Below are 72,089 nucleotides of genomic sequence, written 5' to 3'. Positions count from 1 at the left end.
TCCAGCCAGCGAGGAGCAGAATTAGGATTTGAACCCATATTTGTCTGCTCCCAATTCTAAGATTTTTAATCATTTTATTAAATTGTTTCTCAAGGATAATATTGTTTCAAAAGAATGAAAAGAGTGGTTGAATATAAAAATAAATCAAACTTTTCAAATTCACTGGGACTGTAAGAACCCTAAGACGTATAACCTCATTACTGAATGTCAGCCTCAGGAATACTGGCCTATGTGATGTGACTCCAGTTCCAGATCCCTTTTCCTGTGGCCCTTCTTGGGGGGGGGGGGTCACTGGATAACAAAGTATAGGTGACAATATGCTTGACAGAATATTGAGGGGTTCTATGGACTTACTGATGCCTAGGATAAACCCTAGGTACCTTGCTGTTGCTTCCAGGATGGATATTGTGATCAAGACTATAAAAAAGAGAACTATTCCCTGGGCAACTTGGCCCATTCCTCCTCCAATCCTAACTCTAACCACAACCCTGAGACTAACTGGGCTTGTTTCAAAGAATATCATTCTTTGCCATCTTTACCATTACTTCTGGGAGACCTATCCTGGCCAAGCAGGTCCACATCCTGGCAGTTTGCATTTGTCCTGATTTGACAGTCAGACAAAAACCCAGAATCTCTAATGGAGAAATACAGAAATCTATTTATATCTGGCTATCTTAATATCTGGCATGAGGAGTTTCTCTTAGGGATGGAGGCATCACTGGGAAAATGTCTTATGAGGAAGAGGGGGCCTGGAAGGTCTGGGTCAGCAGTACAAAGGTAGCAAAGAGGTGATCAAGTATTAGAGGTGAACAGGGGTGGCAAGAAAGAAAGGGGAGGGGGAAGAACAAGAAGGGTGAGAAGCTGGAAGTGGAACTGCAGAAATCACCAAGGTGATGTGTGTGTGCATGAGCAGCTCTGAAGTCTTCTCCCCAAGCCAACGCATGAGTGTGAGCTTTCTTTGGTGGGAATCATGAAAGTGGGCTAGACTCTCCTTTTGGATGGACTGGTTGTGGAATGGAGGCAACCTGAGCAGGATGGGGAGGTGGTCTCTACACTGATCTCAGTGAAAGCAGGAGCTGGAAGCTGGTGGGAATAAGAGAATGAAATTACCCTCTTCCCCAAATTTCCAGAATCTTGATGAGGGCCACAAGAGTCACTATAGCTTTCTCAGATATTTTTTCCAGACTGAACAGATCTGGAGGCCTCACCAGCTTCTGATGCAGAGAGACATCCCGAGACAAAAGAAGCACAAGTCATCACCGATAACACTGGGAACAGGTATTGTTGAACAAATGTGTACCAGACCCTCTCAAGTAATTGACATGCCTTAATTTATTTACTGTCAACAGCTATGAAGAAGTTACTATTAATGGAAGTGTTAGCTGCTCAGTTGTGTCTAACTGTTTGCGACCCCACGGACTATAGCTTGCCAGGCTCCTTTGTCCATGGAATTCTCCAGGCAAGAATACTGGAGTGGGTAGACTTTCCCTTCTCCAGGGCATCTTCCCAACCCAGGACTCCTGCACTGCAGGCAGATTCTTTACCATCTGAGCTACCAGGGAAGCCCCGTTTATATTAATGTCTCCCTTTTACAACTGAGGAATCTGGCACAGAGAAGTTGCATGATTTTCCTAAAACTGCACAGTGGATGAGTGATAGAGGCAGAGAGGGACCCAATCAGTTGAGCTTTAACTACATTTTTAGAAAAGAAGTTGCCGAATGAAGGAGGAAGCCTTGTTCCAGAAGTATAGCTGACTTCAGACCCTAGAATTTTAAGTGGGAAATCAGAATTACCCCCCAATTGTGATTACCACCACCCACAAGCTATATCATGAAAATGCAAGAGGTCAAAAACATGGGCCACAGCTTTAAGAATCCTGAGTGTGACGGTGAGTCAGTTACATGGCAAATGGTCACCCCACAGTGTGGTATTTTATGGATTCTGATGGAGGCAGCTGTGCTGTGTGAGCTTCAGAACACCCATCACCTACTAATTTTGCTGTGGAGCGTCAAAGCAGGCCTTCCAGAAGACGGGATGTTGAGCTGGTTCTTCAGACAAAGGTAGTTCATTGGCTGAGGGTCTTCTAAAGACCCGACACTGTGCTAGGGGCTTTCTACACGCTGCTTTACTTAGTGTAATCCTCAAAGTAATCTTGTGAAACCGGTGAACTTTTCACTTTGGTCTTCCATGCAATTTTTACCATACTACGTGTTTCTTAAATCTTAAGAAATGATAAGATGGTTGGGAAATGTTGAGAAACCCTTCTCTATCAGTTGGCTCTGGCTGCCATAAAAATTATCATGACTGGGTATCTTTAAACAACAGAAATTTATTTTCTTGCACTTCTGAAGGAAGCTAGCAAGTTTAAAACCAAGGGACCAGCTCCTGGAGAGAGCTCTCTCTTTGACTGGCAAATGGCTGTGTTGCTGCCTTCTCACTTGATGCACAGACATCAAGCTCTCTGATGGTTCTTCTTATAATGGCACTAATCCCATTATGAGGACCCCACCCTTGGGACGTCATTTAACCTTAATCACCTCTCAAAGGCCCCATCTCCAAATACCATCACATCAGGGGTTGGAGTTTCACCCTATACATTTTATAAAGACACAAACATTCATTCCATAATTTTCTTCTTAAAACTCTCTAGCTACATATGGTTTCAAAGAGACCATCAGGAGAGCAGATTAAATCTCAGATTCTGGACACTCACCTGCCTGTGATTAAATTCAGCCTCTGAGTCTTATGCAGCTTTAGTCCAGGCAATAGCAAACTGGCCTGCTGGCCAAAGCTGGCCTATTGCCTGTCTTCGTAGGTTGACTGGAACATAGCCACATCCAGTCATTTATGCATGGTGTACGGCTGCCTCCATGCTGTAAAGGCAGAGTTGAGTGGTTGCCACGGAGACTTTACAGCCTGCACAGCCTAAAATACTTACTATCTGGCCCTTTACCAAAATAATTTGTCAGCTCCTACTTTAGGTAAATGATTTCACCTCTCTGAGCTTCAGTTTCTTATTGGAAAAACATGGTAGAATAACTGTTTACCCTACTGTACTTCTGCGAATTTTATCTTAGGGACTCTCAAAGTCCACGTTCTCATGCTTTGCGTCAGGACCAGGTGCAGAAAGGTTGCTTCACATAGCTTCCTGAATGCAGCTGTTATTTAGCCAGAGATCTGTGAAAGAGATGCTAGTCCATAGAAATGCTGAATTCCTGTTGCATATCTGTTGTCTTTCCTGCTGCTCTGGGGGCTGGGAATATTCCCTATTTAAGCTTTAGGTCTGCTCCCTGGGGTTCTCCCATTCACATTTTCTTCTGCCCCTGACTCTGTGCTCCAAGATCCGAGATGTGCGTTCTTTCTTTTCTATTCATTCATTCATTCATTCATTCATTCAGTCAGTTATTCTTTATAACAAGATATGGGCCATGTCTGCAGCTGAATGACTCCCTCAGCCTGCTTCCTACAATTGGAAACCTGGGATCCCTGAATTGTCTTTTCATTTTCACCTTTCTCTGTCTCAAGCTGCTGGAGTTCACTTAAAATCTTTGCATGTTTTCTTTGTAAGTTTTATATTGAAGTATAGTTGATTTACAGTATTGTATTCGTTTCAGGTATACAGCAAAATGATTCAGCTATACATATGCATATATTTATTCTTTTTCAGATTTTTTCCCCATATAGGTTATCAGAGTATTAAGTACTCTGCTATACAGTAGATCTTTGTTGATTATCTCTTTTACAGACAGTAGTGTGAATATGTTGATCCCAATCTCCTAATTTATCCCTTCCCTGTTGACCTCACCCCTTTGGTAATCATAGTTTCTTTTCTATGTCTGTGAGTCTGTTTCTGTTTTGTAAATAAGTCCGTTTGCATAAGTTTTTGGGTTCCACATATAAGTGATATCGTATGATATTTGTCTTGCTCTGACTTACTTCCCTTAGTAAGATAATCTCTAGATCCATCTGTGTTTCTGCAATGGCATTGTTTCATTATTTTCTGTGGCTGAGTAATATTTCATTGTAAATATGTACCATGTCTTCTCTATCCGCTCATCTGTCAGTACACATCCAGGTGGCTTCCTTGTCTTAGACATCGTCAGTAGTGCTGCAGTGAACATTGGGGTACATGTATATTTTCAAGTTATGGTTCTCTCTGGATATGTGCCCAGGGATGGGACTGCTGGACCATATGGTATTCACTTTCACTTTTCACTTTCATGCATTGGAGAAGGGAATGGCAACCCACTCCAGTGTTCTTACCTGGAGAATCTCAGGGATGGAGCCTGGTGGGCTGCTGTCTATGGGGTCACACAGAGTCGGACACGACTGAAGCGACTTAGCAGCAGCAGCAACAGCAGCAGCATACTATTTTCCATAGTGGCTGCACCAATTTACATTCCCATTAACAGTGTTCAGTTCAGTTCAGTTCAGTTGCTCAGTCGTGTCCGACTCTTTGAGACCCCGTGAATCGCAGCACGCCAGGCCTCCCTGTCCATCACCAACTCCCGGAGTTCACTCAGACTCACATCCATCGAGTCAGTGATGCCATCCAGCCATCTCATCCTCTGTCGTCCCCTTCTCCTTCTGCCCCCAATCCCACCCAGCATCAGAGTCTTTTCCAATGAGTCAACTCTTCACATGAGGTGGCCAAAGTACTGGAGTTTCAGCTTTAGCATCATTCCTTCCAAAGAAATCCCAGGACTGATCTCCTTCAGAATGGACTGGTTGGATCTCCTTGCAGTCCAAGGGACTCTCAAGAGTCTTCTCCAACACCACAGTTCAAAAGCCTAGATCTGATAGATAGACTGCCTGATGAACTATGGACTGAGGTTCATAACATTGTACAGGAGATAGGGATCAAGACCATCCCCAAGGGAAAGAAATGCAAAAAAGCAAAACGGCTGTCTGGGGAGGCCTTACAAATAGCTGTGAAAAGAAGAGAGGTGAAAAGCAAAGGAGAAAAGGAAAGATATAAGCATCTGAATGCAGAGTTCCAAAGAATAGCAAGAAGAGATAAGAAAGCCTTCTTCAGCGATCAATGCAAAGAATTAACAGTGTAGGAGGGTTCTTTCTCCACACCCTCTCCAGCATACATTGTTTGTAGACTTTTTGATGATGGCCATTCTGACAGGTGTGAAGTGATATCTCATTGTAGTTTTGATTTGTCTTTCTCTGATAATTAGCGATGTTGATCATCTCTTTATGTGGTTTTTGGCCACCTATATGTCTTCTTTGGAGAAAAGTCTCTTTAGATCTTCTACTGATATTTTGATGTGGTTATTTGCTTTTTTGATATTGAGCTACATGAGCTGTTTGTATAGTTTAGAGATCATCCCCTCATTGGCTGCATCACTGCAAATGTTTTCTCCCATTCTGGGGATTGTCTTTTTGTATTGTTTATGGTTTCCTTTGCTGTGAAAAACTTGTCGTTCTTATGAATCTGATGGTTATTAATTCCACGCCTAAAAGCCACACACATAATTCTATTTGTGACAGGCTTCTCTCTACTCTGGAGTATTGGAATGCTATGGGGCAACTCTCAAGATCCCTAGAAGCTGTGTCTAGCTGAGAGGGTCTAGGATACATTACCTTAAATATCTCTAAAGTGTTGACTCATTCCAAGAGAACTACCTAATCTCAGCTTGGGAAAGGCCATCTTGTCTTCCGCACACACTTCCAATCTTCCAGAACATTCTTACCATATCATCAAATTGAATCTTGCAGCACCCCAGACGGGGAGATTTTATTCTCCCATTTGTTAGATGAGGAACCTGAGCCTTCAGAAAGGAATGCCAATTGTCTGAGGTCACAGGGTTGGGAGGTCCAGGCCAAGCCAGTCCACCTGTTTCCTGGCCCCAGGAGAACTGTGGACACAGACTGGACAGAAAGCTGGCCAGAGATCGCCCTTTCTCTCACTAAGACAGCTAGCTACACGGTGAAAATTACTGCCTCTGACTACACTTTCCTCAGAGGAAGATACCACTGCAGGGAAACTGTTTAGGAAAACAGTTTCCAAAGATAAGCTTTGCTCTCTGATACCTCCTTTCTGATCTCTCTGCTTCAGGTTTGCAGAGGCCGTTTCTGGGTTTTGTCACATTTTCATCATACACCCTGTCATTTTAAAGCACTTTCATATCCATGATCTCATTCAGCTCAGAGCATCCATGCAAAACAGGCAGAAGAGGCATAAGGATGATCATCATGAAGGATGGGGAAACAGACACAGGATGGACTCGGAGCAAGCCAGCCTTCAACAAAAACCTCTGTGCTAGTGGTCCCGAAAATATTGATGCTAGACGTTAACACGGTAACCATCATTCTATTTTTCAGGTGTGGAAACTGATGCTCAAAGATGGATAGAGGCAAGTTGAAGTTTACTCAGGTAGTTAGCTGCAGGGTTAGAACATGAACTCAAGTCTCCTGCCTCAGACTAAACTGTCTAAACACAGTCTGTGGTGTCGCCCGAGCTACTTCTCTCTTTCTTTCACTCTGCAAGGCAAGGCTAACTCTTCACTTATGGAAACTGGGAAAATTTAGCTTTTCTTTTTGTAGTCCTAACAGGTGAGCATCCAGTCCTGCCCCCAAAACATCTGCCTTCCCACTAAGCTATATCACCTGGAAGTGGAGTTATACCATCTTCCCCAACTTGGGAAAATGATAATTTCACATCACCTCCAGTGACACAAAGATTTTATTTTCTAGGGTAGGTCCAGGCTGAATGAACTAAGTCAGTCCAGATGCAACTGGACTCAGGCCCATCCAGCATCCATCTATCGATCCACTATCTTTCCATCCATCTCATCCAGCCAACCAACAATGTGATCATTCATCCAGCTAATCAAACATCCAACCATCATTTCATCCATTCACCTATCCATCCATCCATCCATCCATTCATCCTACTTAGTAGTTTTTTCTCTCCTTCCTCCTATCTCTATGCTCTTTTACTCACCCATTTTCATTTATTTAAAAATTATATTATTTTCTTATTCATTTATCCAGAAGTTGTTATTAAGCACATTATTTTCTCAAGTATCCTTAACAACAGTTTGGGTTCCTTCTCCCTACCCAAACTCTTTGAAAGTTGAAAGTGTTAGTAGCTCATTCATGTCTGACTCTTTATGTCCATGGACTGTAGCCCACCAGGCTCCTCAGTCCATGGAATTCTCCAGGCAAGAATACTGGAGTGGATTGCCATTCCCTTCTCCAAGGGATCTTCCTGACCCAGAGATTGAACCAATGTCTCCTGCATTAGAGGTAGATTCTTCACTGTCTGAGTGAGCCCCCAGACTGAAGGCCCAAAGGAATTATGTAATTTACTCAAATAATTACTTATTGAACTGTATAAAATGAAATATCTTTCCTTGGAGGATTTTGATCCAGAGGAGGGGGGTGTCAGATATGAACTGATTATGATAATCAGCATTCCAAAGACTTTTCCCAAGTTCTTAAACATTCAGCAAGCATTTATTGAATATCTACTGGGCAGGTATTGAACTCTTCTATGAGCTGGTAACAGAAACCAAAGACCACAAAGAATAAAACAAACCCTAACGGTAGAAGATGAGTATATAGAGCTGTAAATGGATAATCAATTGCATGTTTCAAATGTGGTAAATGCAATAATAAGGGTCAGCAAAGGAGGAATTGACTTTCTTACTTAGGGTGGCCTGTGAAGTTTACCTTAAGGAACAAACAGTTGAGTAAGTTCCTAAGAAAAGAATTTATAAAATAGGAGTTTCAACTAAATTTTTAAGCCTTTTTTTATCCATTGTAAAAGCACTGTGTTTGTGATGAACATTTTAAGATGACAGATGGGCAAAAATATAAAGCAAACTCTCTCAATCTCTCAACACTCTACCATATTCTGGAAACCCACTCTCCAGAGAGCAAAGTCTGTTAACTATACCTAGAACATCACTTGAGAATTCTCTGTCCACATATAAGCAAAGTATCTCATTAAGGGTGCAAATTTAGGATTTTCTAATGCTATTATTTTTCTGCAGTGACTAACTGGCATAAACTGGCGAACTTTCCCTTATCAGCTAGATGAACTACAGCATATTCTTGTTTTATTGGAACATAATTGCTTTGCAGTGTCGTGATAGTCCTACTGGACAGCAACACGAGCCAGACAGATATGTACTTATATCCTCTCCCTCTTGAATCTCGCTCCCAGGCTCACCCATCCTACCCCTCTAGGCCATCACAGAGCAACGAGCGGAGTTCCCTGCGCCATACAGCGGCTTCCAACTGGCAATCTGTCTTACACGTGAGAGTGTCTATATATGAGCCCACTCCAGTATTTTTGTCTGGAGAATCCCATGGACAGAGAGGCCTGGTGGGCTACAGTCTATAGGGTCGCAAAGAGTCACACATGACTGAAGCGACTTGGCACAGCATAATGTATATATCTCTCAGTTCAACCCCTCCTTCCCTCACCTCATGGCCACAAGTCCACTCTCTACATCTGCACGTTAGCACTGTTAATGAGTATATATGGCATCTAACTGGGAATACTAGCCCACCTGACCTGCCTCCTGAGAAACCTGTATGCAGGTCAAGAAGCAACAGTTAGAACTGTACATGGAACAACAGACTGGTTCCAAGTTGGGAAAGGAGTACATGAAGGCTGTATATTTTCCTCCTGCTTATTTAACTTATATACAGAGTACATCAAGCGAAATGCTAGGCTGGATGAAGCACAAGCTGGGATCAAGATTGCAGGAGAAATATCAATAACCTCAGATAGGCAGATGACACCCTGCTTATGGAAGAAAGCGAAGAAGAACTAAAGAGCCTCTTGATGAAAGTGAAAGAGGAGAGTGAAAAAGCTGTTTTAAAACTCAACATTCAAAAAATGAAGGTCATGGCATCTGGTCGCATCACTTCATGGCAAATAGATGGGGAAACAATGGAAACAGTGACAGACTTTATTTTCTTGTTCTCCAAAATCACTGCAGCCATGAAATTAAAAGACACTTGCTTCTTGGAAGAAAAGCTATGACCAACCTAGACAGCATATTAAAAAGCAGAGGCATTACTTTTGTTGACAAAGTCTGTCTAGAGAAAGATATGGTTTTTGCAGTAATCATGTGTGGATGTGAGACCTGGACCATAAAGAAAGCTGAGGGCCAAAGAACTGATGCTTTTGAAATGTGGTGTTGGAGAAAGCTCTTGAGAGTCCCTTGGACTGCAAGGAGATCCAACCAGTCAATCCTAAAGGACATCAGTCCTGAATATTCATTGGAAGGACTGATGCTGAAGCTGAAGCTCCTAGACTGTGGCCACCTGATGTGAAGAGCTGACTCATTAGAAAAGACCCTGATGCTGGGAAAGATTGAAGGCAGGAGAAGGGGATGACAGAGGATGAGATGGTTGGATGGCATTACCGACTCAATGGACATGAGCTTAAGCAAGTAACTGAGCGACTGAACTGAATTTTTGGAAACAAGAAAAATGGTACAGCTTATTCTTCAAAGGCAAACTATATTATATCCTCCAGCTACCAATTTTCAGGGTAAGGAGCTTCTACCTGTATCTACCTGTCTATCTATCTATCTATCTATCTATCTATCTAACTCATTGTTTTATTTTTCTAGAATCATTATAGACTGGTGAATCTTTATTCATTCTGTATTTTACAGTCAAAGGTATTCTTCTGTGTGATTCTCAAAATGTCCTAAATATGTCCAGTCAGAGCTCCTTTCACGTAGCTACTGTGTTCTTTTGACATACCTTCAACATTCTTCCTTTCTCATACAGAAATAAAATGCATTTTATACTTTTGCTGCCCCAGACTTAGAATCATCCATTCTCTGAGTAGCTCTGTTTTCTCTTAGGGAAGAACGGTACCTAAAATCAAGATTTGTGTACTAGGTGCGTTCATAGCTATTAGAATATTATTTTTCTAGGTCTTTCCCATGGACAGAACCAGAAAAATGCATTTGTTTAATAAACTCATGAGTCCAAACTGATATTCATATTCAAATTAATATTATAAGTTTATTCAGAACACTTTAATTCACATTTTTAATCTCCTTTTATCTCAAAGCAAAAATCTTAGTTCCTCATAACATATACATATTATATACTATACATTATATATTTCCTTTATTATTATGTATATATTTATATATTACATGTATATATTTCCTAAATAATTACAAAGTTACAGTTACATTATAATGACTACTAGCAGTGAAATGAAAGTTTAATAGTTCTTTGTGGTTCTTTCTTGATCTTAAGGACAATATGAATGTCAAAAGTCAAAAGTCATTTAACATATTTTTCCTGTGTGGTAATGTGAAAAATTTAACATATTATCAGTGTTGTTTGCTTCAATTTATTTTTAATTTTAGGTTCCCTTTTTGTTTTTTTTTTTCTGTTTAGTTTTTGAATACATAAAGATTTACATAGTTTAAAAGTTAAAACCATATACAGAGATGCACTCAGAGACATATCTGTCCCTCCTATACAGCTAAATGTTACTTTTATTAGCTTTCAGACTACTTATCTGGTGTCACTTTTTATACAAATAGTATCTATTGATACTTCCCCTTGGTTTTATACAAAAGACAGCAAACTCTAAATGATTTTCAATAACTTGCTTCTTTACTTAATAAAATATGCAGAAAAGCACTCCCAATCTGTAGACTGAGATATCTTTTATTGAATTTTAGCATTGCATATAGTCTACTGTTGGGATTTCCAGGTGGCGAGGTGGTAAAGAACCCGCCTGCCAATGCAGACCTGGGTTTTGTGCAAAAGTACCCTAGTTTTTGCAGCCATTCTCCGAATGATACATATTTAATGTGTTTCCAGTCTTTTTGCTCTTGGAAATAATGCTATAGTGGCATTTTTGCCACAATGCCACAGATATTTATGGAAGTATATCTTTAGGGTGGACTCCTAGAAATAAGATTGCTGGGTCAAAGGATAAATGCATATGTAATTTTAATACATAAAAAATTCCCCTTCATAGGTTTTGGACATTTCGCACTTTTACCAGCAAAGTATGAGGGTGATGATTTCTTGCAAATAATCTACTACCAAACTCTTGGATTTTTGCCAATCTGAGAGAGAAAAAAGGATATTTCAGTGTAGTTTAAATTTGCATTTCCTTTATTATGAGTGAGAACCCTTGCCTTTCTTCTTGCTATGAACTATGTTTTTTGCCCGTTTTACCTCAATTCTGAAGAGCTTTTTAATGTATTAATAAGATTAGCCTTTTATGATGTAAGTTGCAAATATTTTCTCTTGACTATTCATATCACCTTGACTGCTTATGATGTCTTTTGTCATGCAAAAATTTTAAAAATTTAGGTAGCTGAGTTTATTAGTCTTTTCTAACACTTTTGAATTGTGAGTCATAGGGAAACAGGCTCTCGTCATTCCCAGGATGAAAAAAGAATCAGCCTGCGTTTTCTTTTAATATTTATATGGGTTAAAATATTTTACATTTAGATTTCTGAGGCATTTGGAGTTTAACCTGATGAATGGTATGAGGCATGGACATACTTTTATAATTTTCCAAATGTCTATCCAGTTATTCCAACACTGCTATTTGCAAGGCCATTTTTTTTCACCCCAGAATCTGGAGGTATCACTTTCCTAGATAAAATTTCCATTTGTTCTTGATAATATTTCTGGATTTGGCATTCTGTTCACATTTATCCTGCCTATTCAGGTACTTTAATTATAGACTGTCATGTCTTCCACTTGCCCCCCGCCCTTCCCTCCGAGACCCTCTCCCTCGCTTCTGCACTGTCATAGCCGTGGGAGGTTGGCTTGAAAGAGCTACAACCACTGCTTTCTTGTCTTTGGCTTCTGATTGAATGTACCTATGGGGGCGCTCCGGCAGGAGATTGGAGAGAAGTGAGCAACGTCTTTATTCTCCTGACTCCTTCCTGCAGGGTCTCCTTGACTGACCTGTGCCCCAGGACAGAATGTCACCAGTCATCTCAAGCTGGCCACTTTACACAACCCTCCCTTCTAGGTTCTGCCACCTACTCCCTCTTCTCATATGTTTGGGCCCTTAGCTGGTTAACAACCCTGTATTTATCGGGAAAACTTTAATAAACCCTTGTGATTTTCAGACAGCCTGCCTACCCACACCCTTGTAAATAGTTCTTTTATTGAGTCATTTTCCAATTACACTAACTTGTCATTGGTTCCTTGCTCCAGCCTAGGCAATATACAGAGTCTGTATTCACTTCTGTCTATGTATGTATGTATGTATGTATGTATGTATGTATGTATGTATGTATTTGCCATCTACCTGATGAAATTACCTTGCCCTTAATTTCTTCTAAAAGAATCGCAAAGCTGTTCTTGCTTTTAATTTATATGGACTTTTAAAGTTGACTTGGCAAACTCGATTTATCCATGTTCTGCCAACAGTTGTAACTGTCTTTTTGATAACAATCATTCTACTGAGCATGAAGCTGTATCATGTAGGTTTGATTTGCACTTCCTTAATAAGCAATGACACTGAGCATCTTTTAATTTGCTTGTTGCTGCTGCTACTGCTAAGTCGCTTCAGTCATGCCTGACTCTGTGCGACCCCATAGATGGCAGCCCATCAGGCTCCCCCGTCCCTGGGATTCTCCAGGCAAGAACACTGGAGTGGGTTGCCATTTCCTTTTCCAATTTGCTTGTTAGCTTTTAGTATATCTTCTTTGGAGAAATGTCTATTCAAATCTTGCCTATTTTTAAAATTTGATTGCTTCTATTACTTAATTATGAGTTCTTTATATATTCTGAACCCCTATCAGATATACAATCCTGAATATTTTCCACTATCCTGTGGATTTTCTTTTCACTTTATGATTATATCATTTATAATCATTTTAAATCATTCCCTGGTAGCTCAGCTGCTGAAGAATCCTCCTGCAATACAGGAAACCCTGGTTTGATTCCTGGTTTGGGAAGATCCCCTGGAGAAGCAATAGGCTACCCACTCCAGTATTTGGGGGCTTCCCTGGTGGCTCAGATGGTAAGGAATCTGCCAGCAATGTGGGAGACCTGGGTTTGATCCTTGGGTTGGAAAGATCCCCTGGAGAAGGGCATGGCAACTCACTCCAATGTTTATAACACAGAGGTATTTATTTTAAAAAGTATTTATTTATTTGGCTGTGCTGGGTGGGTCTTAGTTGCGACACAGGGGATCTTTAGTTGTGGCATATGAACTCTTACTCTTATTTGTGGCATGAGGCTCTTAATTGTGGCATGTGGCATCTAGTTCCCTGATCAGGGATCAAACCTGGGCCCATTGCGATGGGAACACAGAGTCTTAGCCACTGAACTGCCAGGGAAGTCCCAGGAGCATTTGATTTTTATATAATCCAATTTTGTGTTTTTTTCTGTGACTGACAATTGTGTTGCCCTATCTAAGAAAGCTTTCCCTTCATCCAAGGTTGTGAACATTTACTCCTATGTTTTTTCTAAGAGTTTTTACAGTTTTAGCTCTTAAATTTAGGTCTATGATTCATTTTAAGTTAATATCTGTTTATGATGTGAGTTAGGCAATTCAGCTTCAGTCATCTGTATATAGATATTCAGTTGTCCCAACATAATTTGTCGAAAAGATAATTCTTCCATTAATTGCCTTGACACTCTTGTCCAAAATCACTGATCTTAATGTAAGTGGTGATTTTTGGACTCTGGTAAATTTTCATATCAAACAAAAAGATTATATAAAGTGGTTTCTGAGAATTATTAATACATAAAGTTGTATCCGACTCTTCTGAGACACCAAGGGGTGTAGCCCACCAGGATCCTCTGCCAATGGGATTTCCCAGGCTAGAATATTGGAGTGGATTACCATTTCCTTCTCCAGGGGATCTTGCTGACCCAGGGATCCAACCCATGTCTCCTGCATTGCAGACAGAGTCTTTACCACTGAGTCACAGGGACAAATTTTTACTTAAAGAAATGTATTAAAGTTGTCATTGTTATTTTATATGTGATAGAATAGTTCATTTGAAATTATTAAATTCTTCTATTACTTCTTGTATCTCCAAGGCTTTCCACTTTATGAAATTTGCTGCTGTATTATTTGGGGCATAAATATTTATAACTAAATTTCCAGGTGTTTATGAAAATCATCATGTAATGTATTAAAATATAACAGAGTAAAATTTTGATAGGGTATGTATCTTTCCATCATTTAATAAAGTTTCATATGTAATTTTTTAAAAAAATAAAGTTTATGATCCCGGGGGGGGAAAAAATTAACAAAGCTAGTGGAGGTGATGGAATTCCAGTTGAGCTATTTCACATCCTGAAAGATGATGCTGTGAAAGTGCTGCACTTAATATGCCAGCGAATTTGGAAAACTCAGCAGTGGCCGCAGGACTGGAAAAGGTCAGTTTTCATTCCAGTCCCTAAGAAAGGCAATGCCAAAGAATGTTCAAACTACTGCACAATTGCACTCATCTCACAGGCTAGTAAAGTAATGCTTAAAATTCTCTAAGCCAGGCTTCAGCAATACTTGAACTGTGAACTTCCTGATGTTCAAGCTGGTTTTAGAAAAGGCAGAGGAACCAGAGATCAAATTGCCAACATCCGCTGGATCATGGAGAAAGCAAGAGAGTTCCAGAAAAACATCTATTTCTTCTTTATTGACTATGCCAAAGCCTTTGACTGTGTGGATCACAATAAACTGTGGAAAATTCTGAGAGATGGGAATACCAGACCACCTGACCTGCCTCTTGAGAAATCTGTATGCAGGTCAGGAAGCAACAGTTAGAACTGGACATGGAATAACAGACTAGTTCCAAATAGGAAAAGGAGTACGTCAAGGCTATATATTGTCAACCTGCTTATTTAACTTATAGGCAGAATACATCATGAGAAACGCTGGACTGGAAGAAACACAAGCTGGAATCAAGATTGCCGGAAGAAATATCAATAACCTCAGATATGCAGATGACACCACCCTTATGGCAGAAAGGGAAGGGGAACTCAAAAGCCTCTTGATGAAAGTGAAAGAGGAGAGTGAAAAAGTTGGCTTAAAGCTCAACGTTCAGAAAATTAAGATCATGGCATCTGGTCCCATCACTTCATGGGAAATAGATGGGGAAACGGTAGAAACAGTGTCAGACTTTATTTTTTTGGGCTCCAAAATCACTGCAGATGGTGATTGTAGCCATGAAATTAAAAGACGCTTACTCCTTGGAAGAAAAGTTATGACCAACCTAGTAGCATATTCAAAAGCAGAGACATTACTTTGCTGACTAAAGTCCGTCTAGTCAAGGCTGTGGTTTTTCCAGTGGTCACATATGGATGTGAGAGTTGGACTGTGAAGAAGGCTGAGCGCCGAAGAACTGATGCTTTTGAACTGTGGTGTTGGAGAAGACTCTTGAGAGTCCCTTGGACTGCAAGGAGATCCAACCAGTCCATTCTGAAGGAGATCAGCCCTGGGATTTCTTTGGAAGGAATGATGCTGAAGCTGAAACTCCAGTACTTTGGCCACCTCATGTGAAGAGTTGACTCATTGGAAAAGACTCTGATGCTGGGAGGGATTGGGGGCAGGAGGAGAAGGGGACGACAGAGGATGAGATGGCTGGATGGCATCACTGACTCGATGGGCGTGAGTCTGAGTGAACTCCAGGAGTTGGTGATGAACAGGGAGGCCTGGCGTGCTGCGATTCACGGGGTCGCAAAGGGTCGGACAGGACTGAGCGACTGAACTGAACTGAACTGACCTGAAACTCTTATACACTGCTATTGTACTGTTTTATTAAGTATTCTGTGTCTTATTATGCTTTTCAGTCTGAATTCTAACTTAGTATGTTGAAGTGCCGTGTTTCTATTTTTCTCTACATGGATTTTTTTAAATTCTGAAGAGTTTTTATCTTCTGAGAAAGTGTAATTTTCACTTTCTGTTTTCTTCTCAGTGTAACTTTTAAGTAGTTGTGGGTTTTTTCCTATTTATGATTGTTTTATTGGATTTTTCTGGGCCTGCAATATGTGGTGATCTTATGGGAGAAGGAGGAGGATTGCATAGGCAAGGTCATATACTTGCTAAGTTTCTTGGTTCAACCCTACTTTGCTAACATCAAGTGCGATGTATTTAATAATGGTGCTTCTCTTTCTTTCCTTCCTTCTTTCATCTCTGATACATATGTTGTTTCAGGATGCTCCTATCACTAGTTATTACCTTCTTTCCCTCACTTTCAGGCCCCCATTGCTTCCATCTACACCTTCTAAGGGGCTTCCCTGGTGGCTCAGATGGTAAAGAAACTGCTTGCAATGTGGGAGACTGGGTTCAATGTGTCCCTCTCTTTCCCAACACTGCCTCATCTCTTTCTGCACAACTTTCTTTTGCCCTTTTCTAAGCCCCTTTCCTTTTCTGACCCATCAGCCAGTGCTTTGGTCCACCAGTTCAGCTCAGTTCAGTTCAGTCACTTAGTCATGTCTGACTCTGTGACCCTACGGACTACAGCACGCCAGGCTATCCAGTCCATTACCAACTCCCGGAGCTTGCTCAGACTCATATCCATTGAGTTGGTGATGTCATCCAAACATCTCATCGTCTGTCGTCCCCTTCCCCTCCTGCCCTCAATCTTTCCCACCATCAGAGTCTTTTCAGGGCTACTACCTATCTTCTACACGTCTTATTTAGAGTGAAACCTTGTCCTGTAGGGTGGACCTTTCTGGAAGTCATTTATGCTCCATTATTAGTAGGACCTCTCTTCCATTTTCTATTTATCAATTCTTCCTACCAGACTCTGCACCTTTAAGTAAATTCTGAAACTGACTCTGCTAGTATCGCACTTTTGTTTTCCCAAGTACATATAAACTGAAGTGATACGTTCTTTGCATTTCACTCATGCTGTGGGTACTGACTATGGTGCTTCTACTCTTGCTCTCTCTCTCTCATCTCTCATCTCCTTTATTTGTGTGGGTTTTTAGAAGACACGTGATTCTAATCTAGATTCTAATCTAGACAGCCACCATCACCCCACAGGATTCTGGAACTAATGTGAGTCTGAAATTTTGGCTAGAGACTTTTTTAAAACGAGGAAACTACTACCGTTTGGAAGCAGTGTTTCCGCCCTCTTTGTCTAATTCAACCAGTCATTCTGCCAAATTGGTACAGTTTGCAGCCACGAATTTTTGTGGAGACGGAACAACTTACTGATTTATTTGAATATAGGAAACCTTGGGGGTATTCCTGAAAGAAGTAATTCCCTTCCTTAAGGCTTCCAATTCTTCTCAATTCAGTAATAATTTTAATCCTTTCCAGAAAGACAGTATCTCACTGCAGAATAATAATCACCATCATGACTGCCCCGTATCAGTGTTCCTCCCAGAAATGCCTTTGCATGTTCTGCTTTGTGGACTCAAAAGCTTGGGCAAACACTTGCTTAAGGGTTTTGTCTGGTTCCCGAAATGAGCATTAAATAGGCTTCAGATTATTATCCAAACGTTCTGGAGATGTAAGGAGTTATTTGCTGGCACGTCAGGAGCTCACCAGCGTCTTCGCACCATAGAGACACTTGTATGTTTTTCACCCCCCATATCATCTCCCTCCCAACTCATCATTCCCATTTCTCCAGGGCAACTATAGGAAGATATATCTGGACAGGTCTAAAGCTATGTCCTTTGATGGTTCCCAGCTACATACAAAAGAAAGCCCCAGTTTTCCCACATAAGTCTTCACCATCTGGGTTGTAGTTGCCAGTCAGCCACTTATCTCCATACTCTAGTCTCATGAAACTGCTGCCCTGTTTGTTTTTCTAATAGACGGCCTTTAATTTACGTGTTTCTCCTGTGTGCGCGCTTTCCTCCATATCCAAATACTAGTGCACGCCTAGTCTCTCTGTAATCAGTTGAAAGGCATCCCTCCTGCACCTCCCAGTCTGGGCTGGAGGCCTCTCTGCTCTGTGCGCTGTGCTGCCTGCTCCGTCCCTGTGTTCACCTTCCAGCTCTTCCGACTGTAGTTCTCAGTGCACGGCACCGCCATTTTCTCTGTGTGTGTGTGTGCGTGTGTGTGCGTGTGTGTGCGTGTGTGTTCCCATCGTCCCCTCTATCCTCTGAGCCTCTTGAGAGCAGGAACCAACACCTTGTTAATTTCTACAGCCCCAAGTCCTAGTACAGAGCCTGGTGCAAGGTAGGCGCTCATTAAATATTTGAATGAATACAGGCACAGGTAGGATCTGCGAGTTAAAGCCCCGACCATGTTAAATCTCTTCCCACCCATGAAGACGATGCTCAGTTATGTGTGCGGGTGTGTTTTACTCTGTTTCAGTGAACACTAGTCCAATGAGAATTTTTCCACGGAAAGTGTTTCGTGGTTGGCCATGTCTGTCAAGGGCTATTTATTAAGCATCTCTTTCAGAAAGTACCTAGACCTAGGGACATTAGTGCATTAAAGGCTCTGAGAAGTCCTGCAGTGTTAAAAACATGTTCTCTCTTTTTAAACCCAGGGTTTCACAAGCTTATTTGATCATTAAACTGTTCTTTCCAGTAATACCTTATTTACCCTGAGAAACTATTGCTGTAAAGAATACACATCAGCTCACAGGAAGAAACTATCCAGGCCCCTCCTGAGAGACAAAGTTGGGTGATATTGACTCCCATCCCCAAAGCCACATGACAAAGAAGAGACAGGAAATGTGATAGATGGTGATAGACTCCTGATGGGAAGACAGTTCTAGGGTCACTTGAGCAGAATCTCTGTTTTAGCTTCTGCAGGAGTATTTGGTGAACTGGGCATTTATGGGCATACTTGCAGGCTCTATCTAATCAGTTATTGTGGATCACAGAAAGAAACCCAGCTCATGCAAGGTTTTAGTCTGGCATCAGACTCAGCTGGACTCAGAGCTCATCAAGAAATTCTCTCCTTCCATATCTTTTAACTCTACTTTCCTCTGTTTGGGCTGTCTTATCAGACACATTTTAGTCAAATAATGGCAGAATGACTTCTGCCATCCCTCGCTTCCTATCTTCCAGCTAGCATATGCAATGGAATACATCTTTTTCTAACCCAACAGAATACGCAATGAAATACATGCTTTTCTAACTCAGTAACTCCAAAAAAGGCCTAGAGCTGTCTCTCTCACTGAGCCGGTACGGCCACTGTGTGTGTGTGTGTGTGTGTGTGTGTGTGTGTGTGTGTGTGTGTGTGTGTGTGTGTGTGTGCGCGCGCGCGCTCAGTCACTCAGTCATGTAGGACTCCTTAAGACCCCACAGCCTGCCAGGCTCCTCTGTCCGTGTGACTTTCCAGGCAAGAATCCTGGAGTGGGTTACCATGCCCTTCTCCGGGGGATCTTCTCAACCCAAGGGTCAAACCTGCGTCTCTTGCCTCTCTTGCGCTGGTAGGTGGATTTTTCACCACTGAGCCACCTAAGGTGTCTTGGTACGGCCATTACCTAACCCTAAACCAATTACCATGGAATTCTCTGATTCGGACAGGACTGTTCACGAAGTCCACTCCAGAGAAGGAAGGTAGTTGCTCCTAAACCACAGAGAAATAATAGTACAAGAGGAGATGGATTCCCAACAGAAACTGGCTGCTGTTCCCAGATAAAAGGATCTGGGGCAGACAGAACAACAAAAGCATCACTTAATAAGGAAAGGAGAGATGTAGACCGGGGCATTACGCTAAGCATTTTCAGTGCATCGTATACAATCATGTTCTCCTCTCAACTGTGAACTGAGTGATTTTCTCAAGGTCACACGTAATTTGTGAAGAAGCTTAGGCCTTGGATTCTGACATCTGAACTCATCCACTGGCTTGGGCTGCTGAGCCCACCTCAGTATCAGCTCCTCATCTCCCTGCCTGGATTCTTTTCCAGAACATTTTAAAGCGTTTTTTTTTTTTTTTTCATTTCCTTAAAAATCAATTTTATAGTAGAAAAGTGAGGTCTGGTTCATTCACACTTACTGCACTTTTAATGCATGTCTGCCTCCTCTCCCTCCCCTGTTCTTCCTGAGAAAATAACATCATTTCTAATGAGTGACACAGTATGGGTGGGTTCCAACTTTGCTTAAGAAGACCTGCAACACTGCTGGTGGATAAATGGTACTGGCGGGCTGCGCTAGCAGTTTGAATCCTAGGGGCATCTCCTTTCCCTCTGATCTCCTCAGAAACCATTCCCTTTCTATCAGCATAGCTCAGAGACCCTTCCAAAGCCCAACTTGTGACCCTGAAAACAATGACCTGGAGGAGGCCACGTGACTTCCTCCCCAGCAGCGTTTCCGGTCTGCTCACCTGAGGTCCCCAGCCTTCCTGTCCCTCTGCACCCATATTACCCTGTGAGGTGACACATCACGCTCCTGGTCCACGTGAAGCTGATCACCACCAGCTGCAAAACTACTACCAGTACTGACGAGCAGTAACTAACCACTAACTGTTTTCATGGGGACTTCTCAGGTGGCGCAAGTAGCAAAGAACCCACCTGCCAATGCAGGGGACACAAGAGAGGTGGGTTCACCTCCTGGGTTGGGAAGGTCCCCTGGAGTAGGAACTGGCAACCCGCTCCAGTATTCTCGCTTGGAGATTCCATGGACAGAGGAGCCTGGGGGCTACAGTCCATGGGGTCACAAAGTTGGTGGTCTTGTTTCCAAGTGCAAAATACAAGCCTGTCGATATGCACACACTTCTGGTTCCAACCCCTAATTCCTTCCTTTTCTATCTGTTACCACCAAAAAGAGCCAAGCATCTTCAGTGAAGTACAGAAAAGAGCCTTGTTATACGAGATGCAGGCCCTTGGAGAGAAGGACTTGGGATGCCTGCAATTCTCATCTGAAAGAAGTGGAATGAAACTAACATTTACTGAGGCCCTGCCACAAGCCAGATGCCATTTCATCAAGCACTTTCGAAAAGTATCTCACCCAAGCTTTACCATGACCCAGTGATATTACTACCATTTCACAGATGACGAGCAAGGTCGGACAGGTTATAGAGCTCACCCCAGGCCACGCAGTTTGTGAGCAGCAGAGCAGGATTAGGACCTTGGTCTGTACCTCCAATGCCACGTGTGTGCCACTCTCCAGATCCCTCTCTGCAATTGCTTTCCTTCCCACCAATGCGCCCATGGAACAACCAAGGATTAAATAAAATAATGGCCGTCAGTTTGCGCTGGCCTCTGCTGTGCAATGAGGTGTTTGGGGAATGTGCTTGCCTTTCCATGAGTTGGATAGAAATGGGGGAATTATGGCATTGGAGCCAGGGCGTCCTCCTGAGTCTGGAGTAATGCCTTGCAGCGGTTTCTTTGCTGGAATTCCAGAGATTAAGCATCTGAAAAAGACTTGGCCAGAAAAAGCGGGCACAGCCAGGAGTAAGGGGTCCATGGGCCCATGCATGAAAAAAACTTAAAAATAACACAAAAAATGAGCAATTATCAAGAGTGAAAGGTGCAAATAGAACAAGCTCCACTCACCACATGTATGGAAACCTCCCTCCCAGCCAGTTCCCAGGATTATGAAAGGGTCACTGAAACATGAAGGGTCACTGAGTTCCTGGCAACTGAATGTTGCCATTATGGACTCTTCCCAAAACTCATCCATCAAAAGGATTATTAGAATTCTGGGAACAGCACAGCAAGGAAAGGTACAATGTAAAAGGAAACTCATGGATATGGATGGGCCTCCCGGTCCTGCCAATTCTTGCTAGATGGTTTCAAACACATCTTCTGCCCTAACCTGTGCATCCAGCCAGAGAAATAAATATGATTTCTTCCACTTCACAGATGTGATAACTGAGCCTTCTAGAGAAAAATTCCTTATCATTGTACAGCTGGTAAGTGGCTAAGTTGAACTAGAACCCACATTTTTTACTCTATCTTGTTTTCCCCTACCATTGTCCCTCCCTGTAGATAGCATATTAAAAAGCAGAGACATTACTTTGCCAACAAAGGTCCATCTAGTCAAGGATATGGTTTTTCCAGTGGTCATGTATGGACATGAGAGTTGGACTATAAAGAAAGCTGAGCACTGAAGAATTGATGCTTTTGAACTGTGGTGTCGGAGAAGACTCTTGAGAGTCCCTTGGACTGCAAGGAGATCCAACCAGTCCATCCTAAAAGAGATTAGTCCTGGGTGTTCATTGGAAGAACTGATGCTGAAGCTGAAATTCCAATACTTTGGCTGGCTGATGTGAAGAGCTGACTCATTTGAAAAGACCCTGATGCTGGGAAAGATTGAAGGTGGGAGGAGAAGGGGACGACAGAAGACGAGATGGCTGGATGGCATTACCGACTCAATGGACATGGGTTTGGGTGAACTCCGGGTGTTGTTGATGGACAGGGAGGCCTGGTGTGCTGCGGTTCATGGGGTCGCAAAGAGTCGGACACAACTGAGCAACTAAACTGAACTGAACTGAACTGTACTGTCCCTCCCTGACATTATAGAAAGCCTCCAGTTCATGTGGAAAGTGGCCCCTACACCCTAAACCAGCTTTCCTAACCAACTCAGATGCTCAGGAGGCCCAGTTTGTTTGAGGTATTTTCCCACTGTGATTATAACAATCCTCTGAGGGGAAATTTGGCCACACAGGGCCTTCTGTGAGTTCCAGTTCTAAGCCCCACTAAGCCCCTCCTCCTTCAGGGCCGAGTGTGCTGACCTGGATTATCTCATGAGTTGTTCTCAAGGTCGCCACACTCAGTGACCACCTCTCTTTGGAGACTTTCCTCTACTTCACACCTGATCAGGGACAGTGTGCAGATCTCTACTTAGTGCCGAATGCTGTAGAAGCCATTTCTCTGGGGACTGCCTTGTTCAAGATGCACCTTCCCAAGAAATGGCCTCCAAACCCTGGCATGGGGGGCCTTCTGACCTCCCTGAAAGTGAATGCATAACCCAAACAGGGCCAGTCAGAGCATCTCTCTTGGTAACAGGAACACTTCTCCTAGGAAGTGGAAGGGTGGCTGAGGCTTTGTTAATAGTAACACTCCAGACAAAGTGTCCTGAGCCAACTCAGTTGTTCCCACCCTCCCTCCTTCCTAAAACCTGTTGAAAAGATCAACATCTATCTAACATGCCTCCCTCTTGTTCAGGATGGTTGGGGTAGACTTCTATCATCTGTAACCAAAAGAAATGCTCTAGTTTTACTTGCTGGCTTTCGCCTGGTCTCCTCCACTTGACTGAGCTCCTCAAACGTGATCACTTTATCCTAAACGTTTGATCCAGAGAAAGAGCTCTGTCAAGGATGGCTGAGTAAGTGGCTGACTGCCTCATTTCTCCACCTTCTTTCCTTCAGGTCATCACGTACACACGTTTTCTTCATCTGTTCTCCCTCAAGTCAAGTTATTAAGGAACCATTCTGTGATGAGATCTTACTAGAAAGATAAGGAATGCAAGGAAGCATCATACTCATGCCTGCCCTTACCTACCTGTAGTCTGCTTGAGTAGGGCAGACAGCAAACCAAATAAATAGCACAAAATGCAAGAAAGAACAAAAGAAATGAAAATGATAATGCCTACCATGTACTGAATGCCTACCACATGCTATGTAGAGCCCTTTTACCTGCCATGTCATTATAATCTCACAACAACCTTGGAGAAAGATGTGTTACTGTATCGGTTTTAAAGAAAGGAGACTTGACACTCAGGGGGTTTAAATGACGTGCTCAGTGTCATAGGGGTGGTAAGTGATAGGTCTGGGGTTTAACACATGAGTGCATGCTCTGTCTGTTTCCAGAGCCCACAGAGTCTCTGGGCTGTTCCATGTAATCCCAGTGCTAAAAGGCTTATCCAGGAGCAATAGATATGAGGCAGGATCAACAGAGGATTTTAAGAAAGCCTTCAGCCTGGGCAGAAGGTCCCAGCCGGAGAGAGGGAGACAGGTGTCATCGTTAGCTAACGTAGATGGGGTTAGCATTTCAGGTGACGAGGTTACCTCTTCTGAGGCTGTCCACTGGGGACTTAGATCTCTGAGGATAAGCCGGGTGTGGGGCCCCACACATCCCTTCCATTTCTTACCTCCCTTTCCATGTCAAAGGTGATGCCAAGCGACAAACAGTGGGAGGGAACTCCTTTTGAGGCACCTGATGCGAAGGGACAAAGTTTTCCATCATTGGAAAAGACCCTGATGCTGGCAAAGATTGAGGGCAAGAGGAGAAGGGGGCGACAGGATGAGATGGTTGGATGGCATCGCTGACTCAGTGCACACCAGTTTGAGCAAACTCCAGGAGACAGTGAGGCCACGACCGAAGCCTGGAGTGCTGCAGTCCATGGAGTCACAAAGGGCTGGACACAACTTAACAACTGGACAACACCACCAACAGAGCTAGTACAGCGCGCAAAAGTTCTCTTAAGTCTGATTGGGCTTACCCAAGTGATCAGCGGGAAGCCTTGATATATGTTTTATATTTGTTCTGGAGTTTTTCTACTTCTGTATTAGTCAGCTTTCTTTTAACAGAAATCCAACTCAAAGTGCCTCAAACCAAAAAAAAAAAAAAAAGAAAAGAAAAGAAAGCATTGATTCATGTAACAGAAAGGCCAGACATATGGTTATTTTAGGGGATGGCTGTTTCCAGATACTCAGTCAATGTACTCAGAAAATTGGCTCTCATCATTGCTTCATTCTGCTTTCGTCTGTGTTGACTTTATTCAACCCCCATCGGGTAGCAAGACAACCCCTTAGCATCTCCAAGTTTGTCTACTAGCTTGAAAATGCCAAGTTTAAAAAGAAATGCCTCTTTCTAAATAGCTCCAGCAATAGTCCTGGCTTGGCTTTAATTAGCAAGGCTTGTGATGTGTGCTCATTGCAGACCCAATTATAATACTAAGACATCTCAGGCTCTCAGATCAGACAGACCTGGGTTATGAATCCATTTTTAGAGCTATAGTTGTAGATAAACAGTCTGCACTGACCCCATGAAGTGACAGTGAGGGAGGGGTGTTTTCTTGTCTCTCAAAGGAGTATCAAGGTATTGTTACCAGAAAACAGAGGACTAGATTGCATGCATGCGTGGCAAGTCCCTTCAGTCGGGTCCAACTCTTTTCAACCCATGGACTGTAGCCCACCAAGCTCCTCTGTCCATAGGATTCTCCAGCCAAGAATACTAGAGTGGTTTACCTGCCCTCCTCCAGGGGATCTTCCCAACTCAGGGATTGAACCGGCATCTCTCATATTTCCTTTAGTGGCAGGCAGGTTCTTAACCACTAGCCACCTGGGAAGCCTGAGGACTAGGTTGAAAGTGAGTGATGGTCATGTCCTGTCCAATCGCTCAGTCGTGTCCAAGACTTTTGCAGCTTCATGGACTGTAGCCCAGCGGGCTCCTCTGTCCATGGAATTCTCCAGGCAAGAATACTGGGTGCTGCTGCTACGTCACTTCAGTCATGTCCAACTCTGTGTGACCCATAGACGGCAGCCCACCAGGCTCCCCCTTCCCTGGGATTCTCCAGGCAAGAACACTGGAGTGGGTTGCCATTGCCTTCTCCAATGCATGAAAGTGAAAAGTGAAAGTGAAGTCACTCAGTCGTGTCCAACTCTTAGTGACCCCATGGACTGCAGCACACCAGGCTCCTCTGTCCATGGGATTTTCTAGGCAAGAGTACTGGAGTGGGGGTGCCATTGCCTTCTCCAGGAACTAGCTTATGTTATGTTAAGTTGCTTCAGTCCCGTCCAACTAGTTGTGACCCCATGGACTGGAGCCTGCCCGGCTTCTCTGTCCATGGAAATCTCCAGGCAACAATATTGGAGTGGGTTTGCCATTTCCTTTTCCAGAGGAACTAGCTTCAGTTCAGCTCAGTTCAGTTGCTCAGTTGTATCTGACTCTTTGCAATCCCGTGAATTGTAGCATGCCAGGCCTCCCTGTCCATCACCAGCTCCCTGAGTTCACCCAAACTCATGTGCATCCGGTCAGTGATGCCTCCAGCCATCTCATCCTCTGTCATCCCCTTCTCCTCCTGCCCTCAGTCTTTCCCAGCATCAGGGTCTTTTCCAGTGAGTCAACTCTTTGCATCAGGTGGCCAGAGTATTGGAGTTTCAGCTTCAACATCAGTCCTTCCAATGAACACCCAGGACTGATCTCCTTTAGGATGGACTTGTTGGATCTCCTTGCAGTCCAAGGGACTGACTCTCAAGAGTCTTCTCCAACACCACAGTTCAAAAGCATCAATTCTTTGGCACTCAGCTCTCTTCACAGTCCAACTCTCACATCCATACATGACCACTGGAAAAATCATAGCCTTGACTAGATGGACCTTTGTTGGCAAAGTAATATCTCTGCTTTTAAATATGTTATCTAGGTTGGTCATAACCTTCCTTCCAAGGAGTAAGTGTCTTTTAATTTCATGGCTGCAATCACCATCTGCAGTGATTTTGGAGCCCCCAAAATTAAAGTCTGACACGGTTTCCCCATCTATTTCCCATGAAGTGATGGGACCAGATACCATGATCTTCGTTTTCTGAATGTTGAGCTTTAAGCCAACTTTTTCACTCTCCTCTTTCACTTTCATCAAGAGACTTTTGAGTTCCTCTTCACTTTCTGCCATAAAGGTGGTGTCATCCGCATATCTGAGGTTATTGATATTTCTCCTGGCAATCTTGATTCCAGCTTGTGTTTCTTCCAGTCCAGCGTTTCTCATGATGGACTCTGCAAAGAAGTTAAATAAGCAGGGTGACAATATACAGCCTTTACATACTCCTTTTACTATTTGGAACCAGTCTGTTGTTCCACGTCCAGTTTGAACTCTTGCTTCCTGACCTGCATATAGGTTTCTCAAGAGGCAGGTCAGGTGGTCTGGGATTCCCATCTCTTTCAGAATTTTCCACAGTTTCTTGTGATCCACACAGTCAAAGGCTTTGGCATAGTCAATAAAGCAGAAATAGATGTTTTTCTGGAAATCTCTTGCTTTTTCCATGATCCAGCAGATGTTGGCAATTTGATCTCTGGTTCCTCTGCCTTTTCTAAAACCAGCTTGAACATCTGGAATTTTATGGTTCACGTATTGCTGAAGTCTGGCTTGGAGAATTTCGAGCATTACTTTACTAGCGTGTGAGATGAATGCAATTGTGCAGTAGTTTGAGCATTCTTTGGCATTGCCTTTCTTAGGGATTGGAATGAAAATGGACCTTTTCCAGTCCTGTGGCCACTTCTGAGTTTTCCAAATTTGCTGGCATATTGAGTAGCTTAGGGGGCAGCAAAACAATTGCTGGTCAAAGCAATGGTGTTAAAGCACTTTGGGAAATATTTCTTTACTCTTTTATAGTTATGCACTGCAAAGAAAACATTGTGGTGGGGAGGAAAAAACCATGAGACCAAGTATCTGTTGTATGAACAGCAACAAATACCATGCTGTTCTTCATTGCTTAAATGGTACTTTCCCCTTCATTGCCTTATTTATTTCTATCTTAACTCTGCATGGTGTCAACAGCCCCACTTTAAAGATGAGAAAACTAATGATCAAGAGGTAAATTTGCTAGTCTCAGTTTCCTTGGTGTGGTAGATGGGAAACCTGCGCCCAGGTCTCCCACTCTTTCCTGTAACAGGATTAAGGACCCAGATCCTTTGCAGGCCATTTGGTAGGCTGAGTGTTTCTGAGCCAATAGAATGAGAACAGATGTGATATGCAACATTCTGTGCTGCTACTGCTACTGCTAAGTCGCTTCAGTCGTGTCCGACTCTGTGCGACCCCATAGACAGCAGCCCACCAGGCTCCCCCGTCCCTGGGATTCTCCAGGCAAGAACGCTGGAGTGGGTTGCCATTTCCTTCTCCAATGCATGAAAGTGAAAAGTGAAAGTGAAGTTGCTCAGCCGTGTCCGACTCCTAGCGACCCCATGGACTGCAGCCCACCAGGCTCCTCCGCCCATGGGATTTTCCAGGCAAGAGGACTGGAGTGGGGTGCCATTGCAACATTCCGTACAAGGCTTGAAATGTGCTTACAAGTTTCACTTGGCCTTTTGTGCTTGAAAGCAGATCTCTTGCATCTTTCCTGCTTGCCCATTTCTATTCCCTTGTAACCTTAAAAGAACCTAATTGTATGAGATTACCAGGCAATTTGTGCTTTCTGCTGTCATATTAGAGTGTCCTCTAAATTCCTGATTCATAGCTTCTTATTTAGGTCTGTTAATCAGTATTTGCTATGTAACAAGCTTCCCTCAAATCTCAATGATGCACAGCAACACGTGTGATCTTGAATAGACACCTGAATATATTGCTCCCCTGAATACATACCATGCCTTGCTTGTTACAGAGCAAATGCTGATTAACAGACCTAACTAAGAAGCTATGAATTAGGAATTTAGAGGCCAGTCTAATATGACAGCCGAAAGCACAAAGACAGGGCCATGAGTATCGATGACCAGTTTAGACTTCACCCTGAAAACAGTTGGAACTCCTGAAAGGAAAGAGCTAATTAACTGTGTGTGTTAATATGCTGACTCTAGGGTTTTAATGAGTAAGCCTGTGAAGAGGGTGTCCAGGGAGGAGGCAGGATCCCAGCTCCAGGAAAGAGATAATAAAGGATGCAACTGAGGCAGCTCAGATGCGTGGGCAGCTCTCTGCCCCGCTGTTACAGCTGGGTAATTGTTCAACTCTGTCAAAAATCATTAAATCGTTAAGACCAGGTAAATCCGTTACAATATTTACTAAAAATAAGCCTCTCGAAAAACACATCTTTGGTGGTAACAGATATTTCCCTTTCATTATCTCCTTTCTGATTAGAACGCGTTTGATTGTAATTACTGGACTTAATTCAATGTTGTGTTTTATCGAGTATTGCAAATATTGCTTCCAATTGTGACACAGTGCTGACTGTACCTAGCCATTCCATTTGTGTTCATTTGGGTGCAACAGAACTTTCCTTTGCATTGAGAAGCTGTCACTGGAATCAATACCATGTACCTTTCAAAGATAAATAGCCATGCTTTTAAAAAATTCAATGAATTTTAGAGCTAATATTAACTTCTAAAGATAAATGTTTATTAAGAAGCTTTAAATAGGGAATTTAGATTATGATGCCTTGTATTTTAATACTTTGCTCTGTGTCAACCCTCTATTTTAAACTAGTTATTTCTCTTAATCTTTGTGACTCCCATTATCAGCTGAGGACATTGAGACTTAGAGAGTTAAAGGGCTTTTTAAAAACGTGAGAATTTAGAATGGATAATGTGAGAGTTGGACTGTGAAGAAGGCTGAGCGCCGAAGAATTGATGCTTTTGAACTGTGGTGTTGGAGAAGACTCTTGAGAGTCCCTTGGACTGCAAGGAGATCCAACCAGTCCATTCTGAAGGAGATCAGCCCTGGGATTTCTTTGGAAGGAATGATGCTAAAGCTGAAGCTCCAGTACTTTGGCCACCTCATGCGAAGAGGTGACTCATTGGAAAAGACTCTGATGCTGGGAGGGATTGGGGGCAGGAGGAGAAGGGGACGACCGAGGATGAGATGGCTGGATGGCATCAAGGACTCCATGGATGTGAGTCTGAGTGAACTTCAGGAGATGGTGATGGACAGGGAGGCCTGGCGTGCTGCAATTCATGGGGTCGCAAAGAGTCGGACACGACTGAGCGACTGAACTGAGCTGAACTGAAACATCAAATTCCTACCATATAGCAAAAAGAACTACATTCAATCTTGTAGGATAAATCACAATGGAAAAGAATATAAGAAAAGGAATCTACATGCGTATAACTGAGTTACTTTGCTGTACAGCAAAAATTAACATAACATTGTAAATCAACTATACTTCAATTTTTTCAAAAAGAAGTAATGTGATGATGAGCTTCTTGGTGGGGGCTCCCTGAACATCTTCTTTCAAAAGATTATTTTTTAAAAAGCTTACTTTTGTGGCCTCAGTATCCTCATTTACCAGAGGGGATGAAGAGGCTAGGGCTTACCAGGTGGTACTAGTGGTAAAGAAACTGCCCATGCAGGAGACATAAGAGGCACGGGGTTCGATCCCTGGGTCAGGAAGATCCCCTGGAGGATGGCGTGGAAATTCACACCAGTATTCTTGCCTAGAGAAGCCCATGGACAGAGGAGCCTGGAGGGCTATAGTCCTTAGGTCACACAGAGTCAGACACGCCTGAAGTAACAGCACTCATGCATGAAGAAACTAATGTCATGAGATTGTCATAAAGATGAAACATGTAGTGGGCATTCACCATTCTTAATGCCTTTCTAGAACCTTCAAAGTCTCTTTTTAGTTAGAAAACTCCCTTGCCTGAATCTTGAATGCACACCCCCAACCCAATTTACTTTTAAATAGTTTCCTTGAGATATAATTTGCAAACGACAAACTTCACACATTTTAAATTACAGCTCAGTGATTTTTTAGAAAATTTACAGAGATATGCATCCCTCACCACAGTCCAATTTTTAGAAAATTCCCATCATTCCAGAAATGGAAATCTCGAGCATGTGTGTTCAAGCCCCACTCTTGGTCCAGCCCCAGGCAATCACTGACCTGATTTCTGTCTCTAGAGTTCCCTTTTCTGGACATTCCGCATGAATGAAATCAGACGCTCTGTGGTTCTTTTGGGCCAAGTCTTTCATTTGGCATAACTTTTTTTGAGGTTTATTCATCTGCCTTTTTATTGGTGAATAGTATTCCATTTATGAATGTATCTCATTTTATTTGCCAATCACCAGCTGATGAACATCTGGATCACTTCAAGGTTTGAGCTATTATGGAAAGTGCTTCTATTAACATTTGCCTACATTTCGCTGTGTGGAGATATGCTTGCATTTCTCCAGTGAGCTTTTCCAGCTTCCCTTGCAGCCAGGGTGCAAGCATTGTCATGTGACCAGCACTGTACTAAGTGCTCCTTATGCATCTTTCCATTTAACCCTCAAAATAATGCTTTATGCTAGGCACTATTCCTATACCCATTTTACAGATGAGCAAACTGAGGCACAAAGAGGTTATCTGACTATCACTGGGAAACATCAGAGCCAAAATTTGAATCCAGGCAGCCCGCCATCATCAGGGGCTATGCACTTAACTGTCTCTCTGCTCTGAGAAGTGGCTGAATTTGTACCCTGAGCTCAGTTGTCATTGCATGTATCCTGTTTTAAGCACCACGCTGTGCTCTCCCTCTGATGACAACTGACCTTGCATTGTTTCACTGATGCATGAAGTGGAGCAATAGCAGAAAGAGCATTTGCAGGATCTCAGAATGCTGATATCTGCTACCATCAGAGAAGCACCCTGTAGGTTCCAGAGTCACTGGCAACCACAGTCCTATGTAATCATCTAGTCACCATGCAAAGAGGGAAAGGTCATCGACATCCCACTAACAGAAAGGAAAACTGAGATGTGGAGAGGAAAGTCACTTGCCCAAATTTACGCAGAGAGGAGTCCTAGAAACCAGGATCCCATGCGCAGTGGGCCGATAGCCAGCCTGAGTTCTTCCTGCTCCAACCTCCATCGACTTAAAGCCCCATGTTTTTCCAGGTGATGACTGAAGAGAGGAAGAGCTCAACGTGCCCTGGGTAGCACTGGAGGGTTGTCGGGGGCTTTGGAACCTAACAAAACCCCTCCCAGGCTGTCCCATTTGTCACCTGTGCTAACAAAATTTTTATTCATTTTCCCTTTTGTAAAATGGTGAAAGGTATTTGTCTTTTTCTGGCTTACTTCACTTAGCATCATAATGTCTAGGTCCATCCAAGTTGCTGCAAAAGGCATTATTTCACCCTTTTTATTTTTATTTTTATTTTTATTTTTTTCACCCTTTTTAATAATGAGTAATATTTCACTATATGATGTCACTTATATATGGAATCTTTAAAGCTGATACAAATGAACTTATATAGAAAGAGGAAATAAGCCCACAAACTTAGAAAACAAACATATGGTTATCAAAGGGGTAAGAGTGAGGGAAAAGTTAGAAGTTTGGGACTAACATATACATACTGCTATACACAAAATAGATAAACAACAAGGACCTACTGTATAGCACAGGGATCTATACTCAGTGTCTTGCAGTAACCTATAAGGGAAAGAGGGAGAAGGCAATGGCACCCCACTCCAGCACTCTTGCCTGGAAAATCTCATGGGTGGAGGAGCCTGGTAGGCTGCAGTCCATGGGGTTGCGAAGAGTCGGACACGACTGAGCAACTTCACTTTCACTTTTCACTTTCATGCATTGGAGAAGGAAATGGCAACCCACTCCAGTGTTCTTGCCTGGAGAATCCCAGGGACGAGGGAGCCTGGTGGGCTGCCATCTATGGGGTCGCACAGAGTCGGACGTGACTGAAGCGACTTAGCAGCAGCAGCAGCATAAGGGAAAAGAATCTGAACAAGAATATATATATATAAATAAAATATATAACTGAATATACATATATGTATACAAAACTGAATCACTTTGCTGTACACCTGAAACTAACAAATTACTAATCAACTATACCTCAATTTAAAAAAATGTTAAAAGCCCCCCATTCTGGGGGGCTGTTGTGAAAGTTGAGGGAAATATGCGTAGCAAAAACACACAGCAGCCTAGAGTCAGGCCTCCTTCTGTCTTGCTCGCCAAACAGCACCGCCAAACCCCAGAGATGGAGCAAACAAAGCCCCAGTGGCCTCATTTTAACTCTAGAGCCACCTTTGCATGATGCCAGCATGGCTCATCCCTGAATGGAGCTCAGCCCAAACTAGATGTCACCCCTGAGTCACACTCCTAACCAAGTCACACTCCTGACTCCTTCCCTGTCACACTCCTAACCAAGATCACAACGTCTACTGAATCAGTTGACTCCTTCTCATCTCTGCAGCTCCTCTTTGGCCCAAAGCAGCTGAACGACTGCACCAGCCTCCTGAATGGTCCAGCTTCCATGCTCCCCTCCCTTTTCCCCACCCAAAACTCATTCTCTCCACAGCAGCTGAAATGATCTTTCCAGGTTATCAATCAGACTCTGTCCCTCTCTCAACAAATGACCATTTGTTGCTCTTTGAATCCAACCTAGGCTGCTCAGTTCTTGTCCATAACCTCATAAATCTGGTCCCAGGGATTCTCATAACGTCTTCTGGCCTGGCCATAATGATAAAAGATATCAATGTCCCAAATGCTTGCTACATGCCTTGGGGTTTCCTAACCAATATGCAGATGTTAGTTTATTTGATGAGGTCTATATATTTACAAAGGGCCCTGTGCTTAGGAGGGTCCCATGTTTTGTTTAATGCTCTTCTCCAAGAGTCTGGAAATCTTACATATTAATACTTTTTTCACCAATGTGCCCTACATTTTCATTTTGCACTAACAATATAGCTGATTTGTCCCCCAGTAGTCATGAGAAATTATGGATGAGTCAGAAGTCTTCTAGCTGTAAGTAACAGATCCAACTTAAAATGGCTTAAACAGTACAGGAGAATTTACTGGTTCATGGAAATAAATAGGAGTAGATTTTACTGGTTCAGACATGATTAGTTCTAGGGTTAAAATGATGCCACTAAGATTCTGTTCTCTCCATCTTTCACCTCTGTTTTGATTTCTCCAGCTTATTCCTCCCATAGTTTCAACAGGTCATAATATGGGGTCTCACTGTACTATTTTGTCACTTTCCCATTCCTGAACAAAGCACAGAGGCCTTGGGATTTCTAGTACAAAGGGAGCGTGTTATCATCTCTTATTTTCAGGTAAGAAAAGAGACTCACTGAAGCAGTGCAGAGTGAGCAGAATGGCACACTGCCCTGGGATTTAAATCCAAGTGCGAGACTCCAAAGGCCCCTAGACCTGATCCTGACCGGGTCCTCCTGCCTCTCACCTTGACAGTGGCCCAGCTGAAGACTTGCACTGTATCCAGCTCATGTTTGGCGTATTCCTTATCTCAGATCAAGTGATTTGGGCATCACTTTGCACTGCCTCTACCTTAGAATGTTCTCTTGTTGGAGGGGAATGGGCAGAAATACTAGTCTAGCCCCTGGCCAACAGTCCATGACAGGGACAGATGTTTTTGTTATTTTTTCTGTCATCATCCTTATGATCACTAACATTTTGGTCTATAGGTTTCCAACTTATGTTTATAGCTACAGAGCCATATTGATTACACTCTCAGAAATGGGAACAAACTATAATATTACTTTATGATCCACTTTTCTCATAGATTGTAGTGTGACCATCCATGTAGCTTGTCTTACCTAGAATTTTTAATGGACACATATTTGCCCACTGAGTTGAAATAACAAAGTTTCTTCATAGGTTTTTTTTTTTTTTTCCTGTGTGATTAAAATCTTTCTATTCTCCTTTCATTCATTGTCTCATTGCTTCCTTAGGGTATGATCTTAGAAGCAAAATTTCTAGATCAAAGGCATTTACAAGGTAATATGTTTGATACAAATCACTAAATCACCTTCTAGAAAGATTACTCCAAATTATACACTCATCAACACTATATGAAAAGTACCCATTTTCCAGCACCTTTCTTTAAAATATCTTGTTTTTAAGAGGCTGATATAAGCCCTGAAATGTGAAGATATTTTCACAATTGATTCTAGAAACTAGGGGAAACAAATCAGAGATTAATTTATTTCCCCCAAGTTATCATATATACATAGTTGCTTTGCTATAAATTAATTCAAACTTGCCTGCCTTAAACATTTAGCATGAGGATTTTATGCTTTATTTTGACAAGTGCGTTTAAGAGAACCCTTGTAGCTTCATACATTTAGTCTAACCATTTCAGCTTATTTTTCTTCTTGTTTTATATAAACAAAACATTTAGCTCCATGCTACAGATAAAACTGCCACACAATTCTCACAAAGTGTATATCCCTGCTACTGTCCTCCCCCTCCACAGCTGCAGAAAAAAAAGAAAACATCTGGCAGGACGTTGGGGCGTTAGAAAAGCAGGGTATTGTGGACTGTACTCCTAAGGACTGGCTTTTTCCACAAAGCCTCACCCCAAGGCCACCCTGGGCCAGTTTCCATTGCTGAGTCAGTCTGTGACTCTTCAGATGACTAAGGCAAAGCCTTATCAATTAATTGGGGAGCATACTTCGTGGAGGAAGCAGCCTAGAAAACAAGCTGTCTACGGAATGACACAAGGCTGATGGAAGCCTGGAGGAGCTCAGAAGATGGAACTGTTCATGTCTATGGAAAGCAAAGAGAATCAAAGTCCCCTGGAGTTGCCAGGCCAGGAAGTGAGAGTTCAGGGCTTTCAGGCAAAAGGTGCACCACATTCAAAAGCAGGAAAGCTTGACAGGTCCTGGGAGGCTTGAGAAAGCAAAGCATCCACAGAGGTCAGAATCCCACGTGTGTGTGGACTGTAGAAGAGATGGGGCAAGGATTCGAGGTCTAGGTGGGTGCCCCGAGCAAGCTGCATAGAGAGAGGCTGGGCCAAGCTGCACAGAACCACGGGTGTCAGGTCCAAGCATTTGGGGAGCCGCTGAGTCTCCAGCAGGAGAAGAACGTGACATGTGTAGCAGGTGAAAAGATCACACAGGCTGCCGTAAGGAAAGTGGATTTGAGTGAAGTTTGGTGACAGGGAGATCAGATCAGAACTAGACCTTGGTGGTGGAGACCAAGAGGTGGAGAAGTATCGGGGAGAGATGTACAGATGGGCTGGAGGGGCCTCACTGAGTAACTGAGTGTAGAACAGACGGGAGGGGAAGAAGGAAAGCTGTGTCCGGCCCCTGGCTCTGCTGACCAGATGGAGAGTGTGACCATTCACTGCCTAAGCTGGGGAGCCCGGGAGGCGGGTGATGGTACCTGAGGCTCTGGGGCCCTCTAGGCGCCCGACCACAGAGGAGAGAGCTGGCTGGAGAGGGTGGCTAGGGGTATCAGGAGGGTCGTACTGACAGAAGCTTAGGGAGCACATCATTCCCCAGGCACAGTGCATCAGGGGAAGACCACAGGCAGGCTTCAAGTCCTGCCTGGGGAAAACTGTGATGGGCATGTGGAACCCTTCCAGGCAGGGACAGAGGCTGATCGTGGCATCACAGAAGCTTCCACCTTTGAAGCAAATGTATGCGAGCTGAAACCAAATGTCCCTCACTGCTTCTGTAAAGAACCTGTACTGGTCCCTATCGGCAGGTAGGGCAGAGTGGAAATCCAGAGCTCCTTCGGCTCCTGCTTCCGTAAGGCTGAGAGAATTTCACGGGCAGTCAGCAGCTCAGTCTCATCACCACAGATTCATCTCACCGGATAGCAGAATGAACTATGTTTTAGGAGAAAATGGATTTATCTTAGCAGTATATTAAAACAACAGAAATCAGTATTTTTTCTTTTTTATTGAAATTAGTTGGTTTATAATGTTGTATTTGTTTCAGATGTACAGCAAAGTGATCCAATTACATATATACGTATCTTTATGTATATATGTGTATACATGTTATGACGGCAGCAGAGGGTTAGAAGGGTAGATGGCATCACTGACTCAACAGACACAAATTTGAGCAAACTCCAGGACATAGTGAAGGATAGGGAAGCCTGCCATGCTGCAGTCCATGGGGTCATGAAGAGTCACACACGGCTTAGAGACTAAACAATATGCACGCATATATACATATATATATATACACATATGCATGTATGTATGTATAGTATCGGGGAAGGCAATGGCGCCCCACTCCAGCACTCTTGCCTGGAAAATCCCATGGACAGAGGAGCCTGGTGGGCTGCAGTCCATGGGGTCACTAAGAGTTGGACACGACTGAGTGACTTCACTTTCACTTTTCACTTTCATGCATTGGAGAAGGAAATGGCAACCCACTCCAGTGTTCTTGCCTGGAGAATCCCAGGGACGGGGGAGCCTGGTGGGCTGCCGTCTATGGGGTCGCACAGAGTCGGACACGACTGAAGCGACTCAGCAGCAGCAGCAGCATGTATAGCATACATGTATATGTGTTTCTATATTCTTTTTCAGATTCTTTTCCCTTGTAGTTTATTGCAAGATCCTAAATATAATTTCTTGTGCTATATAGTAGGTCCTTGCTGGTTATCTATTTTATATTTACTATTTTATATATGTTAATCCCAAACTGCTCATTTATTCCTCCCGTCTGGAGAGGGGAATTCATATTTAAATGCATCATATCTGGTTCAGCGCCGGCTGATAGGGAGAAACACCAGAGGGCAAGGCCCTTTCCTCTGTTATTGTGAGTCCTGCTTTTTCCAGGTTAACCCTTTCAAGTCAGGGATGTGTATAGGAGGGGTTAACCCCTTCAAGTTGGATCCACAGGAGCCTTGAGTATGCTGGGTACCCACAAAGAGAGGAACATGAAACGTATTTCATCATTGGTACAATAAAAGTCCCACTGTTCCTGAGAGGGAAAATACAGACAAATCAGAATGCTTCTCAGGCAGCAGAGAGTGGTGGTCAAAAGTTGATTGTAAAGCAAAATAAAGTAAAAATATAAATAAAATAGAAAAAGTTGATGCTCTATGGTAAAAACCACTACAATATTGTAAAGTAATTAGCATCCAATTAAAATGAATAAATTAATTTTTTTAAAAATTGATGCTAAATGGTCAGTTGCCAGGATTCAGGACCAAATCCTCCCTCTTAGCAGTTGTGTCCCTGGGAAAGTCTCTGGCCTCCGTTTACTTATCTGTAAAATGGGGATTAATAATAGTTCCTACATGTAAGATTGATGAGAATTTAAATATGTGTATTTCTTCTGGGATGATAGAAATGTGTTAAGAGATTTAGGATAGGCAAATAAAAAACGAATAGCTGACTGGAATTTGTGAAGTCATTTGTTCAATAACAATGCTTAGAATATAAATTTCCAAAGCCAATTATGTGTGAGTAGTTAGTTTGATATCAAATTCCAGGCCTTCCCTAACTCAAGATAGATTTATAGATAAATATAGATTTTTTTCTACCTCAATGATTTAAGGTTGAGTTCTTTTGTTTTCCTACCCAGATTCCTACATTCATTTTGTATTTTAAATTCATAAGTAGCTAGAAACCTGGAGGGGAAAAACCAAGGGAAAAATTTAATGCAGAGAGAAGCTCATCATGGTGGGAAAAGAGGGGGAGCGGTGCTTAGACCTGGGGAACAAGAGATGGTTTTTAGGTCTATCTCTGGTTTTGATCAGCCCTGAGACTCTGGACAAGGTCCTGGATCCAGGAAAATTAAAGCTGAAAAAAGCTTTAGACACTACCGGGTCCAACCAGCTCCACTGGGAGGAGGGAAACTGGGGCCCAGGAAGGGGAGGTGAATTTCATGATATCGCCCAGTTAGCCAATAGCTGAGCTGACACGCATCCCAGGTTTTCCCATGCTTTGAGCTCTGAATGCGGCTAATGGAGTTAGTGCTATCTAGCTTGTCTAGCCCTCGGGGTTGCCACAAATGTCAAATACTATATTAAATATTCAATGCTCAAGTGCCCAAAATATGCTCTGAAGAGCTACAAACTTGGATCTGAACTTCGGTTGTAACAAGTACCAGCTATGTGACCTTGACCTTAACCTTCCTGGGGCTTTGTATTCTCACCTGTAAAATGCAGTAATAGATAGAATGACAGGATGCAGTTACACATGGAAAACACTTAGCACAGACTGGTGCATGAGTGATTACTTGGTTAAGAAAAAACACCAAAGCCTGAAAGTGAAAGGGAAGTCGCTCAGTCATGGCCGACTCCTAGCGACCCACGGACTGTAGCCTACCACGCTCCTCCGTCCATGGGATTTTCCAGGCAAGAGTACTGCAGTGGGTTGCGATTTCCTTCTCCAGGAGATCTTTCTGACCCAGGGATCGAACCTGGGTCTCCCACATTGTAGGCAGGCTTTACCATCTTCAGGCAAGAGTGCTGGAGTGGGTAGCCATTCCCTTCTCCAGGGAGTCTTCCTGACTCAGGGATGGAACCTGGGTCTCCTGCACTGCAGGCCAATTCTTTACCATCTGAACCCCCAGGGAAGCCCCACCCACTGTGCATGCTAACTCTCACCGTGGGCACAACGTGCTTTCCAGTCACATACACAAGAGCTGGCAGTCATGGACCCTTGATGCTCTGATTCTACCAGCCCATGAGGGTCCTCATCTTATTAGTAACATGGTTTTCTGAGTTTAAGGGTGTCCTTGGTTGCCAAGGACCCCTGGAGAAGGAAATGGCAATCCATTCCAGTACTATTGCCTAGAAAATCCCATGGACAGAGGAGCCTGGTAGGCTACAGTCCATGGGGTCGCAAAGAGTCGGACACGACTGAGCGACTTGCCTATGGTTGCCATTCTTTCTTTCGTAATCTTACTTCCAATAGGAAAATAGATGAGAGCTGAATGCTTAGTCTTAAATTTCTTTGCATTTTTCTTCTTGGGAAGTCTAGCAGATCTTTTTGGGAAAAGGACTCCTGGACCATTTGAGCGCACCTCTCCAGCCATGAATGTGCCCCCACGTCCCCATCTGCCCACTCTTGCCCTACGCAAGTTTTCCTGCTACAACCTAACATAGTTCTTCCTCAAGCCTAAACTTTTAAGAACGCTAGCTTTACTAGATCAGGGAGCTTTAGACGACACAGGAACGTGGCTGCTTGCCTGTGCTGCTCTGGGTACTTTCTGAGTGCACTGGTGCTTCCCGAAGCGCTATTCACATCCTGCTTCTGGATGTGAACCTGTTCGCCCCCAAACCCAGTGTTCTAACTTTATACTGAATTCCAGGTCACAAAAGGGCCGAGAAAGGCAAACTCCAGAATAATGAATTATGCTGTCTTCTTAGAAAAACTCAAGGGACTAAGTTTGTATTTTGGACAAAGAAACAGAATTTCAGATATTTCACTGTGGCTAGTAAAGATACATTTATTTCTTTGCATCATGAGGGGCTGACCCAAAGCAGGCACTTAAATTTTGCTACTCTAATGCTGGATAGGGTTGAGGGCATTGCATATGAATTGAATTGAGTTGAAGCTAATCAGATCAAACTAAAAGTGATGGAGATAGATAATAAAGACAGAAAATACAGTGGGTTTGCAGACAACTCTAGTGGGAACAGCAACTAACAGGAGTAAAGTCTTGAAGGAAAGGTGGAAACTCATCTCCTGAATATGCTCTATGGGAGCTCTAGCAGTGTTTTTCAAAAATTGACTCTTATCCACAGTAAGAAATGCATTTTATACCACAATACAATACACATAGTCATGTAGACATGTATACGTATATAATGTAAAACAGTGCATATAAATACATGTGCGCGTGTGTGTAGTTGCTCAGTTGTGTCTGACTCTTCATGACCTCATGAACTGTAAGCCCACCAGGCTCCTCTCTCCATGGGATTTTCCAGGCTAGAGTATTAGCTGCTGCTGCGGCTGCTGCTAAGTCACGTCAGTTGTGTCCGACTCTGTGCGACCCTACAGATGGCAGCCCACCAGGCTTCTCTGTCCCTGGGATTCTCCAGGCAAGAACACTGGAGTGGGGTGCCATTTCCTTCTCTTATATTTATGAATATATATATATATATAAAGTTTCATGAAATAGTTTTGGTTCTTACCACCCAGGGTGCACTCTAGTTTTCCATTCTACTTTATTCTAGTTTAATCTGTTCCATTTTTAAATTTTAATCATTTCAGTTCCAAACCATCTAAACTGATTTTACCTTTCTTTAAGAGCTTGACCGCATAGCATGGAAAGCTCTGCTTTGCTGGAAAGGGTTCTGGGTCACCCTAGAGTTGAATCCCAGTTCTCCGTTCACTCTCTGTGACTTCATGATCTATTAGAATCTCAGCTGCCTTGACTGTAAAATGGGTGGGAGGAGTTACAACACCTCTGTCAGTGTCTTTGTGAGGATAGACAGGTAACATGGTAACATGCCATCTGTAAAGCTCCCAGCACAATGTCCAATACACATCAAGCGGCCCTCGACATCACCAGCCCACAGAAGCTGCATTTGACCCATTGTAACAATTCCTGGTTCTTTTCAAATCAAGAGACGTGAAAGGTAGAGGAGGTGTTTCCACTTTGCATGCCCTCTATGTCTTGATTCCCTGGGTCCACAGTGGGCCAGCCAAGCTGAAAGACGGCATTTTTAGCACAGAAGCCTATTCTCATCCAGATCATTGCTGGAGGTTCCTAGCCCCCAGGAATTCCTCAGGCCACCCTTCTGCTCTGGGGTCATTTCAGAGAGAAGCAGTGTCTCACGTAATTGATCACCATGAGCCAGGACCTGTCTGGCTTATGCCAGAGAGCAGGCAGCAGTCAACCAGGGCTTGAGGTTGGCCCCTGAGACCCTGCATTGAATTATTCAGGATTAAAAAGTTCTGACCTGCCAGGGAACGGAAGGGTAAGCCAGCTGCATAAGTTGAAAAACAGTGTGATAAAGAGTTAGACATAAAAATGAGTGGTGTGTGTTCAAGTCGGAGGGAACCTGGGTAAACCTATGGCTGATTCATGTTGATGTTTGGTAGAAATCCATGCAATGCTGCAAAGCAATTACCCTTCCATTAAAAATAAATAAATGAGTAGTGTGGACCCAGAGAGACAGAGAGAGAGGGATAAGCTGCAAGCTCTGAAATAATCATCTTTCTAAGTCTTGTGTTCATTTTCCATTTGTTAACCCATTCCTTCATTCATCTTCTGTTTCCTATCCCTGCTCAGGCTCTAGAGGCCCAGATATATAAGACTAGCTCTGGTCTTTGAGGAACGCAGCACAGGGGGCCATCAGGAGGCAGGAAAGGTACGAGAGATGCCATGGGCGTCTCACAAGGTACAAGAGCTTGGGGGCCTCGAGCTGGAGTGACTGCCTTGGCCTGGGAGAAGAGCGGAAGACAAGAGCAGCAGGAGAGAAGAAAGAAAAGTGTGTTCCAGGCAGAAGGAACAGCAGAGTCAGAGGCACAGAGGAAAGGCTGACCTGAGAGAGGCTGACGGAGCTAGGGTTTGGAAGGGAGGAAGGGGTGATACAGGAAGGGGATGGCCAGAACCAGCAAAGCGTCAGGTCCTCTAATGCAGGCGCTAGGGAGCTAGCAGAGGCTTTGCAGCGGGGTTGGGGTGGAGAGCCTCAGCCCTATGATCTATGAAGCGCTCGGAGGAGCAGAGCAGTAGGAGCCTTTGATAGAGAACCTGTTGGCAGGGAGACCATTCCGGTACCGCCTGACAGTCCAGGAAAGAGGTGGTGAAGAACCAAGGAAATGCAAACACTAGCTGGATTTTTTTGTTAATATTCAGGGATTAGCTTTCACTTTTAGGTTAGGTACTACTGCACTTGTATATTTTTAAAAGTGAATCTTTATCTTTTAAAGCTGCATACTGGAATGTTTATGAATGACATGTAATGTCTGGGGTTTCTTCAAAATAATCTGAGGATAGGGGTTGCAGGAATTGGGGGGAGATAATAGATAAAACACAATTGGCTCTAAATTGGTCATTGTTGAAGCTGGTTGCTGGATACACTAAAATCCATTCTATTATTCTCTCTACTTTTGTTTTGTTTGAAACCTTTATAAAACACATCAAAAATAATGGTTTAATAAAAGAAAGGAAATAATAAAAGAGCTAATACATATGGAAGACTTTCCATGTTCTGGAAGAGCTTATGCATATTAATGACCATCACACCTACAGCAACTCTTGATGCAGATATTATTAATATCCTTCTTCAACAGATGAAGAAACTGTGGTCAGATCAATGTGAACCATACGGAAGGTGATACAGATTACTTCGTGGTGGAGTGAAAATTCTAACCCATCTGACACCACAGCCCTGCTCTTTTTTAAAGATGTTTTTTGTTTAATATGGAAAAGTCTTTATTGAATTTGTTACAATATTCATTCTGTTTTATTTTTTGGCTTTTTGACTGCAAGACATGTGGGATCCTTGCTCCCCGACCAGGGATCGAGCCCACACCCCCTGCGCTGGAAGGCGAAGTCTTAACCACCGGACCGCCAGTTCTTTCTTATGCTCTAGGTTATGGGAGTGAACTTAGGTTACGTTGCTTCATCAAGACATTTTTCAGGAACAGGAAATAAATAAAACACACACGTGCCCAGCATTCTGAGGCTTATCTTCTTACTGAACATACAGACAATAAGCCAAATAAACTCTCCAGTGTGTTAGAAGGCAACGGAAAGGACAAAGGAGGGAAGGGTCAGAGACAGTGCAGAGCCTGGACTGGGCCTGGGGAGGGCTCACGTGTGCCGCTGAAGGAGAGAGAGGAGCCCAAATGGGCTGCAGAGGGGGACACCTTTGGGGAAGAAGAAACAGTGAGTACAGCTCTTCTGGTTGAACACGCGGGCTTGCTGGGTTCCCTGAGCAGCAAGGAGGCCAGTGTGGCCTGGGCAGAGCGGGAGGCCTGAGCAGTCAGAGGTGAGATTAGGGAGGGCCCGGGGGGCTCCACCAGGTGGGGAGTTTTAGCGACTTTAAAGACCGTGGCTTGTACTCTGTGTGAGCTGTGGTGTCCTGCAGGGCTTTGAGTGGAGGAGCTGTGCAGAAAAGAGTGAGTGCTGGAGCTGGCCACTGCCCTTAAGGAGCCTGTTTGCAAGGTGGGCCTCTAGCTGGCAACTGGGACCTGACTTGGGGAGGGCCTCACTGCTCTCTGATAGGAGTGGCCCACTCTGCCTGAAGCGTTCGCACCAGCAATGTGGTAACGTGGTTTGTGCTTCCTTCTGGAAGGCTAGAGTCGAGCTTTGGGGCACACACAGAGGGGCTGACACCATAGGCCCCAGTAAAGGCCGTGGGCCCAGGTCTAATGAGCGCCCTGGTGGTCAGCGTGTCACACGTGCTGCCACAGTCTGCTGCTAGCTGGGTTAAAGGTGTCCCCTGCCACTCCACTGCGGAAGCTTTTGCCCGGCTTACCCTGGACTCCACCGCACATACCTTTTCCCTTTGTTAATTGCGTTTTGTATCCTTCGCTGTGATAATTCATAGCCCTGAGTATGACAATACACAGACTCCTGAGTCCTAGTGAATTGCTGAAACTGGCGGTGGTCTCAGGGCCCTCAGCCCAGGAATCATTTTTCCAGCATTTTTCCAGCATTTTTAAAAGGATCGCTAAGGCTGCCTTTTTGAAGGCGGCAAGAACGGAAGGTGACAGACCCCACAGGAAGCCATGGCAGTAATCTAGGTGACAGCCTCAGCTTAGGACAGGATGGTACTGCTGGAGATAGTGAAAGGAGGTGGGGTTCACTATTTTTTTATTCCTCACATTTCTTCTACTGAAAATACATATTTTAGTTTTCTTTAAGTTTTTTCCCACATTGAGGTACATTTTGGCTGACAAATTTGTTACAGATATAGTACCTTGTTTATGTTAAACCTAGGCACAATGAAAGTATACTTAATATTATATTTAACACCTTGATGACTCAAGACCTGTCTATATTATTATTATTGTTAGATCTACAAAGTTCAACATTACTACCAGGTACCAGTAATACCAGGTAATTTAATATTAAATATTTCCCATTTCCTGTGAACCTGAAACTCAGATTAACCATGGCAATGTGATTTTTTTCAAAAAAACAAAAGGCACATACAGACACACAGTCAGGCCTCAGTCCTTATTTTGGTTTCAATGCTGAGTCAGGCACAGTAACAAAAACCCCATTAGTTTACAAAAAGGCTGGATTAAAACTGGGGTTCTCACAGGTGAAACAAGTCAGGCTCACTTGGCTAGATGGCTAAATATGAATATTTGTAGAAAAAGCAACTTTCAATTACCTTGGACAAGCCATCTTCTAAATTATATTGCCCTTTTCAAATTTGCATTAAAAAGACACCAGAGAGGACTTTCGCACTTCAAAGATACAGCCAAGTTCTTTCTAGGATGACTGTTAACCCCTTTCTTTAGTATTTATTTACAAGCTTCATAAGATGAGCAGGGAAGGTTTTAGGAGTGATGAAAGGACTTTTGGAACCACCTGTAAAGACTACATTTGTAAACCAAGTTTTGTTTTTCCCTCCTTTCCCCAAAGAATTGGGTGACCTCCCCAACAAGGACTGGCGCAACTGTCCACCCATGTTGGAAAGCTCGCCCCTCTTCCTGTAGCCTACAGGAGAAGGCCTCTCAGGGATGCCCAGAGGCAACACCCAGACTCCCGCAAACCCATGTGGACCCAGCGGGAAGGAGGCAAAGGCAGCGGCAAAAGTCAGAAGGAGGGACCGAGGAATCCACCCTGCAGCCCCTCTGGCCTGGTCCTCAGCTTAAGGGAGGGGGAGGAATGGAGAGCCCTTACCTGCTTGGGTGGCAGCTACTGGGGCACACTGGGCTGCAGGCCTTTGAGACACACCAGAGAGTAACCCTGGCCAGAGTTCCTCAGCTGTTCCCACAGCCACTCGCCTGTTTACAGAGGGTTTGAGAAGAAAGATACAAGAAAACCCGAGAGGAAGCCTTAGAGGAGGCAGTGAGTACCAGATGTCTGTGCGTTACCAAAGGAAACAGAATAAACCCAAACCTAGCCAGCCGGAAAGTTACGGTAACATGATTTCCCAGTCCCATAAACCAGTGACCTTTCTTCAAAGCACCTTATAAATGGAGTTTCCCTTCACAGGGAGAACACCCAAATTGGAGCCAAAGCCCCCCAGATGGGACAAGGTCACAAAGGCCCTGGTGGGACCCTGATGTCAAGCTGTTCTGGGGAGAAGGTTATCTGAGCATTTAATTTAAAAGGAGAGTAGTATTTATTAGAGACTCAATCAACTTGTTCCCCACTGTTAAAGTTACCTGGGGCTCCAGTAGGACAAATTAGAACTGAACACCTCTAGTCCAAGGGAGTCTCCAGGCCCGTTCATTATCAGAGTGTTCCTTGCCTTTGTAAAGCACTTCTGACTGCTAGATTCTTTTATTGTGAGCCATTCAGAGGTCACTGCTCTTCTGATCTTAACATATCTAATACATGCCCCCCAAATCTTTCCTTTGGGATAGATGAAATATTTCCCATTTGTATAAGCTTTATATATAACACCAAAACACAAAAGACACAGACAAATTTCAACAAAAATGGCACAAATTTTGGCATCGATGCACAGATGAACTGATTCCCACAATCAGGTAAATAAGTTTACAAAACAAATGAGCCCACCCCAGAAAAACCAGCTCCCCAATGAACTGGTTCCAACTGAGCCTATTCCCAAATCAGGTAAATAAATTTACCCTACAAATCAAACGAGCTAATTCCAACTAGGGTGGGCTTGCCCCACCAGAACTAGTTCCCAATGAACTGGTTCAGGGTAGAGTCCAACACTTCCCCTCTCCAATAGCATACCCCAACCAAATTGTCCCATAAAGAAAAAACCCAAATTGAGGGGTAAACATGTTCCCGGAGCAACTCACCCTCCAAAATCAAGCGCACTGGCTTATCACACAAAAGGGCACACAGAAGAAGTGAACTGGCTGAACCGGCTGTAAGATTGAGTAGGCTTACCCTTCAGACAAAATCCGAGTCTGCCAACTAGTAGAAGTCTGTCTGTACCTTTCCTCAACTGCCAAGCACTGAGGGCAGCCGGGCCACTGCGGGTAATCTTGAAGGAAAGGCCCTCAGGACAAGTGGCCCCAGCAGCTGCTAAGGTCTTGCCCCAGTATTCCTTGACAGGATCAGCTAGCCACGAGCAGCAAGGCTCCTGGCTGGCTAAGCCAAACTGATAGAGTCCAAGCTTGCTCTGCTCGCTGCACGACAGGCCAATGAACCTGAGAGATGAGGGGCCGAGGCCAGAAAGAGACTTTTTTCGGGGGCCAGCTGGTCAAGAAGCTGGCAGGCTAGCGCCTCGAAAGAACCATCTTGTCGGGGCCTGGTTGCCAGGTTCTTTTATGGATCAGAGATGGGTGGGAGGGGAGGAAACAAAGTAAAAAGACTACTGAACCCTCGCAAAAGTCCCCTGGAATGGCAAGCCTTAGGCAGGGGATGTGTTAGTTTCACTTCCTTACAGTCCTTCACGTGTGGGCAACTCAGGTTACCTCCCTGAGGCAGGCTTACGAAAGTGGCAAGGTGAGGGTTAGGGCCACAGCAGCAGATCCAGTGTAAATGTAAAATGAACCCTTCCTGGTTACAGTTCTCGGTTTACAGGGGCTTACTCCAGTCCTCTTGCCTGGAAAATCCCATGGACGGAGGAGCCTGGTGGGCTACAGTCCATGGGGTCGCTAAGAGTCGGACACGACTGAGCGACTTCACTTTCACTTTTCACTTTCATGCATTGGAGAAGGAAATGGCACCCCACTCCAGTGTTCTTGCCTGGAGAATCCCAGGGACGGGGGAGCCTGGTGGGCTGCTGTCTATGGGGTTGCACAGAGTCGGACACGACTGAAGTGACTTAGCAGCAGCAGCAGCAGCAGCAGAGGTAAGCAGAGGAAGGCAGGGCCTGTGAGGATGCGGTGTGCTAACCAGAGGACTGTCCTCACACGAGGACGCTGCACTATTGGATGGATCCCTTAGGGTGCAGAAAACCGGTGACAAATGCCCACTGCAACCTCCAGCAGGGTCTCTGACCCACCGTGCAAAAGCAGTTGTCAAAGATGTCTCCCTCTTATCCAGCACCTGTTTGCAGAGATCAACCTGAGGAGACTCTCTTCCCTTGAAAAGGCAAGTGTAACTTCTAAGACGTAAGTGCCCTTCACAGAAGAGGGCAGTGAATTCAAAACTGTGGGATGTCACTCAAGAAAAGTGGTATAAACAGTCTAGCCCTATTTCCTGACCTCAGCTTTTCCCAGTCCAAAGTGGGCAGGGACATTTAAGAAAAACAGTTTTCAAGGACAAAAAGTGAAATTGCCTTTTTGATTAAGAATACAGGTACCCGTGGGCTGCTTCTGCAGTGGAAGAAAAAGACATCTCTTTTTGTGACATAGATTACACAAACTTTCTTGAACTCTAAATTTGAAATAGCATATTTCAAGGCAGGTGGGTGGATGGGTGTGGAGGAGGGAAAAAGCAAAAAGACAATGGGAAGTGGGGTGGGCCTGAGGGAGCTCTCGGGAACTCGTCTGCAGAACTCTCTGAAATTTTCAAGTTGAGAAGTGATGTTATGTTAGTCTATGCCCTAATTGCTCAGCAATAAACAACACCCACTTGCTGCATAAAAGTCAGGACCAAGACTGTTTCTGCTTTGAAACAATGTCAGTCATGGTGAAGAGCACAAAGAGATGGAACACTTGGGTCAGCGTACAGAACACTAAGTGTTAGCATACAAAAGGGCGGAGGGGCACGGGTTCCTGAGAGAAAGAGCTCTCAGATGCCTGGGGACTGGTGGAGCCGGGTTGAGGTGGGAGTGCCTGCCTGCCTGCTGACTGCTGATGCGGGAGGGGTAGGCGCGATGTGTCCCCGCTCGCCACCTCTTGCTGAAAGTCTTAAGAGAAGCTCGCTGCAAGCTTTGATGGCAACTGGAGGAGGGAGACGGTAACTTTTCAAACAAAAATAAAGGCCAGTGAGACAACGTTGAAGACTCCAGTCCTCCAAGTTGGTGAAGATGTCAAGAACAAAAATGAAAAAGATAATAATAAGATAACCAGATGTCCCGTCTGTGCTAATCACAGGCTGGGAAAGACTGGAAAGCCACTCATGGAGCGTGTGGAAGTTGTTTGGGAAACCAACATTTGGAAATTCTCTCCTTTATTTGCTGTGTGTCCTCTGGCAGGCGCTCCACCTCCCTGAGTCTTGGTTTCTTTGTCTTTCGTAAATGAAGGTAATGATCCCCACCTTTTTGAGGCGACAAGAGGATTCATGAACTAACGTGTCTATGTAGGTACATTTTTGGTTGTAGGTATATAATCTTCACGACATAAAGCACGTTCCCAGAAGCAGCCTGCAGCAGCTGGACACTGTAAACTCACGAATTTCTGCTGAAGTGCAGCGAGTTATCTCCCTAAAAGCTACGCATGTACCTCCACTGATCCCCAAGGATCTGCCTGGTCTATTCTTGCTGACTGGGTGGAGAGCCCAGGGAACGTCAGGAAACTGATGTCTCTCTCAGATGCTCATGTCAACATCTAAACTGAGGGAGGGATTCTGCAAAATGATGTCTGCTTTGGGTTTCAACCCCCTCCTTGCTTCAAGTAGGGCCGGATGAAGAGTGAAGCTTAATGGTCAAGAGCATGGAATTTTGGCTTCTCCCATTGCATCGAGGCCTGTTGCTTTCCATAATGAACAGAGCATAGTTGTTGGCATAAGATCTGACTAGAGCTCCAGGCCTTGCCCTGTCTAGCCGGGTAGCCTTAGATAAGTCGAATAACCTCTCTGAACTCAGGTCATTTGATGAAAACAGCCGAGGGAGAGTTATATGGTTCTTTGTGTTATTAAATCCACCATGCCTCCCAATTTTGAAAACAGAGCTATATAGATTTCATCGAAAAAATAACTTTGTTTTTAAATTTTCTTCAAGACCGAAGGTGTTGGTAAAATCTGGCCTCACTGGAGACCACGTTTAGATTTTGTTTGTTTTAGAAGATTGCTTTCTTCCTAGTTTTACACCATAGTTCCTTGTTGCTGTTGCATTCAGCCAAAGATTTTATTTTACTGTTGACGCCAGTACAATACGATGCTCTTCAATAGTTGCGACCCTGAGGAGACAGAAAATGTGTGTCTATTTCTATTAAAGATAGAAAATAAATAGACTGCATTTCTTCAACTAGCAAGGCTTTCCCAAAATATCCCAAAGTTCAGTTCTTCTCAGAACTATGTGTGAGTGTGTGAAGGCACTATTTTTGTGTGGGGATACACTTATGGGAGCCCATGAAAAGAAAGTTCTTCCCTAGGAATTTCTTTTGTGTGTGCAATCCAAGGTGTTGTTTGAAAGCGGTTGAGCCTAACTTGCACATCACGCAGGTCTCATGAGTGGGACCTGAGGAGCCGTCAGTGCGACCTGACGCCCCGTGGAGGGTTTCATCAGTGCTCGGCGTGTTCTGGGGCTAGTGTGACAACCCTAGAGGGAGACACAGGCCACCTCCACCCTCTGCAGGATGGTGACAAGCTCCTCCGCCTCTGCTCACATAGGATAGTGCAGAGCATCTTGGAGAAAGAGTATTCTGGAGCTAGCAATAAGGACTCGGGAGCCTTTCAAAGCTCTTGTATCAAACAAGAATGCTTCCATTTGTAGCTAATAGAATTACTGACCAATGTATACTTTTTAAAAAGTCACTTAATTACCTCACCTAATAAAAAGTCTGAAGTTAAATAGCTGCAAATTTGCGTCAAAGACTTAGGGACTGAGACGCATTTTATTCTTTCTATGTCACCATCCTCGGCAAGTAGGTTTGTTGCCTTGTGGTCACAAGACGGCTGCTGCTACTCCAGGCATAGTGTCCTTGCAGGAGCAAGGAAGTAGACGGGCAAATGGGATAAAAGCTTCCTCCTGGGAGACGTTTTTACTTATGCTTTATTTAAAGCCAAAGTTATTTGATTTCAGAGACAATAGAGGATTCTTGTGAGACTTCATTATATGATGTACAGGAAAAGCATCGGTACCTGGTAGGCATTCAGTAAGCATTAGTTCCTTTCTTTGGAGAAGTCCAGCAAGATCCCAGGCTCTAGTGTTTCGTTACCCGGATGAGACCATGAGGGAGCTGCTTCCTTCTCTGTGCCTCAGTTTGTCAACCATGAAAAGGGATGCTAGTAGTCAAACACATACAAACATTCATTTTTCTCATTATAATTTTTTCCCTAGCCTGTGTAGGCTTAGTCTGAATTTGAAGATTCACTTCTCAGGCCCAAGTGCTAGTCAATTAGCACATTCGATTTAATTTTTAGCAATATCGCTTTTAGAAATAGTACTTAGTAAGGATTTCTGCAATGTGTCAGCATTTCTTCAATCTTGGAGATGCTGGGGAATGCCAGCAATAATTATCACCTAACTGAGGCCCTGTTAGAACAAAAAGATACTTTAATTAAGTAGATGAGTAATCAGATGCCTCCCTAGAAAATGGGCAGTTAGTAGGTAACTAGACGATTATGCATCACCAGGAAAAATGTTGATTTTATTTGCGTATGCCTGGTAAGTCTGCACTCAGGAAAGAGTTCTTTGGCACTGGATTAGTACATATTATTTTTAAAATTTAATAACTATGATTAGGTGAGAAAAAGAGGCAGAAAACTGAAGTTGGTACTATCGGCTTTAAATCTTTGTGCCACTAACTTGATCTAAATTTTCAATATTTTATCATCAGAATAAGGGACCATTGTTGCAAAGTAGTCAATGTTAAGAGACTATGCATATATCCAACCATCATTCATTAGCAGCTGCTCTGTGGCCAACCCTGTGCCAGGCCCTAGGAAGACGGAGAAGACAAAACCTTCTCCTTGCCTCAGAGAAGCTCCCAGCCTGAAGGGCAGACTTCAATGCACGTAACTTACAAGCTCCTCAGGGTGCTCATGCAGTGTGTACTCAGAGAAGCTCTGGAAAGGGAATGGTCACGCCTGTCACAACTGGGGAGTCAGGTGGGGTCAGAAAGGCTTCCCAGAGGAGCTGATCGGTGATCTAGGAAAGGAATTTCCCAGAAGAAGAAACAGCACACGCAAAGACGCAGAGGCTAGAAACAGCACTGCGAACAGAGGAAGCTGCATTCAGCTGGGTTCTATGCACTGAGCTGAGCCCTCTCCTGAGGCCAGGGGGGCCTGAGAACATTGTTTCCTTCCCTCTTCTCCTCTTTTCTCCCTCCCTCCCTTCCTTTTTTCTTCCTTCTTTTCCTTTCCTTCCTTTCTTCCTTTTCTTTTTTGTTGGGATCTTAGGTTTTAAAAGCTGCTTTGACTGCACCAAAGGGCTTTTAACATTAACATGTTAGCTCCAAGCTGCACAGAAGGTAGATGGTCAGGAAAAGGTCATAATTTGACTCTTGACTCTGTTGCTAATTAACTGACTGTCCAAATGCAGGTTACTTCATCTTGCTGGCTTCACTTGACTCAGCTGTAAAATGGAGCATGTGGGCCAGATGATCACTGCTGCTGCTGCTGCTAAGTTGCTTCAGTCGTGTCCGACTCTGTGTGACCTCATAGACAGCAGCCCACCAGGCTCCCCGGTCCCTGGGATTCTCCAGGCAAGAACACTGGAGTGGGCTGCCATTTCCTTCTCCAATGCATGAAAGTGAAAAGTGAAAGTGAAGTCACTCAGTCGTGTCCGACTCTTGGCAACCCCATGGACTGCAGCCCACCGGGCTCCTCCGTCCATGGGATTTTCCAGGCAAGAGTACTGGAGTGGGAGTTTCCTCAAAAGGCAAAACCTTTGAGCTCTATAACTCTGAATTCTCTGGCTGCAATGGCAACAAATGTGGGAAACATTTGTATCTGAAAGCATTGTTTACTCATATGGCTCCAAGGGGACTGGGTCCCCATGGGCAGCATCAGCTCTCATCCACACTGCCTGGTGGGTACTCAGCATGGTGCTGCCCCCTGAAACGCAGAGCCAACCCCATAACCCAGTTACGAGCATGGGAGGTTTTCCCGACCATCTTCCCGGGAGGCAGGCAGAGGATTTACACCCACATTGCAGCAACACTGGAGAAGGAGGGCATGCAGGCTTGTTTGGATGGCTCAGAAGAAAGTCCATTCCTCAGTGTGAAAACAAAACAATGCCTTTCTAGCTTTCAGATGGAAGAATCAGTCTTCAGATCCCGAGCAGACAAGACAACTAGAGAGAAATTAGTACAAACTTTTCATCAGTCATTCAAAGTGAAAACTATTGTGCATCCTCAGAAAAGCACTGATACTGTGAAATCTGAAGGCAACTACTTTCATTATTTAGGGTGGATGTCATAGCATTTTCCCCCAACTCTTACAAAACAGAGAGAAAAGTTGCTTGTTAGTATCATCCTTCTCTCCCCTAGAAATCTGGCAGGGAACTGGATTTTTGTATTTCTGAGCACTTGGAACAAACAACGTGACTGCATGTGCAGGGTTAAACATGGACGAGGACTGGGCAACACGGTTTTTTTTCTCTTTTTTTCTTTTCACGCCCATCACAGAGCACAGGGAATGGGCCACGGGAATCTACTGTCACCACAGCCTCGAAAGTCCCATTTTCTCTCTTCTCGTCCCAAATAGAGGAGAAATAGCCAAACCCGAAAAATGTGAGGAAATGAGACCGGAAAAAACCGATTGGCAGCTATGCTTTCAAAATAAGCCTGGAGCTCCCTGTCTTTTTCAAATTATTCAAGAGTTCAAAGAACGATTTAGATTCCGTTTTAGAAAGCAGATTTGTTCTTTTAGTTTCTTGCTCCCCAGGTTGGTTAAAAAATCCAGAGAAATTTCACGCCAAATGTAGGGTGTTTCTTGGCACTGAATATAGATCCTACCTGGACGTTGACAGTGGACCCTCTACCTCGGAAGTCAGATGGCCAAAAGCCCCCTGTCCTCTGGCCCCCTGAGGGCGCGTAAAGAGAGGAGCTGAGACGGTGGCTGCCAAAGGTGGAACGGAGGGAGGGAGGGGAACGACAGGGAGGGACAGGGGAAGGGAGGGCGGCTTCAGGCCGAGCCCTCGGGGAGGGATGTCCCCTGGGGATGTTGGGGTTCTTCCTGACAGAGAGAAAGCATCGCTTGACGGAAGGAGACAGACTCTGCAAGCAGCACCCCTGACCTGAACCTGGCTTTGGGATTTGCTAGCCGTGGGTCTCGGGTCCAATTATTTAACTTCATGGAGCCTCGTTTCTTCCTAGGTAAAAAGGCGATTTATAAACCTGTTCTCAAATGCCCAGTGCTTGAGTTTTCTCAGGAGGCAACCAGCAGGTGGCGGTGTGATGAACATGTGTTTCATAGTAAGGCAGACCTGTGCCCACTTTACAGATGAGAAAGCTGAGGCTATATTTGTAATCAAGACCCCAACGGACATCACTCCCCTCGGGCTTGGCCTGCAGTCACCCTCACTTCCCTTGTCCCCTCTCCATCTTTCCCCTCCCTTCCTTGCTTCTACCTTTGGCAGTCAGAGTCTCAGCTCCTTTCCTAATGCGGACTCAGGGGACCAGAGGACAGGGGGCTTTTGGCCATCTGACTCCCAGGGTAGAGGGTCCCGGATGTTTTTATAGTGGTTTCTCAGCACATTCTCTTTCTTTCCATATTCTTGAAGCTTCCCTGATTTTTTTTTTTCAAGTCAAAAGCAGTTGGAAAGAGTGAAATAAAGACAAATACTGTATGATATCACTTATGTGTGGGCTCTAAAAAATATGACAAACTAGTGAATATAACAAAAAAATGAAACAGACTCGCAGATGTAGAGGCAAGCTAGTGGTTACCAGTGGAGAGAGCGGAGGAGTGATACAGGGGCAGCAATTAAAAGTCCAGACTATTATGTATAAAAGAAGTTGCAAGGATATATTGTGCAACACGGGGAACATAGCCAGTCTTTTATAATGACTATAAATGGAGTACAGCCTTTAAAAATTGTATACAATTTTTAAAAGTTTTAAAAAATTAAGTAAAAAATAAAAACTGTTGTTGTTGTCATGTCCGACTCTTTGCGACCCCATGGACTGTAGCCTACCAGGCTCGTCTGTCCATGAGGTTTTCCAAGCAAAAATACTGCAGTGGGTTGCCATTTTCTTCTCTAAAAAACCAAAATTCATATATTTTAATTTAAAAAAGCAGTTGGAGATACCATGCTAATAACACAGGATGTATCCCAGGGTTTGAAACCTCACCGCTGGAAATGCGTGTGCACGGATGTGTGTGTGGTCACATGTGCTGTGTTTTCACCTGACCTGTAGAGTGATAGGCAGGCAACAGCATGCTGATACCCGGAGAACCACTTCAGAGCCAGCTCAGCTTGGCAAAAGGCAATGTGGTGTAATGGTTATGAGTGTGATTTTTTAAAAAGAACCTGGGTTCACATCTCTGTTGTACCTTGCACTGGTGGGTAAATAGTATCATCTCTCTGAGTGTCAACTTGTCAAATGATGATAAAGCCTCCGTCACTGGCTTGTTATAGAAGTTAATCAGAGCTATAGGTGTGCAGTTTCTGGCACATGGTAACATGACTAGTCATCACCTTTATCTCTACCCTGCTCCTTCCAGCCCCACAGGATGTGTGATCTTTGGATGGGGTGAGGGGTGTCTATGAATCATTGATGACACGGTCCTGCTTGTGAGGGTGGGAAATGTCTGAGTGATCTGGGTCTGACACTATGTGACTGAGTGACGGAGTCCCAGGACAATGAGATGCTGAAATCAGAGGCAAAACAACCACCCACACCCATGAGGAAAGAGAAAGCCTTAGATGCTACTGGTGAGCCAGAACTGAGAAGGCAACACAGCAGTTCAAGGGCAGAGGAAGTCCTGGGGGCTGTGCCAGGAAGTTTCCTCAAGGGGACTCCAGAACAGTTTTGGAGCAACTTTCTGAAGCAGCATCCCCCTGAGCTGGCCAGCCCTCTGGGGTTAGACAGTGTGCTTTCTAAGAATTCTTGAAAAGCCTAAGAATGTAGGTGGCTTGGGGAACGAAAAGAAGGATGCTAATGTGATGGGATCATCCTTTTTTTATTATTCTGTATCTTTATCGACAAGCTCTGAGACGTAGGTATCAGCATTCCTGTTTGCAGATGAGAGAACCAGGGTTTGGAGAGGTGAAGCCTCTTGTCCAATGCCACACAGCTTGTGATGTAAGTTTGGGGCTATTTCTCTGCAAAGCCCTATGTCCCCCTTGCCTGCACTGCATTCTACCACTGCTGTGTCAGGCTGGTCACATTTGAATGTGCTCGCGTTTTTCTAGGGGAAAGAACACACAGTATTGGAAACAGCTCTTTCTGGCAAGGGTATCTGAGGTACAAGCGCGAGTTCTCCACCTTACTTACAGGTCTTCCAAAATCCCCAACAGGCTATAGTGAAGTGAAAGTCGCCCAGTTGTGTCTGACTCTGCGAGCCCAAGGACTTTACGGTCCAGGGAATTCTCCAGGCCGGAATACTGGAGTGGGTAGCCTTTCCATTCTCCAGGGAAATCGTCCAACCCAGCAATCAAATCCAGGTCTCCCGCATTGCAGGCGGATTCTTCACCAGCTGAGCCACCAGGGAAGCAATAAGCACTCACTAAATTTTGAACAGATAAAGAATTAGAGTAGCTGCTAATATTAATTGAGAGTTTGCTTTATACACAATTTATGCTCAATCCATTGAAATCTCACAGTAACACATAGTGTTGGGTGCTATTATTCTCACCATGTTACAAATGGAGAAATAGGCATGGGGCAGTGAAGTAACTCGCCCAAGTCAGCACAGCTAAGGAGTGGCAGCTTTGTCTACAAAGGGCATGTTCCGAATCCCATTGTCCTGGAGCCTGCTCCTGATTGAGGAGATGATGGAGAGATGGAGGGCTGTTAGGAAAAAGTGAGAAGGGAACCATCATTTATTGAGCATCTGGTCCTCCCCAGCTCCTGTGCCCAGCTCTCTGTTAAACTGTGTATAACACAAGCCTATGGGGTTAATGACATCCCCAGTTTACACACAAGGAAACTGGGCTCAGAAAGTTGAGATGACTTGAAAGAGTCCCACAGCGGCAGAACTGAAATTTGAAGCAAAATTGTCTCCCTTCAAAGCCAAAGAATTTTCTAATCCTGCAGGCACCCCTTGGGGGTCAAGAGGAAGAAGAACATGGAGCGTGAGAAGGCTGCAGGGCAGTTTGCTCTTGGCGAGAAGCTCATCTCGGGACCCAGCGTCCCCATGGCACACCGGCTGGCAGCTTTCTTTCGTGTGAACTGTGCTCATCACAGGTTTTCATTTCCTGTGATGCTCCTGACAGCTTTTGTGGGATGATTGCAGGGTAGAAGACAGCAACCTTTAAAGGTTTGGTAAAAACTCTGCAAGTGGGAGGTCTGTCGTCTTCCTGGGGCGTGTTGTCAGCTGCTGCTTAGAAATGTTTCTTTACAAACCTGGGTGCCTGAGCTCTCCAGGTGGGGAAAGCCTGAGCTCAGACAAAAGCTGGGATGAGGAAACAAGGCGGAAGGCAGGAGAGCGTAAGAGGTGACGCGCCAGGACTTGGGCTCTGTGGATGGAGGAGAGGGAACATCCAGGCTTGGGGCGTGCGGGGGGCAACCTAATGGGTGGGAGATGCTTGAAGGGACTTGGAGGCAAGAAGGAGCTGTTGAGGGATGGGAGAAACAAGATGGTCCTCCATCAACAAGGAAGCTTCTCACTGAGACCTTTAATGGATGTCTGGACCTAGGAAACCACAGAGGGTTTCTGGGAGCCAGCTGCAGTCCCAGCAGCTCTGGCCAAGCCTAGAGGGAAACCAGAAGCCTGGCCAGAGGAATTCCCTTTTGGCCCCTAGGACTCAAATTCTGGGTACTGATGTGTCTTCTGGCGCTTTGCCTCTATCTCCCTTTTCTCTATTCTCAGTCACTTGGGAGCTGAAGCTGGCAGCCACGCTCCTGCCTCTGTCATTTCCTGTGCCCTTGGACCTCTGAGTCTGGTGCACAGCTGCGAGGAGATGAGCCCTGAGGACACAGAGACACAGCTGCCTTAAGATCTTCACGGCCCAGGGAAATGCCTGCAGATGGGGGAGCTCCTGGCACAGGAGCAGGACTGAACGGTCTCAGGGAGGCCGAAAGAGAGTGTCCGCCCTGCCAGAGAGGAGACTTCCTTAGGGCCGGGCCTGGGGAGCGGAACACACCTTTTCCAAGCAACAAACAAGGGGAAAGGCATTCCAGGCAGAGGGGTCGCCATATGCTAAGGAAGGGAAGAAAGCCTAGTGTTTGAGGACAGGCAAGGGATTCCTAACGACTGGAGTATAAGGTGAGCGTGGATGTGTGGAAGAGACAGTTGTTCAGAGATTATACAGGGCCTCAAATGTGGTTCAGAAAAGTTCTGGCATTTCTTCGATACTTCTCGGTTCATGGTCTGAAGAAGATTCATATCAAAATCGACTTGTAGCACTTGCAAAAATGCAAATTCTGGTTCCGGCCCCCAAGATCCAAGAATTAAAACATTCAGAGAATGAAACGTTCAGAGGATGCCCAGGAATTAGCATTTTAAAAGCATGCAGAGAAGCGCTGTGCACTCCTGCAGGCACAGGGCAGCCATGGAAAGTCTGAAGCTGTGGAATGCTGAGACTGACTGTGGATTCAGATGCATCCCTTCCCGAGGGGCAGAGTGTGGTATGATAAGAGGCTGTCACTGAATGAGTCCTCTGTCCCAACAGAGGGACAGAGGCCAACCGCTCAGGTAGAGGGAGCGTCTCTCTTCAGTCACCCCAGAGCAAGGTGGCCGAGAATGTTCCAGAAGGCCAGGCTTCAGCACGACTGAACCCAGACCATGCAGCCAGGGGTGTCAGGGGCCACAATTCCAGCCCACCCAGGAGTAGTGCTTTTCCTGCAGCCTGGAGCTGACATGGTGCTCCCTGAAGTTGTGCAAAGCCTCATTCTGCCCACAGATAGTCCTGACTAAAGAGAAAGCTCCCCCCGAGTAAGGGTCCCTCATCCGCCCATAGAGAAGAAGCTGGCATAGTTCTTGGGACTCTGAGACAAAGAAGTTGTCTGCAAAGATTTCCAGCTCACCCTTCTTTTGCAGTTGTTTCTACATGTTGCCAGTGTTTTTAAAAATGTAGAGTTTAGAATAGTGTAAGCATGGAAAAGTCTGTCTTGCCTTTCCCCTCATATTTTTCTCTTCCAGAGGTAACCATTGATAAGAAAATGTCCTCCTAGAAATGTGCTTTATAAGAATAAAAGCATTCTTCTCAATACAAATCAGCTCATACTCTACAGAGAATAATTGATCTTGTCTGTATTGTGCTGTTTAAGTGTATGCATGCAGACTCGGTCCCTTCAGTCATGTCTGACTCGTTGTGACACCTTGGACTGTAGCCTGCCAGGCACCTCTGTCCATGAGATTATCCAGGCAAGGATTCTGGAGTCGGTTGTCATGCCTTTCTCCAGGGGAGCTTCCCAACCCAGGGATCGAACCTGTGTCTCCTGCAACTCCTGCATTGCAGGCAGATTCTTTACCCACTAAGCCACCTGGGAAGCCCTTTTAAGTATATACAGGGCACTATTGCATAAGAGGGCTTCCCTGGTGGCTCAGAGGTTAAAGCATCTGCCTGCAATGCGGGGGACCTGGGTTTGATCCCTGAGTCAAGAAGATCCCCTGGAGAAGAAAATGGCAATCCACTCCAGTATTCTTGCCTGGAGAATCCCATGGATGGAGGAGCCTGGTGGGCTACAGTCCACGGGGTCGCAAAGAGTCGGACACGACTGAGCAACTTCACTTTCACTTTCATTGCATAAGAGCTCACAGAGGTGGGTCTCATTCCTTGCCATGGCATGGATGCACCATTCTTTTGCTTTTAATCAGCCCCGTGTGGGTAGATCTTTAGATGCCTTCCAGTGTTTACCTTTGAAGACGTGACTTTCCCCTTCTTTGCTTACCATGCTGAACGTCTTTTTCCCCTATTTGTTCCTTGACACTCTGTGTCAAGATGGCCTTTTCTCTCTCTCTTTTTAAAATTAATTTATCTTTTATTGAAGGATAATTGTTTTACAGAATTTTGCTGTTTTCTGTCAAACCTGAATGTGAATCAGCCATAGGTATATATATTTCCCCTCCTTTTGGAAACTCCCTCCCATCTCCTTCCCCATCCCACCCCTCTAGGTTGATATACAGCCCCTATTTGAGTTTCCTGAGCCCAAGATGGTCACTTCTTTATTTCAGAGTTGCAACTGCTCACGGCAGAATCAATCTACTACTTGTAGAACATTTTCTGTCTCTACGTCTGCAATTGTTCCAAATTTCCTTTAAGGACAAAGTCCTCAACAGCAAGGTTACCAAGGAAAGTTGCATCCATCACTCTGGTTCAAAATATCTTCTGTTTGTTACAGATTGCCCAGGAATCAGGAGCTTTGGGGCCCCAATATGTATAGATTCATCTCTAAACTACCCCTAGTTTCCTTCAATCTGTCCCCCGTTGCTGCAGAAGATTTTGGAATAAAGTAGAAAATGTTCAGACTGAAGTCAGACAGAGTAGGGTCAAATCGCAGCTTTGCCTCTGGTGAAGGCCACAAGTGAATTACTCACCACCTTGAGCCTCACTTCCCTAATCTGTGAAATGTTTTTCTTAAGTCGCCAAGTTATGCCTGACCCTTTGCAAGCCCATGGACTGCAGCTCGCCTGGCCTCCCTATCCCTCACTGTCTCCCAGAGCTTCCCAAGTTCCTGTCCATTGAATTGGTGAGATAGGAGCGAATATAGCTCCTGACTCCAATAAGGAAGGGCCATATGGCACTCATATATTGAAATACACAAAAGAGATTACCGAGTGCCAGACACCCAGCAAGAGCGCTAGACACACTGGCTATGCATTTGCTGGTGCAGCCCCTAAGATTCTGGGGGAAAATAAGCTGAAGAGCTGAAAATGAACTTTCCCCTGTCCCAGTAGGTGTCATCTCTACTAAAGCCAGATCCATTCTTTCTGACCTTTAGGAGCTCATTCAACTGAGAATGTTCGTTGGCTTTGCACTGGAGAGGCAGCGGAGCAGACTGCTAGCTGCTTGCCATCCAAACTGGAGCCCTCACGCCCTGCTGCTGGGGGTACAAAGTATGCGGCCGCTTCGGAAAGCAGTCTGACAGTCTCGTATAAAACTAAGCATAAATCTACCTTTGACCCATCAAGTTCACTCCTGAGTTGTAATTACACCCCAAAATGAAAGCCCGTGTCGACAGAAAGACTAGCGCATGAGTGTTCACAGCATCGCTAGTCATTGCAGCACCAAAGCGGAGGGGAAAGCCCAGGTATCCATAAGTAAGCAATGAATAAACTGAGTGTGATATATTTCTGCAATGGGACACCACGAAGCAAGAGAAAACCAAGCTATAGATACCACAAAATCTGGAAAAATCTGGAAACATTATGGCAAGTGAAAGGAGCCAGCCATAAAAAAAAAAAAAAAATCCGCACTGGGTTATTTCATTTATACAAAGCTTTAAAAAAGGAAAAATATATCTATGACGAAAAAAAGTCAGAACAGTGGTTTCCTGGGAGCAAGTGGGATAGACATTGGTTAGAGGGATGCGAAGGAAAATTCTGGGGTGATGGGAATGTTCTACATCTTGTTCTATGTGTTATAACACAGGTGTACACATTTGTGGGATTTTACTGAAAGTTACAATTAAGATTTGTGCATTTCTCTCTATGTAAATTTTATCTTAAAAAAAAACAAAAACCTGTAAAAAAAATGCTGAACTCTAGGCAAGGATATCCATGCTGAAGTGTTTAGGGGAGAGGTATGCAGAAGTCTGTGACTTAATCTGAAATGCATCAAAAATAAGATGGATTAATGGGTGGGAAGATGAACAGATTTGTAGTGAAATAAATGTAGAAAATGCGAACAACTGCAGAATCCAGGGGTTAGACGTGCAGCATCATTTCAAATTTCCTGCGTGTTTGAAATGTTTCCTAACAAAATTAGGGAGAAAAAGCAGCCAGAACTTTACTGTCTGACTCTGAATCCTAGTTTTAACCCCCTCTTATCCTTGACCTTAGATAAGTCCCTTAGTCTTCCTGTTCTGTGCCCAAACTCCCCTGTATGTAAAATGGGGATAAAAACATTGGGCTATTCTGGAAATGAAATGAGTTACACACTTGGAACCATTTCTAGAACACAGCACTCAATAAATGCTTTCTTTGGCTAGTTAGTACACTGAGATGTTGGTTTTATACCTATGTCTTCAAGGAAGTATATCTATACAACACCCACGCCCCCTTTCCCCCAGCAACATTTCCCCCAAGGAGCAAAGTTGCAGAATAGTGTGTATCGAACCTCAGAGTCCAAAGACCCAGGGGTCTCAAATAGGCGGTTATTCTTGAACCCAAAATTTCTCAACTCAAAAATGGGGATAATATTCATAAGAAAATTGCTCCAGGCTTTTAAGAGGATTAAATAAAACAGCATAAGTAAAGGCGACAGAAACTGGGTGCGATACATGTTCACTGAATGCCTCTTTCCTAAGTGGAACCTCTCCTTCGCTGACATAACTGGAAGAGATGGATTAGGTTATGCCCTAACGCGGTCCCCCTTGCACGCATGCTTGGGAGCAGGATTCCCACTGTACAGCCCAGCAGGCTGGGGTGGTTGTCGGAGAGGCAGCGAGAGGAGGGAGCATCTTCACCCCAAAGTGCTTGGGGCAGCTGCTTTTTAGTCCCTCACAGGGATGGATGCTGCCTCAACCTCTGGAACCCCGCTGGCGTTTTAGCCACGAGGCTGGAGTAAACAAGATTGATTTTGGAATAACCTTGTCAGTGCTTTCGAACCTATGTAGGACACCAGTTATGTAGCATCTCTATCCCAAAGACCGTGGGTCTTTGAGTGAGGACATGCCCTGGTAAACAGACCAGAAGAGGCTGTACATAATGTCAGCAGCCATTTTCTCACAGTGAAAAATGATCAGAGTGCAGATTTGTACTTGCAGTTACAAGACCTGTCTTGGCGAAATTTTGGAGTCACCTGGGAGGTCATCTGGGCCTCCCTGGTGACTCAGATGGTAAAGAATCCGCCTGCAATGCAGGAGAACCAGTTTAAACCTTGGGTTGGGAGATCCCCTGGAGCAGAAAATGTACCCACTCCAGTATTCTTGCCTGGAGAATTCCACGGACAGAGGAGCCTGGCGGGCTACAGTCCCTGGGGTCACAAAGGGTCGGACACAACTGAACAACTAACACACACTGACACACAGAAGCTCATCTACTAGGACTTCATAAAAACAGAGTGATTTGAACAAAAAGGGCCAACTGGTTTGCAAAACTTTCCGAAGCCTGTTATTTCATGATTTCCTGAGATTTAAAAACGTTTCTAACAGATACTTTGACTTCCTGTAGAGATGGTCCCCTTCAACCTTCCCTTGCCCACCCATGGTCTGACTTCATTGGCTTTTGGGAAAGAAATTTCTCATCCTCAATCTTAAAATCCATCTGGATTTCAAGAGGATTTTAATTCATGCATTGCTGATTCGCTTGTTTCTGACAAAAATGCTATTTTGTAAGAGAAATTTGCAAAACCCCCAGAGTCTCTTTAGAGATCTTTTTAAAGTGCTTTGATGCTGTAGGAGTTGAAGGGCTGCTCAGTGCTCTGTGTGTGCGTGTTTTTTTTACTTTCCTCCTGGCAACACTTAAATGGAATTCAAATCCCAAATGTCATGGGCTTTCTACTAAGCTTAAACTAGTTAGGAAAAGCTTCTTTAAGGAAGCCAACCACGTGCAAGCTCCTTGTTAATGAAGAGACTTAATGGTGGGTTAGATGGTACAATGGGATTGAATGATGCCCTTTTCACCCCTGCTTGGCACCATTCCGGTAACCCAGGTGGCTGCTGACTCCCACATCCTCACAGGCAGGCTCACCCCCAACCAATGCCAGCACAGACTCAGCTGCATCAACAGCTTCCCCCCAAAAACACTGTCTATTGCACCAAACATATAGTGTTTTTATTGTGACATTTTAAACTTAAGGTTTCTGGCACCCTAGGGCAGGATCACATTGCATTTCATAGAAAACCTACATGTTCACAAGTCCTTACTGGACATGACCTTCCCAAGTCCCCTCTTGATTCCAAGTCACCACGACACCCTTGTCCCCACCGTCTTTCCTCATCCAGCTGGTATAAGAGGCCATTTGCAGAGTGGCTGAACCTCCAATTTTGGAGTCAAGTGTGTGGATTCAAAACCCAGCTCCAGGACTGTCAGAGTGTATGGCCTTAAACCAGAAGCTTGACCTTTCTGCATCTGTTTCTTCTTCTGTAAAACAAATAATGGCGCTTATCTGAGTTGTAGTGAGGATTAAATGTGAGCCCTTGACAACAGTGTTTCTCAAGCAGGATGCATTCAGTAAATGAATAAGTTAATGGACCCACCCTGGTGGCTCAGATGGTAAAGAATCTGCCTGCAATGCAGGAGACCCAGGTTCCATCCCTGGGTCGGGAAGATCCCCTAGAGAAGGGAATGGCAACCCACTCACTCCAGTATTCTTGTCTAGAGAATCCCATGGACAGAGGAAAATGAGGGGTTACAGTCCGTGGGGTCGCAAAGAGTTGGACACGACTGAGCAACTAACACTTTCAGCGCTGTCCAATGTAGAAGACAACTTTGCAGGCACAATGTCTAGAGAATGCTCTTTATTTAAAGTGTTTCTCTCCTGACTGGAGCACTGGTAAATACAGCTTTCTCCATCTTTTCACATGGAGAGCCAGAGGCGAAAATGTGTATATACTGGGTACCTTGAAAATGGACCTGGCTTGGTTCATTTCTGAACTCTCCCCACTGCATTTCTGGGGTTCAAAGAGCAGCATTGCCCATCTTAGCTTTCTCTGGGACCCCAAACACAGAGTCAGTCAAGCTGCCAGACAGTGGTTGGGCCCTAAAGGCAGCCTCTGAGAGGGCAACCTGAGAAGGGATTTGGGGACCCTTTGGGAGGTTAAGTGCTATTCAAATGCCATTTTGCAGAGACCTGAAAAAACCCATCACTTAGCAACAGTTGACCTTGATCAAAAAGAGATATGAGACTGCTGTTGTGACCTTGGGGACCCAGAACTGGAAAACTACCAACTGCAACTGATTGAAAAGGACCCCGAAGGCAGAGGTGTCCATAAATAGCAATTGGTTTGTAGTGATGAGGACACAGGGTGGGAGCAAGAGCCAGGCCCTGGAACTAGGGTCTCAGCTCAGCCACAGACAGCCTATGTGACCTGCAGCAAGGGCTAACCTCTAAATACCATGCCCCTGACCTGTGATGCAGAGACTCCAAGTCTTGTTCTTCAGTGTTATTGCACAGACTAAATGGTGACCTATCTGAAGCGCTTAACACAGTGAGAGCACAGGATAAATTCCAGATAACCAGTTGCCATTCAGCTGCTAAGTCATGTCCAACTCTAATACTGATTTCGTGCATGACCTAAATATCTGTTTTGAATACCTGGGATCGTGTATCTTGTCAGATATAATAATATATAAATTTACTATTTAAATAATACCGAAAATACTTCTACACAAATGTGAACCTGCAAGGACTCTCCCTGGGGAAGGAATGACATATTCTTTTGAAAACCTCATTTAGTCAATTTGCCTGTCCATGTATTAGTCACACACACACATATTTGTGCACATGTGCACATTTATATATGTGAACTTGTGAACATACAATGCATGTATATATGTGTAAATATCTACATATACAAAGTGTTTGGTGCCTGTACACCTACAGACGCACAGGTAAAAGTGTCACCAATAGTAGTGCAAATAGTAATGATAATGACACTAATCATTCACTAAACGGTCAAGTGCCAGACACCATGTTATATATAATATACACATGCTTTCTTCCATGCTACCGAAAATGCAATGCAATGTGTCACACATTAGACTCGGTATTCAAATCCTCATTTTGCAGATAAAATCATTAAAACCAAGATGATATATGGAGAAGTGAGAGAAGTTCCAGCAATGAACTTTGTGGTGTAAAGGTCAAATGCAAGCCTGAATCCATCACTAACACTGTTGGTATTCACCCAAGTTTCTGGCTTGAACAACTGAATGAATGGAGATTAATGAGTAGGCAGATGGGTGGATGGATCAGTTATGGATCATAAACTGAGACTGGGAAGAGACTTGCGTGATAAAAGTGACGAGTTCACTTTAGAAATGTTCGTTTTGTGGATAAATCGATGGTGGCCATGTCCAAGAAGCTAGAGAACATATGGGCCTGGAGAGACAAGAAGTTTCTGGACTGAAAGTATAGAATGTTCCTATTTACTTTGCCTCCCTGAGCCTCAGTGCTCCCTTTTGTAAAAAATTCCTGAAGGAAGTTTGAGAATGTTGCATTCCACTTCAGACTTAGGTTTCTGGGTGTTTCCCAATTAATAGAGTGCAAATGATGAGACAAATAACTTACAAAAGCAAGGATAAAAATGCGTGCAGTGCCATTTTTGAACAAAATCAAAGCCATGGCACAGAGCAGGTAGCTCCATGGAAAAGGGACAGTGAGAAAAGATGATAAGGACTCAGCAGCTGCAGCTTTATTTGGCTCCGTTTATCATGGAACTCCACATGGACAAGCTCACACCCTCAGACGGCGGGAACATCTGGACCCCCTTTGGATACAGATGGCTCGGCTCTTTTGGCGTCACTTGTCTAGGATAAAGTCCCAAGTTGGTTTAGAATTTGAGTTTCTCCTGAGCTCTCAGGACATCTCCAGGCAGGAGGCCATGTTGACTTCATACTGCCTCAAAACATTTTAACTTCATCTAAGTGACCAAAGGGTAACTGAGTTGAACTTAATTAAACAGGGAAAATGGATTAGCAACAAAATAGTGAAGTCACTCAGTCATGTCTGACTCTTTGCGACCCCATGGACTGTAGCCTACCAGGCTCCTCTGTCCATGGGATTTTGCAGGCAATAGTCCTGGAGTGGATTGCCATGTCCTTCTCCAAGCAACAAAATATGTTATTAAATATCTGAGGGTGTGAAGTTGTTCTGGGAGGCAAAATCTGAGAGTTCACCTTGAGAAAGTCAATGGGAAGGGAAATTTCTTTTTTGATGATAGGAAAGCCCACAAATAGAAAAGGCCCCTGGAGGAAGGATGTGCCGCTTAGTGAGAGACCCAACTTGGCATCTGAAGAACATAATTATTTCTATTCCTAATTCCTAAATCTGGCATTTTATCTTGAGCAAGCAACCAAGACCCTCAACTTTCTTGTCTATGAAATGGGAATATAACTTTAAGTTAGTCAGAACTTTGGGGGTTGCAAATGACAGAAACCCAGCTTGATGTGGTTGAGGCAAAAGAGGGGATTTTTTAGGCTTTTCAAATTTCTGGAAAAACAGAGGATGTGGATCCAAGGACTCAGACCGTATCAGAGCTCTCTCTGTCTTCCTCTAATACGACTTCTCTGCATGTACTTCTCTTGGCCTTTTTGCTCTTAGAACTGAAACTCTCCAAGAAGCTGGAATGGTAGCTGCTAAAGCTCTGGGGCTCACCTCTCCCCATCTTCACTAATAGAGAGAAAAGGGCGCTCTGCCCTGGGGAAAACTCTAAGTCGCCTAGTTTGGGTCATGTGCCTGGCTCTGCATCACCACTCCCAGTCATGCCCTAGGGAGGCAAGGTAGAGGAAGGTGACAACTCACCTTCGCACCATTTGTGAGAGGCTGATAGGAGGATACGAGATATGATTTACTAAAGGTGGTCATGTTGACTCCAGAAGTAAAAGGTGCTGCCCAGATAAAAGGAATAAACACCCACTGCAGGTTCTTTCTATCATAGGGCTATTGTAAGAGTCAAATTAGATAATGGATGTGAAAGTGTCATGCAAATATCACTGTTACGTTAATGCATCCCATTCCAGGACTCTTGCCTGGAAAATCCCATGGACAGAGGAGCCTGGTGGGCTGCAGTCCATGGGGTTGCTAGGAGTCAGACATGACTGAGTGACTTCACTTTCACTTTTCACGTTCATGCATTGGAGAAGGAAATGGCAGCCCACTTCAGTGTTCTTGCCTGGAGAACCCCAAGGACAGGGGAGCCTGGTGGGCTGCCATCTCTGGGGTCGCACAGAGTTGGACACGACTGAAGTGACTTAGCATAGCATAGCAATATCTTGTTACTTAAAATATTAATGAAATAATAGAAAATTATCAACATTAGAGGCAGGTATATTTCTCACAATGAATGTAGAGAAATTCATATCACCAAGTACAGAACACAATCAGCCTTTGCTTGTATTTCACGAAACTGCTGACTACCCCACCGTGAGACACAGAGATGTGTCCCAGAGCCCTTTGAACAAGAGAATCCAAACTGGACCATTCATTCAACCACTGCTGAGTTAACATTAAGACTGTTCCGAGCTCCAGGTTACCCTGAGAGACAGAGATAGTCTAGTGATCGTCTCCCTCAAGGAGCCCAAAGTCTGAATGGAAGGAAGGTAAAAGGAAAATTGCTCTTGTTCTGTGTGACACACCCTTAGAAAGGGATGTCAAAGGCACTGGGGAGCATGCATGGAACCGAACAAGCGGTCCATTCATCAGTGTAACCTGGCAGTATTGGGTGGAACCAGTAAAGGAGGCTTGGGGACACTGTGTGATTGCCCACTATGTAGGGTGCATTTGGGCTTATTAAGGACAGTCTTAGTTGTCACCTGGTGACCTGACTTAATCATTAGTAGCACTGCCACAAATCTTTCCTCTCAAAATAGACCCAGATTAGATGATAGATTATCTCTATGGCTAGCAACCTTTAATTGGGGCCATTGTGTTTCAGACATTCCGAATATAGAGAAGAGAGTGCAGGCTTGGAAGTCAGGTAAACTTACAATGTTCAAATTCCATTGCCATTTATAGGCCCTGTGACCTTAGAAAAGTAACCTCAACTCCTGAGCCTATTAGTGAAACACAGACCCTTATTACACATGGAAAAGCATCTTATGTGTGAGAGGTGCATGATAGATTGGAAACCCTTACCCAAACAATAATTGCACATACCAATAAATGACACTACCATTGTGGGGTCAAATCCTATGACGCGTCTTAGATCCTATCTTTTTCTTGCTTTCCAACATGAAAACATAAAGTCCATACTAGTTACATAAGTTACAACTACAAGTTATAGCAACTCTATCTCCTGCATTTATCTTGATAATGTCAGTACTTTGGGCTCACAGAAGAAAAGCTGTCACAAACCACGTCACCTCCTCATTTAAAGTTACGAGTAGCCTTTGATCTTGTTGTCTGAGCAGTTCAGGCAAACACCACGGACTGACTGTGACTAGAAAGGTGATCATCGTTCCCACTGAAGCTAGGAAGAGATTTAAGGTTCCCTACTCAAGTGTTCTTTCCAGACTTGAGATTGTGGCTTTGGCTGAGTGCTAAAGGTGAGATCCTTTGGGAGGATCTCAGAATGCTTCAGGATCAATTTATTTTTCTACTGTTATCACAGAGGACCCTTCTAATGGGATCTCATGTTCCTATTAAAGTCATATTAACTCAGTGTTCATTTTCCTTTCAAATCCAGAGAAGTCTCTAAACGTCTTCCCACTCTCCACAACTACCCAAGGAATAAGGAGAAGAAGCGCAAGAGGGGGGTGTTGTTACCATGGTGACGTGGAACGGTTCTGGACCAGTTGTCAGAAATCCCGAGATTTAGGCTGATTCTGTCTGGGCTGCTGATATGAACTTGGGCTGAACTGAGCTTCCAGTGCCCATCTGTAAATGGAGCAGGATTCAATCATCTCTAATGATCTCCTGGCTCTGAGTTTTAACAGCCAGTGACCTTGATGAGTTGAGCGATGGCTAGAAGAACTACAGATGTCCTCTCCCGCGCAAGATGCTCTGGCTGGTTCTTCAGCGTTCACCTAAACTCTAGGGCTCACTATGCTGTACCGTCAGGATCTTCCTACTTGCGTAATGAGCGTGAATTTCAGCCTCAAACTCAGGCAGGCAAAAAGGAGACATTTTTGTCTATGATCTAACTTAACTTAGAACTCTGAGCACTCATATCTTTCTGGGAGGGGAGAAACTGAATCAGGCAAGTTCAAGGTAAACTCAGTCACTTAAAACAGTGATTAAGAATCCATGCTTTCACTGCAGGGGACGTGAATTCACAAATTCAATCCCTGCTCAGGGAACTAAGATCCCAGAATGCATGCCAGGTGGCATGGCAAAAAAAAAAAAAAGAAGAAGAAGAAGAAGAAGAATTCACACTTTTGTATCCATTTAGATTCCTCTTTCTCTGTTTTCTCCTTTCCTTCTCCCAGGATGATCTAAATTAGATTTCAGAAGCACACCCACCACCCTAGCTTCCTCTCCTGACCACAGGCATGGCGAGGAGCCTCTGCCCGGCAACAACCACTGCTCTTCTGCCTTCAGGCTGGCCCTGAGGCATTGCCAGGCCGCTTCTTCCCAGGGTTTCAGATGTGATGTGAATCATGGGAGCCTTCTGATTCTGGTCCCGGCAGACACATCTGAGACCTCTGTTGTTCCCATCCCGGGACTCTGGCTGAGGTTCTCTTAGAACTATTTCCCATAGGCCTCCCTCTCTGCCCTCATCTCCTGTTTCTCCCATAACCAACATGATATTGACTAAGTCTAAGGTGGAAACTGTTCTACCACAGTTCATGTATAAGAAAGCAGTCATTAACACTAAGTCCTCCAACCCAGTGGCTTTATGAAGCCAAATTTTGCAACTTAAAAAAAAAAGAAAGAAAGATAAAGCATTTCTGTCCCAAAATTCTAAACTCTTGCAGTTAGTAGCCTAAATTTTAAAGAAACTTATTCTGTGTTTTAAGAGTTTATTTTGGAATCTACCAATAATTTTTCTTGGTTATATGTGTTCTCCTCCTGAGTGCAGGGTACGTGTTCCGTGAAAGTGGCAGATGCGAAATGGGTACAAAGGAGTGGAGCAGGCATGAACTGCGAGACAGCTTTGGCCAACATCTCAGAATATTGTCCTTTTGAAATTGACTGAGTCACCAATGGTCCCTGAGTCTCTGAAAAGGCAAAACTGTAATCATGGCCATCCAACTCTGAACCTCCAGTTTGCTCCAAATGCTCAGAGTGTGCATAATACATTTCTTAGACAGTCTCAGCCATAGAACTTTGTGTCTCCTCTTCAGGTTTATCTTCAGCCTGAAAACTTCTGCTTCCATTTTCATTTCTCTAAGGTTCAAAGGGATGAACAGGGAGATAATCCATTTAATTTCTTTTTTATTCCAGAATACATCAAAGGAGTAATGCATCCGCCTTTATTCAGTGATAGAATACACTGTTCATTGTATCCACTAACTTCTCGTGGATCCCGTCTCTGAAGAGAAACATCATTAGCAGAGAAACATCATTCGCGGGGACTGCTTTACATCCAGAATTATACACATTGAATCAGCAGCACAGAGGATAAGTGTTAGGGGAGATTTAGACTGCTGAGCACTGAAAAACAAATAATGTCATTTGCAGGAATAAAAGAGATGACATGGTACCCAGGGATGTATAGCCGAGGAGATGTACCAAAAGGCTGATGGAAGGAGATGTGAAGGTGGAGGGCTGAGGTGCTGAATCTCCCCCAGCCCCACATGGGCGCGCCTTCTCAGCTCTGTGCATGAGCAGGGATTCCAGTTCTGAAAACCAAAGCTCATCACTCTGGCATCCGGAACCCAGTCTGGCTAATATCCAAACTGAAATTTTTTTGCTCCAGATAAGGACCAGGAAAAGTACTGATGTTTCTTTTTTCTGTATCAGCACTTCCTTTCATGAAGGCAGAAAGAGGTGGCCCCACTTCCTCTCCCCACCCTTCTTGCCGCTGCCCCTGAACTCCACATCACTCCTGCTCCCGTTTCTCCAGCCTCTGCCTCGCCTCTGACTTCATTGCTTCCAACCTCAAATGTGCTCTCTTTTCCTTCCCAGCCAAGTTTGGAAAGTGGTCTACAGGGACGCTCTGGCCGCCGCCTCCCCTCCCAGCTCCTCTGCGGTTCTGGGTCCCAGAGACTTTGGACCACAGCCTAGGAGCCCCACAGGACAACTCTTCCATTTCTCTTGCCCTCTGACCTGCAGCACAGGGTCTGGCACAGAGTAAGAAACGTCTGATAGGCGACAGGTGCCTGGGCAAGATCCTGAAGGAGGAAGTGGCAACCCACTCCAGTAGTCCTGCCTAGAGAATCCCATGGACAGGGGAGCCTGGCGGGCTACAGTCCACAAGGTCGCAAAGAGTCAGACACGACTGAGCAACTGAGCACAGCACCTGGGCAAGGCTGGCTAGCTGAGCTACTGAGCGATTCATTGAAGATAAATCTCTTAGGAATCCTCAGTGGCTGGATTTCTTTTAATACTCATAACAGTAAAGGAATACAGACAAGCTATAGCAAGCTGTCTTTTTCTTTTTCTTAATCCAGTAGCTGAGTGGCCCCTGTCATGCACCGTAACAAGGACCAAGGTCTTGGGATAAGGTAGGACCATTTGCTTGCCTCAGGCGGGCATGTTGCTTTAAGCAGTAGCTCAGGATCGGGAACAGAGCTGGGATAGGGCAGCGTCTCTGTGACTCTGAGCACCAGCAGCCACCAGCAGTGGTGGGCGACGGGAGGAGAGGGCGGAGCTGGGCATGGCTGCCTCCTCTGCCGCTGTCCCTTTGCTTTAGCCCATCCACGGTGATAGGGAGCTTCGTGCTTCTTGCTAGTGTGCGGGCCTGGGGAAAGGTGGGGGGAAGGAGGCTCGGGGGGTTCAGTGAGCAAAGCCCACCTGCAGCAGCTGCGATGGGGGTGGAGCACAGACCCCCCTTAGGGTACCAGCCCGGCTCTCACCTACTGTGGGCAATCGTGCTCAGAGAGAAACATAGGAAACCATCCCTGCTGAGCGGGGCTGTGGTGATGGTAAAAGGGGCCAGCATCTGGGAGCCTGGTCCAGTTCCCAGTGGA

The sequence above is a fragment of the Ovis aries genome, chromosome 7 (genome assembly GCF_016772045.2).
Source record: "Ovis aries strain OAR_USU_Benz2616 breed Rambouillet chromosome 7, ARS-UI_Ramb_v3.0, whole genome shotgun sequence".
In the NCBI taxonomy this organism is placed as follows: Eukaryota; Metazoa; Chordata; class Mammalia; order Artiodactyla; family Bovidae; genus Ovis; species Ovis aries.
This window is presented reverse-complemented; position numbering follows the sequence as displayed.